Source organism: Gymnogyps californianus, chromosome 4 (assembly GCF_018139145.2).
Source record: "Gymnogyps californianus isolate 813 chromosome 4, ASM1813914v2, whole genome shotgun sequence".
In the NCBI taxonomy this organism is placed as follows: Eukaryota; Metazoa; Chordata; class Aves; order Accipitriformes; family Cathartidae; genus Gymnogyps; species Gymnogyps californianus.
The window spans coordinates 57486502-57547449 of record NC_059474.1 but is presented as its reverse complement, the minus strand read 5'-3'; the positions used below and the strand labels follow the sequence as shown (position 1 = coordinate 57547449).

At 41.9% G+C, this 60948-nt stretch overlaps 1 protein-coding gene across 1 annotated transcript; it reads right to left on the bottom strand.

The window, feature by feature from the left end:
- Nucleotides 1–7646: 7646 nt before the first annotated feature.
- On the bottom strand, nt 7647–29504 carry TET2 (tet methylcytosine dioxygenase 2). Its single transcript, XM_050895446.1, has 9 exons — nt 26123–29504; nt 23766–23856; nt 20026–20119; nt 18654–18862; nt 17683–17833; nt 15394–15483; nt 12664–12801; nt 10856–11216; nt 7647–9552 (listed from the first exon to the last, which is right to left on the bottom strand). Exons 1-9 carry the CDS (start codon nt 29463–29465, stop codon nt 8144–8146), a joined length of 5886 nt encoding a protein of 1961 aa, XP_050751403.1. The 5' UTR covers nt 29466–29504; the 3' UTR covers nt 7647–8143.
- Between the last annotated feature and the right edge of the window lie 31444 nt (nt 29505–60948).

The following is a 60948-nucleotide window of genomic DNA, read 5'->3' as shown; positions in this document are numbered from 1 at the left end:
CAGAGGGGAGATTTGCCAGGGTTACTGATTATAAGACTGTATAAATTCTTCAAGAGCAGGCAAGTCTGAGGTTTTAAAATTCTGCCTTATACGGTCCCTTCCAGTATCCTGTCCTTCTGCCTTAGGAAGGCTGTGTGGATGCTGCAAAGGTTCAAATACAGATCCAATATGCGGAGTCTGGATGTTTTAAACCAGGGCCTGAACTGAAGGGCTGTGATGCAAAACAAATGTGCTGGGGGTGGTGGTGGAGGAGGGAACAGCTAATAGATGTTTTCCCCTTGCTTGACATCTGTCGCCTCCCCCCACGCCAACCCTTCCTCTGTTTATAGCAAACCATTTGCTCCCATTAATTAGAACTGGATTCCTGCCATCTGACCAGCTTTATGCTTGTACAAATGTCAACAGAGCCAGGACTACACAGGTGGGGAGAAGGGCTAGTCAGAGGAGATCTGTTGCGTCTGTTTGGGGAGGGATAGATGGGGGAAAATGCCACCCCCCTTCCAAATCAGGCACGTTAGCTACAACAGTAATTGAGATGCGGACTGGGAGCCCCAGGATGCCACTTTCCCCATCCCTTTTCAGAGCAGACTGCACTTTAAGCCGTCCCCTCCAGTTAAATCTCTTTACCGAAGTGGTCTGTATGAAGGCTTACATACAAGAAGATAATGGTGCTGTCATCTTTACAAATAATCACAACAGGAGCAGAAAAATAAGAGGAAGATGATTACGACTGAAAATCCAATGAGGTTCCAGTTGCTAATGCAGTGGAAGCTGAACCACAATCCCAAGCTGTTCCTGCCAGGCACCGGGCTGGCTTTTCTGCTGTGATTTAGGAGTGTACAGCTGTGTTGCCATGACATTAGAAGGAAATGTGCTTACCCTGGGATGGTTTTCCTTGTGTAAAATACTACGAAGACAAAGTATTTAATGTGCTAGTTGAAGCAAATCCTGAGTGGGAGAAACAGGTTAACCTTGATTAGCTTGGCTGAATTGTAAAAGAAAAAAGCCTGCAAACGCTCTCATGGCCTCCTCCAGCAGCGAGTGCTGTGTTTCTGCTGGGATTATGAATCAAGAGAGTGGCACTGTTTTTACACTGAGGATTAAACTCAGTCTTAAAAGGAAGTGGAGCAGCAGGCTCTCCCTCCCCCGACTTCTTCATATAATGATTTGAAGTATTTTTTACTGTGACGTGGGAAGGAGGGGGTGATGTGATGTGCCTGTGTGTACCCCGGAGTATTTTAAGCCTTTTACATCCTGTAAGATGGTGCTCTGAATCTGTTCAGGCAAGGAGGACCTGAATGTCAAGGTTGTGAGTATTCAAACCACTGAACTAATGGCCAAATGGTCGGAGGGAGAAAGTGTGGTGCCCTGTTCCTGCATCTGAAAGAAAGAGGTGCAGGGTCCAAACCTGGAAGGAAGGTGACCCTTTGAAGTCAAGAATAAGGAGATGGCTAAACTGAAAGGCCTTGGGTATGTTTTTATACCATGTTGTAGTATGTATGTAATTCCCTTCCCCAGGGCCTGGCATCTGGGGATCGCTCCCTTGTGTTCCCCTGCGTGGACAGGGGCCACCAGCACCCTGCTGTGCTGCTGCAGAGTGTCTGCAGCGAGCATGGCGTTTGTCTGGGGCTCGAGTGCCTCATGTTGCAATGTGCAAGTCAAGTGCACAGCTTCAAGCCTCAGTTCATTGGAAAGAGTAGAAAGGATAGCAGTGGATCATTAACAGACCTTTTCCTTCTTCTTTTTCGCTCTTACCCCAGTGCAAGGTTTTTCTTCCCTCTAAACAGAAGGATTTTTTTTCTTTAAATCAGCAACACTTTCTGTGCTAACTTCATGCATGTCAGTTACTCCCTTTGGTTAAAGGTGAAGCAAGTAAAACATGGAGCTGACTTATTTGTAAGTTCTGCAAGAATCTCTTCTAGTACAATATTTGCCCTAATCAAACTAACTTAGGGAATCATTTACAGGTCAAAGTAAAGGGACCCACTTAATACATAAACTTAGTTGAAAAACTAAATGTCTCACACAGAGTGATGGAGGGAAAGCTGTCATTGTAGCTCATGGGGTGGTGGGGGTAAAACTGTCAGTCCTCTGAGACAAAATGGTCATTTACTGAGTGCCTCAAAATTATTAGTTGTGTCTGCATTAGGTAAACGTAGTTGAGTGTAACAGAAACTTGACAGATGCATGTTTTTCAGAAAGAAAAAATGTTACTGTGTCAGTTGAATAGCAGACTATTAATTTACTGCTGAGATGATGATATCTACCAATTCTAATCTCGGTGCTGCTGGACTGTCAGCAAGCTTCAGTGAGTTCGGCATGACGCTTGTCACGCAAGTGTAGAAGTAACAGAGCGCCCTGCCTTGCAGCTCTGGCAGCAGGCGCGGTGCGGTGCTCTTCTCAACAGTCTACGGGCAAGAGAATGTGCATTTCTACAAGCTCTGTTTTGCAGCTAGGTGTAAACCACAGGGTTCACATTTAAATCCAAGTCTTGTTCCCCTACTTTGAGTTTTACTTGAGTGAAGAGATTTGAGGTTTTTTAAATATTTCCTAATTTGTATTTGAAAGCAGCGGTGAAAATGTGCATACAGAGAAACCACCATTACCCACCACTTCTTAATCCCTGCCTTCTTCTGCAAGGTGCTTTACTTCTCCAAAATAAATCCTTTTGTTTAAGTGTTTTTTCCTTTTCCCCACTCCTCCATGCTGGATACTTTTCTGCATCTTTGAGCACAATCACCTGTTGCTCTTAAATTTTGCCTGGGATTTGTTCACCCTGGCTTGGCTTGTCATCACAGGCTTTTCAGTCATTCCCATAAAAGAGCTGTATTGTCCTCTCTGTGAGATGCCAAAAGGCAGAAAATGACAGAACAGATGGGTAAGAGAAGAGGAAAGGCAAGGCAGAAGCCACCTCTGGGAGCCGGCTGCTCAGCTGGGCACCCCCAGTTGCAACTAATTTATCAGGGCTAGCAGCCTGTGGTTTGGGTAGCGAGGGTTAGCGGTGCCTCGGTCACAGCCACCTGAGGCACGCGAGCACACTGCCCTTGTCGCGGGGAGAGCCCCTGTTTGTGGGAGAAGGGCGGTCGGCAGGTATGGTTTGACTTCCCAGCGGCCTTGGCTGGGAGCGCGTTGTGCCAATGTTAGCAGCGCCTCTGAAGCGAGATCTGTCGAAGTGCACTGAAGAGAGAGCCCCTTATGTTACAAGGCAGCCGGTGGGAATGTTCATTAATGGCAGGGTTTTTTTCCGCTGAAGGCTAAAGGGGTGACAGACCTTTGTTAAAGCGAGTGCATCTGTCGGTTCCAGCTGTCTAATGCATTAAAGTGCACCTGCGCACAGAAAAGAGCAACACTTGGCTGCTGCAGTGTGCTAGCCTGCCTCAAGACATTCCCATCTGGGAATATGCTGAGAGCCAGGGGTGAACATTACAGATTTTTTTTGAGTTTTAAATCACTGCTTCCCCAAGACACTTAGCTATGTGAACGTACAGAGTAGGGGGGCTTTCCCAAGGTGCGTGGCGTTGATGGATGGGGTAACCAGGGCTGACAACGAACTCGGGGTCTTAAAAGAAAGCTTGAAAAGCTTTCAAGTACCAATTGTCGCAGAAACATTTTGCAACTGTGGAGAGAGCAATTTCTATCTCTTCCCACAGAAGAGAATATTTCAGGGTTCAGTCCTAATACCCTTGAAGTGAAAAGAAGGGACCATGAAAACAAGCTTTTATCTGGTGCCTGCAAGAATTGATTCAGACGCACTTTCTTATTGCGTCTGCTTTTCTCTACATTACGTGTTATTTAGATTATACATGAGGCTTTAGGATTTTATAATTTTTTTCTTAATCATAGAATCATTTAGGTCAGAAAAGACTCTTAAGGTCATTGAGTCCAACCGTAAACCTAACACTGCCAAGTCCACCACTAAACCATGTCCCTAAGAGCCACATCTACATGTCTTTTAAATACCTCCAGGGATGGTGACTCAGCCACGTCCCTGGGCAGCCTCTTCCAGTGCTTGACAACCCCTTCAGTGAAGAAACTTTTCCTAATATCCAATCTAAACCTCCCCTGGCACAATAATACTATCTGTTGGAGCATCCCACCATTTGGGAGTAATTTGAAATCAACAGAAAAGTGCATAAACAGGTAGAGAGAAATACCCCAAACAAACCAATGAACGCCTAGTCTCCCCCTTGTCCTGCCTCTGCCAGCTGTACATTTGTGGCCGTTACCTGAGCAGGGAGGCAATTCCAACAGTGACTATGCCATATTCATCTGTGTCCACAAACACCAGTAGGAAACCAGCAGTGATGCTCTATGCCCTCTTCCTGCCCATAAAAATGCCTCCCTCCTTCACTGTAAACACAGATTTTATTGAGCAGTAGCCTGCGCTAGGTAGCTAGCGTCCCAACCCATTAGAGGCAAGAGTCAAAGCAGAACTGGGAATATATGTGATGTCTGCATCTCCTCTTTTGAAGTCCCTAGTGATGCATTTCATTTGAGTCAGGGAAGATGGAGGTGAGCTAAAACCGTGTGGGTGTGTGGGCGTGCTTCATTGAAAAGTTTGGGTTGTCCTGGTATGTCAGTCAATGCATTCAATGTCTGAGCTGCTGAAAGTATGCAACTTCCTCCGTTTCTCGTAACACAGTTTTAGATTTAAGTTCCCCAGGCTAGCAGTTTCACCGGCCCTGTAACCACTGTCCGGTTCCCCTGGGGCTCTTGACCCGTGGCTGGTACTAGGGGCCACGTTTCACTGTGCTGGCTTTGTTGTTAGCTGATAAAAATGACAGGGAAGACAAGTTTCTGCAAGACAGACTTAGAGTCCATTAAATAAATATAAATTTTATTAAAAACACCCACATCTCAGCGTTATCAGGAATGATATAATAATAAACAGCTTTCAAATAACCTGCATTACATTACAATACTTACAGTATTTATAACCATCCTCAGATTCTTTTTATAGACATACCAAACATTTCATGAAAATGAATGAAACTAAAGTAAAAAAAAAAGTAGAACATAAGCATAGAAAATGCACACAGAAGTTCATTACCTTAGTGTCAAACTGCTAAAGTTTCCTACACAAGTTAACCACTAGCTTTAGAAGTGAACTTTATACCACTGTGCGTCAATCAGGATGAAAAATTCATTCAAGTAAAGTTGACACCACTCAGAAACATCTTCAAGTATGGCTATAGTCAACCTGATAATCCTATACAAGCAATTTTATGTCTGCTTTGTCATTCGTTCCAACTGAGGCAGGGTTCTGTACACCAGAAATTACAGTTCAGGTATTTACAATACAAAACTGATTCACCAACTAAGCTTCCTGCTCCTGCTGCCAGCAGTTTGGCAAATGACGGTGCATGGCATATTAACCAAACATCTGCTATGGATTACATGAATAACATAGGACTTAAAAAAAAAAATCACCAAAAGATGAAGATTTATAATGATTTAATTAATGTGACATATAACCATCATTAATTTTTTTTTTAAAAGGCGAAACTTTTGTTTCAATGCAGTGGGTAAAGTCACAGACTGAGAATTAAAAAACAAAATTGCCATAATAAATATTTGACCATTAAACCCAAAGGCTTCCTTTGTTTTACTTGAGTTAGGTTGTGATTCTGTTAGATAAAATTTCTTTCAACCAAACTTAATCTTACAGTATATTGCACAAGATATATCTGGGACATGGAGGTTTGCACATTTAGGGAAGCCCTTGTACAGACTGTACCTTTCTATATTTTATTTTATTCATTACAGTATCCAAGAAGCCTTGTTTAGAGAGTGACTTGAACAACTCTAGCAAACAGTCACTTGCCAAACCCCTGCCTTACATTTTTCCCTTTAATCAGCTCAGTGCATTCTACTTTCTTTTTGTTTATTCGTTTGAAACAGGCAAAACATTCTAAATCTCTTAAACACTTTCATTACAATAAAAAGAGCTAACGAATTTACAAAATTAGTTTTAGTTACATCAATACATGTACAAGAAAAGTTAGAGAAGGGATTCAAAAGAAAAGCATTAAATCCCTGAAAAAAAAACCAAAACAAAACAAAAAACCCAAGAATAATATATTTAACCTGCAACAGCTTTACATACACACAGGTGACACGTTGGCATAGGAGAACATGAGCTGAAATATCCCTGAATTTTTAAAACCAAAAAAAAAAAAAAAAAAAAAAAGTTGAAGTTCAAGTTATACTTGCTAAAATGTCAAGTATTGAGAGTTTTTTTTTGTTTTGTTTTTTTTTTGTTTGTTTTTTTCAAAGGCTATTGGGGGAAAAAGATGGTATACAATATATAAACTTTCACACTCAGTTCAATATCCTATTGCCAAACTAGTGTTGAGGTATATGACAAGTAGGAACATCACTCAAACCTTTTAATGTATTTTTAGCTCACATTATGATATATTTGTAGCAGGCTGAGTAGCACCATGATGTGAATTCAGCTCAAAACCCAAATATATATAGATTTAATATTTTTACAGTACTAAAATACTAAAGCATTGCGTTAAAAAAAGTTTTGTTTACAATTTAATTTACTATACAACTCTCCTGCTTTTTTTTTAATAGAAATTAATGATTTAAAACCACCACAGCAAGCCAGCTGCCTATTTTTTTTTTCTATTTAATCAACGGAATCACACAGAACTAACCCTGTTTCATTCATCTTGTGTAGGCATCGGTCTGCTCAATATTCCTGGAAAAGAGGACACTTGCACCGAGAAATGACTTGCACCACAATGTACATAATTATCAACACAAAAGCAATCTGCCATTCAATATTTGAAGAGCATACAGATCTTTAAAAACAGCAGAAGCCCAAGCTAACTAGTTGTAGTCTGTCGCATGCTGCTAATTATTACCTGTGGTTAATATAAAATTCTTTCCTTAAAACTGTACATATTTGAGCAATGAACTTGTCATAATAATTGTAGAAAACAGTTTACAGTATAGCTGTGAGATGAGCACCAGAAAAACATGTGTTTTGTGTACTAAAGTATTCCCTTATATCCAGTAAGCCCCATTTTTACCATAACTGACTGTATTAAAAATGGATATGTAGCCCACTAGCAGATGCATGGCTAAAACAAAAGTATTTAAAAGCTTTTTTTAGTTTAAAAAAATTATCTTTGCATTTTAAAATCAAAGTAAACTCTTTTTTTTTTTTTTTTTTTTAATGTCTTAGTACCTTAGCATTGTTCAAGTTGCCAAGCTTAGGTAGACAAAGTGCTTTTGAAACACTATTTAAAAAAAAATATCTCTCTATATATTTTATTGTCCTTTTCCAGGACTTGACTGGATGAGCAAAATCCAGAGGTCTTTGTAATTCCCATATGTTAAAAAGTAAGCTTATTTTAACACCAGGTAAATTCAATACATACATGAATGAAAAGGTCCTCCCTGTTGTTGAAGAACATTTGACTACATCATTGACATTTTGTTATAAAGGCATTAACTGTTTGACTGTTAAAATAAAGACACCATTCTCTTAGATAGCACCATGGTTTTAGAATATCCAAACAAATTCAGTGTTTTGCTGTCTATTCGTTATGTTTTATACTTATCTACTTTGTTAAATAAAATCAAGAGACTAATAAGATTACAGTAAAAACTGCATGTTAAAAAGCCATAATTCCAGTATTTCAGTACATCGTAGATTCAGCACCAGATGTTATTTTAAGATTCCTGCAGTTGTAATACTACAGTATTATTTTTTTAGGGTTTTTTTGCTCCTGTTCCATGACTATGCAAACTTGATGACATTAAAAGTGGCCACAGATGTGCAAAACTGTAAGGAAAAAAAAAATCCATTTGCAGATTATCTCTTTCAGTAATGGAGCCAGTGTTTTCAAATGTAAATTGTGAAACACTTCTTTGTTTTGTTTTTGTTTTTGCATAGGATGCTTTGGTCTTGTTTCCTACGTGCCATCTGTGACCACTTAAAAATCAGTGGAAAATAAGTGCGCTAGTGAGATTACCTCTTTTTGCTGGTGTGCTGAGGCTTTTTCCACTGACGAGTTTCGTAAAAACACTGTTTTCTTCTCCACCCTTGCCTTCCCCAAAACCTACAGAAGAACTACCCTACTGACAAGGTGTTTTTTCAAATGAGGTAACCAACAAAGGTGTGAAGTTAGATATATCGGTTGTAAGGCCCTGTAACCCGTGTAAAGGCATATGGAGATGTAGTTACTGTGGAGTCTGTGGTGACCGACAGTGTCCTTTGTGCAAGAGACTTGATGAAGCGCACGTACGTTGGCTCAGAGGGTTCGTGTGGCTCAGCAGGCTCCCGCTTTGCTTTTTTGCCATAAGATTTCTGAGGCACGTAGTCTGGACCGTACTTTTCACATTCCTCTTCTTTCTCTCTTGCCTTCTCAGCCATCTTTGCCTCCCACAGAGCCAGACCGTGTTTTGGCTCATTCATACTCTTGTGCTGGTAAAAGACAAGGGATATTCTGGTGGGATGGTTCCTGTTGGGATTTTTTAAGGGAGTCGTTGCGTGGAGCTCACGTTTTGCGCACTCTATGAGAATTGACCCATGAGATGGAGCAACTGCCACTCCTCCAATTTCTGGATCCAGAAAGCTCTGCTCACTATCTGACCAGACTTCATCGGGATCCTCTGCTTTTTCTGGATTCAGCACATCAGTTTTATCTAAACCACCCTGGGGAGTAGTCCTATCATGGTTTTGACCTGGAAGCATGTTAGACAAACCATTAACTGCATGTGAAATCATTTCACTATCCTTATTTTGGAGATGCAGTGAATTAGGAGGACCACTAAACATACTTGGAGCAGAATGGTAGTCGTGTGCTAAATGTGGAGGGGGTTGCACATGATGATGTTCACTGGTTTTACTCATGGAGGCATAATCCATGCTCGGATTACTGAGATTAGATTTTAACCTTGAGGCAACCTCCATAAAGTGGCCGTCAGCCTCATGGCTGGAGTAAGAGGAAAAAGACCCTACGTGGTGTACATTTGGTCTAATGGTGCAATTACTGAAGGAGTCTACCTGCATATTTTGGTTTCCATAATTCAAGTACTTGGGACCAAAACTCTGGTTATTCCCAAACCTATGCTGGTATAATGTTTGAATGGGCGGTAGACTTAGTTTAGACATATGGTCTTGGCTCTGGCAACTATACAAGTCCACGTGCTGATGCTGGGAAGGGTAGGAGCCCAAGTAAGAGGGGCAGTTGTCCATAGGTATGTTTCCATTGCATTGGTAGGGTGGATATTGGTTATTTTGACTTAAAGATCCTGAATAAGGGTTCATGGGACTGGAAGAATTCAAATAAGACCCCGCAGGCTGTGATGAGGTTGTATAGAGGTTCATGGGACTGGACCCTCCATAGGGATCTGAAGTGTATGAAGAGCTTGGATAAGCATTGGCTGGATTAGGCAACCTTACATAAAGATTTGCAGAACCTGAACCCGAGTAAGAGTTAATAGGATGTGACTGAGGGTTGTTAGGGAGAGTGCGCTGTGGATGTTGCTGCTGCTGTTGTTGTGTGGCTGGTCCTGAAAGACGTAAAAGATCTGTAGATGTGAAAAGAAAAAAACCACACAACAAACAAGTTTTTTTTTCTTTAAAAAAACCCCAACAAAGTACATATTTCAGAGACTTTTCATGATATATATTTATGAAATTTCTAAGAAAAGTGTATCATATGATATGTTAACAGAGGTTCCCTTTCTCATATCTCAAATACCATCCTTTAAGAAGCTGAATAAATACTAAGGCTACTCATCCTTTTTGGCATGTATCCAGTGAGATCAGATGCTAGTGGCAATGGGGAAAAAGAGGACAGTGCAATCTGTTCAGTCACATGCACAAAATGCAAAGAGTTGAATCATCATTTAAGTAGTCCATGAAATGGAGCATCAAAGTGCTCCCAAACAGCCGTGCACAAGGTGACCTTCTTTTCCCCAAGAATAAATAATTCTTCTCATCTATATTAATAGAACTGTCTCAAAAAAATGTCCCTAGCTTTATGTAAAAAACCTAACGGTGACATTCACTGAGAGAACAGTTCAGTAACAAGTGAGATTAACAGAAGACATAAGAGCAAAACCATCATTCATTACAGTGAAATGGCACCGTTTAATGGTTACAACCCTAGCCTGGGTCATGGGACAGCTGACTTCTATTCATAGGTATTTCAGTGACCTTCTGGGTGGCCTTGGATGTATCGCTTTTTTCCTCTCTGAGAAAGCTGCTGTAACAATAAAATAGTCATGATGAACTCTTTTGCTCAGGACTCTCAAATCTACTGATGAAAACTGCCAGGGATTGTTAAGTGGATTTTTAAACTCTTACTCCACTATAGAAAAACCTGCTCTGCTTTTGGTCTTGAAGCAGAGTGTAAATAGTGGTAAAGAGGTTAGGCTTGAATCCCCTCAAATTAGGAGGTTCTCTGTAACAGTGGCCGACAGTGAGTGATGTGTAGGTCATTCTTTCTTTGGCAGCAGCATCACACACTTCTCTTCATGGCTTCTAGCACTACTAGTCTTTTAAAGGTACTTTACAATACACTGGATGGGAAGCAGAGTTTGCAAAAGCACCAGACTTCCACAGGTGTTAACTATCCAACAATAAAGGATTTCTCATACAACTTTTTGGGGTTTTTTTTTTGCTTCTCCAGAGTTGACCACAATTTGGCACTCTAGTATTTATAAATATACAATATTGATATTTACTTTCAAGAATTCTGTCTCCTTTTTATTTCAAAATATTCTTGGGCTGAGAATAATGGTTTTCTTGAGACTCATTATAAATGGCCCCGATTTCTAGGAAGCTTACCACTATTGATAAAGATCCCGATCAGATTCATGTGTTTACCTGCTAGCTGCTTTGCATGTCCTGCTGCCTCAGAGCTGCCTTGCTTGTTGCGTGCTGCAGCAGACTTCTCTCTTTCAGCTTTGCTAGACCCATTCTCCAAGGAGGAAAGCTTTTCTGCAGCTGCTTTCTTTGCTTCTAGCTTCCTTTGCCGACACGTCTTAACGGGCTCTGCTAACATCCTTACTTTTCGGCGAAAGGAGGTAAGGACCTGGATGCTGCCATTCCTTTTCTTCTCCTCCTGGCCTTCAGTGCTTCCAAACTCATCCACATCAGAGACTTTGTATAACGGGAGCACGTGGAGCTGCTCGTCTTCTGGTGTTTGGCCAATTTCACGATTGTCTTCTCTAGTTAGTGTGCAAACCTGTCGGAAAGCGTGTTAAAGTAACTCTCTCAAACCAGTCTGAGAAGAAGAGATCTGAAATACATCTGGCAAGCTATTTGTAAACTGTAAGTTTCTGTGCAATTTATGCATATCACAACAAGCCTGCAATTTCATTCCTTCCATTGCTCTGTTGGACAGTGTTAATAGAAACAGAAGATCTCTCTCTCTCTCTCTCTCTCTCTTTCTTGTACTTGGGCTGAAATGAACAATATAGTTAGGGATTACCCTAATGTGAAATAAACTGTGTGATCCATTGTACCGTGGCCAGAGAGCTAAAACAGTGGAGGCTGGGACTTTGTACTCACCTGAAGATATTTTCACTATAATACATTAGCTAGCTACCTATTAGAAACAGTGTGCAATATAACATACTGCCATTGTATTTCACACCCCCTTACAATGGCAACTTCCAGGATTTTGCAAAGGAGCAAGTCACTGTAATGTTAATAATAAGATTTAAGGAAGTTACTGTTGTGTCATGCAGCACGCTCATTGTGTTAGCTCCAGCTACACAGCTACAGGTATTGGGAGGATCTCAGTGGAAAAAGATGCTGATACAGACATATTCTGTAGCAAAATCATTGCATCAGCCAGTTTTAGGAAGAAAGCTCAGCCAGAAATATATATTGTATTGGTGGTGGTTGACTTGTCAATGAAGTCAGACCCCGAAAACAGGAAAAATTTAGTTGGTATTAAAAAAATAGATATTCTCTTTGGTCATAATAAGAACTGCACTGTAAATCTAGGTAGTTGCTTCAAATTACAACCATGATGATTACTCAAAACTGAAGATTATTCTTTCTCACATTTACCCCAACTGTATTGTCACAGAGAGAGTAGGCAGGGAACAGAAATAATCCAATACACGTTGAAAACCAGCTCGCTTTTTCTGCTATCTTCTACAGAATCTTTGCTGTACATGCTAGAGATCAGAACCGAAGAGAGTAAAGGGTGCATGTACAATACAAAGGATGGCAAGGCTTGCAGACTTTCTGCTCATCCCAAGCAGGAATGAAATCCACAACTTCCAAAGCTCTCCTGGAAAGAAGTTATTTTTTTCCATTTTTATTTTATTAGAAGATATAATCCAAAGTTGTTAGAAAAAAAGTGTTTCAAGAGGACAAATATAAACCATTTTGTGCCAGAACACTGAAACAGGCATTTCAGCCCTGCTGGGACCTTCTTTCCATTGTCTCCATGGTTTCTCTTTTACCAGTTCTATATTAAACCTGTCTTTAATACACCATAAGTCTCATTCATTTGAATGAAAAATTGTGTAGGGGGTAATAAGTTAGCTCAATTACTGTTTAATGTTTCTTTTTTTAGCAATCTGCGTTGTGCAAGTATAAATTGAAACAGATGGGAGATAATGAATTAAATATATGAAATTAGTGCTGGAGTAAGGCTGTATGCATCATGGACTTACCAGCGTACTCCCGTTCTGCATATTGTGCAAGTCTCTGTGAGCATGAGCACAAAAATCCAGGCAGGCAGTGACCCCTGAGAATGGGCGACCTTCTTTTAAACCCAGGCGACACTCAGGTGCTCTGTGTTCATACTCAATCTGGAAAGAGATGACAGGTATCACCGCAACCGAGCTGGATGCTCCAGTACACGGAATTAGCACTGAATGCTCCGCCGTGACAACATGCAAGTCTCCTAACATCTTGGAGGTGGCAACATACAGATCTTGAAGGCAAATAAAATCAAGCAATTTGATGGCAATTTCGTATCCGTACTTCATTCCTTGCTGCTTTGTTCCCTGTTACCTTCTGTCTCTGGCGTGATTGTGAAATTGGCCAATAACACTTTTCCTTGCATATTACTTTTGATTCTCTGCCAGTGGTTGGTGTTTTTACATGACAAATGCATCGCATGGTTTCAGCATCTGGCACTGTAAGTTTGTGTAGACTGGAAATATACCAAGCTATTAAGGGAAAATGGCTTTAGAAAACTGACTTCAGAATGACTTCATGAAAAATAATAATTTGCTTTTTGATTTGTAATATTTTGGCATGCTAAATGTATATTTCATTAGTTTAAGTACAACTCTAACCCCTGACCAAAAAGAGAGATAATTCAGTCAAGACAGTACTTTCTACGCATGCACTCATTAAGGAGCTTTACAAAGAGCTGATAATGCAACAACAAACCTTACACAAAAAGAAAGGGTTTTGTAATGGAAGATCAATCCTTAGACAAATGACGGTTTCATATTTTATTTAGAAAATTAAAAACGAAACCATGTTTGTAAAATGCTTTGCTGAAATTCCTTAACCTTTCAAGTGAATGCAAAAAAATCTACACTTAATGCAACTTAATGGATCCCGTTTTAAGTTAAGGTGAAATTAGAAGTTTTGCCAAGTCTTGATCCAAGATCACTAAAAAGATGTCTAGTTTGCTCACAGACCTTTATTTTTAAAATTTGGAATATTTGCTTCCCTGGAATCTGAAAAGAAAAGCAGAACAAAACTTGAAACATGTAAACTTCTTTGGAATTAAATGAGAGTGGTCTGAAACGTTAGCCAGACTATAATTGTCTGATTAAAGTATAGTGGTGCAACTGTTCTCTGAGATGTTCTGTTGGGTCCAGTTGGAAAAACAGACCCTTTCCAATTCTAGATTTTAATCCAGTAGCAATCCAGATTTGGATTAGAATAAATCTGGGAATTTGGAATTTCTTTTTAGGATTCAAAGGGGGATTGGTTTTAGGGGTTTTTGGTTTTAGAACCTTTTACAATACCCTACAAATTAGGCCTCCATCATCTCTCTTTAAAGCCACTGACAGTAGCTTGATCAGGGTTTCCTCACAAATACAAACTCTGCATGAAACTCCTGAAATAGGCCAAGCTATACACACATCTTATTACACAAGGTAAAAACTGAAACTTGTAAAAGCATGTATTTTCAACAAGTGTCGGGCAGGACCATGGCTTACATGGAGAAACGTTTTTGCAAATTTTTGTGGGAAAAGAAAAGCAGCCCAAGCAAAGAACCACTTTATTGTTCACCACCCCCTCATTTTTTCTTCTTCCTCTTCCTTTCTTCTCTTGCAGAACGTCTCTCAGATATTTGGACAGATAACCACAGCTAGTGGGAACATGGCCACAGTTTCCTCCATAATGAGTCTCCAAACATTATCTGATCAGGTAAGTGAAATTGGGTAAGTCTGTACTGAATCTGCTTACCCTGTCTAGTTGCTACTAAATATGCTGTAAAGGAGCAAGTTTTATGGCAAATAAAAATGGACAGGTTTGTGTTAGTTTACTGTTTCAGTTACAGTTGAAAATCTGTCTTGTGCTGGTTGCTACAGCATAATGCTGTCAACAAGAAAGAAAGAAGATGTCATAGTTCACTGTGATGCTGATAGTTTGGAGACTGTAAGTTCTGTGAATGTTTGTAATGGTAGTGAACCTGAGCAATGAAAATGAAGGCCAATAGTTATGCGTTTGTAAGGGGTATGTTGTCAAATTTTGCTGCAAATATCTTAAAGATGTTTGGTAAAGGAATGCAGATGAGAGACAGCCACACTGGGAACCTCATAAAAGCTTTGAACGTGCTAGTATCTGTGAACACTGCTTCACAGAAAATAGGCGTGCACGATCCCCTCGTGCAAGAAGGCTGGTGCAGGCACTCGTGTGTATATGCAGGGCTGAGTGTGTTCAAATATGAAACTTCGCTTTAAAAGCATGTTTATAATGGCTATTTTGGTGAAAACTAAATTGATCTGCCGCTTGAGAGAGCAGAACTGAAACTGTGGCTTCAGGACTCAAGTGCAATATGATATACTGCCTTCTGGCACTGTTGCCAATCTCACACCATCTTTATGGCTGTTTTGCTAGTTTGGCTGGTGACTCATGCTAAATCCAGAAATTTGTGTTGTAGAGCTGAAGAGTTCTGCTCAAGTGTGAAGTAATTTTACTGTGTTGATGTAGGTGAAAAGATTAGTTCTATTTAGTGGACCAAATTCTGCCAGTTTTACTTTTGAAAGCATTTTAAGTAGAATTGTTCTTTTCCAATTGTCTTTACCCTGATGTTGAAGGAATGCTGGCATAAAATGTACACAATGGTTTGGTGCAAGGTTGAAGCATTGGCAAGTGTGGTAAAAATCAGGTTATTTGCATGACTGCTCCAATTCCTTTTTTCCCCAGCATACCTGGTTGTTATATGCATCAGGTGCAAGCTTCTTGTAGGTAGGTGCCATCAGGGTTGACAGATTCTGCAAATTGGATTCTAGTTTTTCTTCCTGTTAGGAGATGAAATAGAGTTTAATGACATTTCCATACTGTATGTATGGGATCTAAGAAGTTAGGGTCTTCACACAATTATGTTTACATTGACAGTTGTGTAAAGGCCCAGACCATTATCATTCTTGTTTAGACAATAACTGTTGTGACTCTCCTTTTAATTTTATTGTTTCACAGCCTTTAAAGTAATGAAGTAGTAGTGTAGTGTGAACCTTGCAAGAGGACATCACATGCTTATAATCTTAATTTGGTTTATATTAAGAAGAATCACATTCTTCAACATGGAGATGTTTTAGATCCAAACGTGATGATCCTCATTATTTTCCCTACTGGAGTTTTGGGAAAATAATACTCTTCAGAAAGCTTGAGAGAAATAACATCAGAATGGTCCATCAAGTAAATCTGGCTAATTTAAGGGGTTTGCACATTGCAATGACAGCACTTCAACACACTGAAATATTTTTTCATGCAGCAATTTAAAATTATTTAAATACTTCAGAATTCAAAAAGTTCCCAGTTCTTAAGCAATAACGAATTGTGGATGTGTCTAGTCATTGATGATACGGAGGTAGGAATGACCATGCTTCTTTTTTTCTAGAAGAGGTACACACTCTCAAAATGAAGGGGTCTTTAAAAATGAAGTACTCTAATAACATACTCCAAAGTTGTTCCCCATCCTTTCAGGATGAGAATCCCAAATTCAAAACCTTGCTTATATGAGGCCCTTATTTTTAATTTCAAGTGCATAAAGAACAGTGGCATGCTGGAGTGGTATACTTGTTTTTAGGAGTTTGTATATTTTAGGAATGTGTGAAGAGCTGTGAAAAACCTATGGGTTTGAGACACGTGTTTTGTGCATTAAAAGTTTGTATCTCCTACTACGGGACTACATCCTAGTTTGGGACTCCAAAATGACATTATGAAATTGTCAAAAATATCTTGCTGTGACCTTGTGGCCGCTGCCAGAACTTGGAGATTTTGTATGGCCCATAGGTTACCATTTGTAAGTGTTACTTCTTGTTTTTATTGGTGATGATTCTATTTGTGTTGTCTATAAACTGTGTCTATGCTATGGGACCCAGGCCCTGGTCTGGATGCGTGCTTTGGCTGCCCCCGACTTTGTGTGGGAACAAGACTGGAGGGTAAAACTATCTTCCCTGCCCAGCTCTGGCTTCTATGGGAAGTAAATCCAAGAATGCAAGTTGGAAGAGTGCCCTGGTGGGCTCTGGCCAGGTATTCAGCTTAGAAAATTTAGGGGGTTTAGGATTGCAGGCTATGATAAAGAAGGCTTTGTGGCACATGATTGAAGGAGAGCTATTCTGTAATTCTTGGGGCTGTAGAGAGCAGTGGGGAGGAAAAACTGTATGTTAATTATGATGATATTCTAAATAGTGTGCTATTCTCAGCACAGGCCATAGGATGCAGAAGTACCTGGCTTGCTGATCATGTGAAAGAAATGCTTGGATTTGTGTAAGGCACCAGAATACAGTGAAAGCTGTGGATCTATGCATCAGTACACAAGCAAGGGACTAAATTTGCATGTGCTTGCCAAAAAATAGACTGGGCCATTGAAGCCTCCCAGACACATGACTAGCTGGAGGTGTCCAGGAGTTGCTGCAGTCATACTTCAAAGGTATCTTGTGCCCAGGCTAAGGTCAATGTTTTTTTTTATTACTCTGACTTGTTTTAAACACTTGCCAGTTTGCTGTAACACAGAGCCCAGTTGGGAAACATTCAGTGGGGCAGGACTGTATGTAGAATGAGTCTTCCTATCCCCTTCTTCCTGTTGTGATCTCAGAGTTTCATCGTGTTTGTCTCCATGCAGTCTGCTCTGGTTCCCAGTTGCAATGTTATGTGCCTTCAGTTGGTAAACCTTCCGCTCTGCCACTGGGGAATGCCCAACTGCAGGCCTAATACAGCCACAATTATTCAGGCCGTGCCCTCTCCTCTAATTGTGAAAGCCTGCAAACATGGTTTCAAGTCTCAGGGCTTTTACCAGCTGTCAGAATTTGGACAGTCAATTCAGCTGGCTGAGTGACTGGAATCAATCAGTTTTGACTGGCAGTTAGTTAATTACCCTACATGTATGTCATTCAGGCAGGGCTCTGGCCCCTGCTCTCTTGTACTGTATCTCTATTTGCAGAGTGACAGAAAACATTTCCTTGCAAATGAGGCTCATTTTAGAAATGGACACCAACCTCTTTTGGGTCATCCCCCATCAGCTTAAACTTTCTTGGAATCTTGCTTCTGGCAAACTTACAACCATTGTAGTACATGCTCCAGGAGCAACCAAAGGAAAATGAAGCACCACAAGTTTCAGGGTCCAGCCCTTGACATGCGCAAGTCCGTCTAAAAAGTAAGAGAATATGGCTGTTAGCAGCAGGTGGGTCACCCCAGGGCACCCCCCCAGAGGGCATCGGCATTCTGCCAGCGCTCTGGGGAATCACTGGTTTTGGATCGTCTTCCATCAGTAAATAATGAAGAAATGAAAGAGGGAGGCATACGCATTATAACAGAAGAATTTATCGAAGTGAATAACTTCATGGTTGCAAAGCAAGGACTATGGGGTTTCTGTGCTTCTGTGAGAAACCTGGCTTTGCTTGAAAGAGGGTATGTTTGCGTGGTGCCTTATTAGGTAGTGATATTCATGATACCTGAAAGGAGCATACGCTGACAGCACTGCAAGAATGTGGGAGCCCTCTGGCAGGGGCTAAGCAATAATTCCTGAAATATGACTCTACCCATGAAGCCAAAGTAACACACAGTGACAGCTATGTTAATTTTTGGTCTAAATGTTCTTTGCTATCAGAAAGACATGGGAAAATGGTATAGTGCAATTTCTTTAGATTCAGGCTAGCTTCTGTAGGCTTACAGTATGATTTAGTGCATCTAGTTTTTATTTCAAGGTTGAGGTATCTGCTGTCCTGGGCCCTGTGGAGAGCTCTTCCTTTAAATATACTGAGGTGCTTCACAATTCTGGGAGGATGTTTTTCCCTGATTTATAAGAACATTTACTTTGCTTTTCTCACAAGGTCTGTGGGTTTCTAAACTGCCTGAAATAGTTGGAAAGGTTATGCGTATTTCAAGGTAATAGCACGAGCGGAGGTGCCAGGTCCGAGGCTGAAGGTGGGCTTGCAAGTTTGGTGAGCATACCCTTTGTTCCACTTACTCTTCGTTCAGGGCGCACCGCCGGTTCGTGAGCGTGCCGTACTTCCTCAGGGTGTCGGTGAGTTCGGAGTAGAGCTTGTCGGCCAGGCTTGTTGGGATTCCCTCCCAGACCAGGATGAGAATCACGATCACGGCCGTCTCACAGGTGTGGCCCGCTCGCTCGCGCACCAAGCAGAGTAGCTTTTCCTCCTGACTGCTTCTGCGGACTACCTGCATGCACAGCAACACACATCCCCAGAGCCCCAACACAAACAATGCGTTTCGTAGTGTGAAGAGCAACAGAATAGGAAACCTCAGCATTAGTGTGCGTGTGGGGAGGTTACTTCTACTTCTGTCTTCCTCTTTGTTTCTAGGTACTCGGTCCATTTTTCTCATTTAGTGATATGGGCCAGGGCTACCCTTTCGGTTTAATTGAAGCTGACTCTAAGAGGCTAAGCTTGACTGATGGCATGGAAAGCCATGGTGGTGGAAACCAGCTTTGTAAAGGTATCCCCCATGCTCTGATTCAGCAGAAATCTTCTCCTGAATCTGTGCTATGGTACACGTGGCCCAGTTTGATTAGTGGGCAAAAGGAAGTGAGCAGTGAGATGCCTCCCTGCACAGAGCTGGATGGTGGACACCTGCGCTTAGGGCAGGAGCCATGCGGGGAAAGGCAGGCAGCTAAGGAACGGACTGAATGACTGGACATGGGAGCTCTCTCCCTTTCCCTCCCAAACTTAAGCAGCTAAACTTGTAAGCAGCCACTCAGTTTTGTGACCTGCCCTTACTACATACAAACATTAGTGATGAGAGGAAAGCAGTAGAAGTTGTTCAAATAAGAGTGTCCTTGCTTCTCAGTGCTTGTGCTACTGTGGGTATTTCTGAAAAAAAGGTGCAGTCTGGCATGCATAAAGACTATAACCACGTATCAGTGTTTCCTCATCCTGTCTTTCCCCAGCCTACCCAAACCACTCGGTAATCTGTGCCAGACTACGACAGTGTTTGCTGAGAGGGTGTCCTAATGCCTCTCTTGAACTGGGAGCACATTTTAAAAACATCATAGTGGTGCACTTGCTGGACTTATTTGTAAGCTAAAATTAAACAGCAATGAGAATGTCTTGTGTTGTGAATCTTAAATCTAAGCAAAACTGCCTTCCTTCTCAGGTTTTCTTACCTTTAAGCCAAATTTTATTTTTGCTGTTCTCCATGCAACAAGTAAATGGAGTGTGAAAGACAGGGGTGGGAGCAGGCTACAGGTGTCCTGTGGTACTGCTGCCGTTGAGCTATTTTGAGTTCCATAGTGTCAACTAACAGAAGGACATGTCACTTCTGTCTGCTTACATGAACCACCATACTAAACTAGATTAGTGTTAACATTTATATACATCACTTACCCATTTAGCAATTGGACATCCTTGAGAACTTTTGCCTTCTTTCCCAGTGTAGACAACCCTCTCAATCCTTATAGCTTTACCCTTCTGTCCAAATCTTAAACAAACAAAAATATGTACAATAAGCAGATTCATTTGGTTCTGCATGAACACTGAAAAGATGGAGCACATTTGCCAGTTTTATCTTAAAAAGTAAACACTATGAATTACAGGGAGGGATGTGCAATGTGGTTTATCTTGCTGGTTTTATTATAGTGGTGGATTGATACGTTAAGAGAGGCAAATGTCTTTAATACATCATGGATGAGTAAAAATTATCCATATCACATTAATATTCCCAAACCTTTTAACTGTTTCTGTAGAGAATTTGTTATAGATGACATTTTGAAAAGTGGACTTGAAGTCTCTCTATTTTGGGAAGGAATTTTACATTTTTCTTTAATTTCTGGGTTAAACTTAAAGTTATTACTCTGAAATGTATATAATTAAGTTGTCATGGAACAGCTGGCATGCAGTAGTCACTCTATTAATTTTCTGTGCTTGTTTCTGGCTTAGATACAGTGTGAATCAGTTAAGTCATGATTAATTTGCATCATATCTATTTCCTTTACTTTATCATCCTCTCATAAATTGTTAATTATTTACTTCTGTCTGACTTCTATACTGAATTAGGATCACAAGGTGCCCTCAAATGATGCCGTTTGTGCATGTCTTTTTGTGACTGAGGTGGGCAAGCTCGGCTCTTGCTGAAGCATTTAATCAAGGTGACCATGCCGTCAAGGCAGAATCTAGCCCCACATGCAAGTAGTGCTGTTACTCAGAGCAAATGGGATCCACTTTCCATGTCCTCTGATGGACCAGGTGGAAATATGTGGCAAATGCTAAGTGAAGCAAATCTTGAATCAATAAAAAGCATCAGACCTTTTAGGCCATTTCCAGGCACGTTCTCTGGCCAGACCTCTCCCCAGGCTGCTGCAGCTGAGGGGTGCCCACCTGCTGAGCTCTAGAGCACTCCAGGTCTCAGGTGAGGCCGTGCATTAGAAACCTCAGTGTCTGCAACACTACAGATCTAGCTACCATGTTGACTTGGCTGCATTTCGGGGACTGGGCAAACTGTACTTCCATCACTGTTTCTTGAATTCTGCTGCTCTCATTGGCATTACTTTTTTTTTTGTTTGCTTGTTTTAATAACCAAGTGTGGGGACTAAATAACAATCTCATTGTTCTTTGCCTGTTACCTATAGAGCAATCAAGATAGTTCCTTCCTGTTATGCAGCCATTTAATGATGACCTTTTGACTTTTCATCCTTCTTGTTTTTGCACTAAAATCTTGGTGACATAGTTAAGAGCAAATATTTTTATTTAAACTTCTGTCCTGTAAAGGAAATGAAAAATGCTTATTTTCAGATGTGATCTCATTGTGAAATTTCAGTGTCACAGGAAATTATACAAATAAAATCAAGTTGTACTACACATGTTCTGCAGGCAACTGTTGGGTCACTTTTTCCTACTTAGGCTTGGATGTTAGTATACATTTGTTTCTTTAACCACATTAGAAAAATGTTTTTAAATCTTAACATTTTCTATCAATTTGCTAATCTCAATTGCAGGACAACGGTGCGGATGCCTCCATAGAAATATGTTGTACATTACACACTGGAAATGAAACGGACTTTGTCTCAAATCTTTTCAACTGTCACAAAGGAATTTGTGCCTGATGTTTGTCATGCTTGCTTTCAGGCCAAAGCTGATTGGCTTTAAAACTGGAGCAAAAATCACTGAGCATGAAGTAGGGATTGGGAGAAGGAACAGGTAAAATGTATGTATCCACCATGGATTCTGCAAGAAATTTGTTCTGGTATAGCTAAAATATTAACTGCAAGTCTAAATCCAAGTTCTGATTTGTTTCACAGTGCTGATACCTTAAAAGTCAATCCATATTCATGGATTGTTTAAAAGTGCTTCAGCTGTGATTAGTGTCACCTAATCACAACTGCACACATGTGCTTGAGAATATAGTTAAGTGCTTTTTTTACTTAGGGATACAAAGCTAACTAATGAGGAGGAGTTCTGGAGTTCTTCAGTCAGGGATTCGCACAGTTCATACCATATGAACAGTTGAAAACTAGCCATTGTTCAAGTGGCTGCTGCTATACTCTGCTGAACCTGGCTGAGTAGATGCATGTTATCTATAATCTCTCAGGATTTCCTTCTGCCAACATGAAATGAAATTAAATGCAAAAAAAAAAAAAAAGAAAAAAAGAAAAAAGAAAAAAGGTGAGAAGGTGAGGTCAATATTAAGGATGAAAAATTACATTCCAAAGTAAAGAAATGAAAAAAGTTTCATCTCTAATAATTGACATCATGACATGAATGACTTTCCTCTTTTATTTATTATTTGTAAATACTAAAGAATTAACCAGTCAATGAGAGCTCTGGAGATAACAAATTGTAAGAAGCTTCTCAGGAGGGTCAGTGTTCACTCCCCCTTCCCAGGAAGAAGCTGATTTATGTAGCTTACATGCATTTGAACTGCTCATAAAGCTGAAAACAAGTATTGGGGCAAGCCCTGCACAGGAGTCACAGGGAAGGAAGGAGGTGCTAAGAAAGAGAAAGGATCTTAGGACTTAGAGGTAATCCGAAGGGTTTAACATGCCCTAAGTGGCCCATGGTCGTGCAGCAATGAGCACAAACTAACAGACCTTGCTAAGAAACGGCACTCCTTAGCTCAGACACAGCACTGCAATAATGCCCATTTGCTTGTGGTTCTGCAACTAGCTGGAGCTTCTTTGCAGTTCTGGAGTCCAGATTTTTAAGGTATTAACAAATTCCCATCTGTCTCTGACTTACTGGGGAGCTGTTTGTTTGTTTGTTTGTTTATTCAGAGGGGAACTGAATTCCCAGACACCTCTAAAAATCTGGCCATTAACGTCTATGCACGCCAAAAGCTACAAGTAATGCAGAATTCACAATGCAGAAGTCACTTTTGTGACAGTTTTTAATTTAAATACCTTAGAAAGGCTGGTGGGGTTTGTGCTTACAAATATTTTTAAATAGCACGGTATCCATTCTGTGCCGTTCAAAATTCCTGGTTTGGTTGGCTTTGATGTAATAAATATATCATGGGATGCAACATGATACAGGGATTGTCTGCAATCAAGATAAGGCTGGTTTTGTGCAATACTCTGAGGAAGGGGGATGGTGGTTTTTTTTTTCCCCACAAAACTACTTATTGATTCTTGGGCTGAAATCCTATCCAACAACTCTGTGGCACTCCTCTGGACGTGACCAAGTTAGATTTAGCCCTTTAGGGTTGTATTATACACTTAGTAATTTGGGCGGAGGGTGGGGGAGCTAATTTTGGAGTCTGGTACTCTGCTCTTCATCTTCCTTCTACCTTGGCATTCTTCTACCCAGAGGGAACACCAGGTCCGTGCCTGCTTTTGCAGCCATTGCCAACTGTCTTGCTTGGCAGGCTGGTGAATACTTGTTCCTGCTTGGGTTTGCTGGCATCTGTCTCGAAGTGCGCAGCCTGTGCCAGCCGGCAGACTATTAGCCCTGTCAAATATTGTGACTCTCTGGTGAATAGCACAGTGCGTAATGTTGGCAACACTGGAGTAGCTAAGCCTACAAGTAATTACTTGATTTGCAATTGTTTATTTCTTTATGTGCAAAAGCTGGAAAAATTCTGACATCCACAAAAGGATAAACATTAATCTGCCCTGTGCCTTTGCACTAATTACCTTTCTTCCATGATTTCTCTAATAGCTGCCACATTAGGACCGGCTCCTAGATGGGTATAGAAAGGACCTTCATCTTTTTCAATAATCTGTTCTGTTTAAAACAAAATAAAGGTTATTACTTAGAAGCTTAATTCTTTAATGTAAAAAGTCACATTGCAAAGCTTACTTCTAGCTCGTTAGAATACTGCTGTATGGGTCTGGGGTCAGAGTTTTCAAACACTTATGTCTAAAGTATGCTCACGCAATTTGTACAAAACATGCAAAGCACGTGGCTAATCCTGCAAATAGCTGTGATACGGACCGTGTGCCTTTTGCTAGCACAAACAGTTGTTTCGCATCTCAGGCTCTACACTGAAATGCAAAAGGCATTTTCCTGTTATCACCAAACAATTGTTTCTCCTTCTCCCACTTCCTCCTCTCCCAGTATCTAGAAAGGAGGATAAATGGGATAACAGCGGTAAATATTGACGTTAGTGAGCTGTACAGTACTTGTTTTTCAGCAGACGTGTTACAGTGTAGGAACCTACAGCTTGAGAAAGTGGCCAGTAAGGTTACATAGAGAGTTTCTGCCACCCCCAGAAAGACTCTGTGAAATGAAAAAAAGCAAGTTTGCTGAAAGAAATCCTGCACAAGGCTTAGTCAAAATGCTTGTACGCTAAGAATGTAGCCTCAGTTTTCTGTGTGTAGGTAGGACCATGTCAGCATTCACAATATATGCTATATGCTTGGTTTGATGCTAGGAGGCAGGCTCCAGCAGTGAGAAAGAAATGGCCAGGCTCTGCTTGGGTTCAGGAGAAGATGGTGGAGCTGTGCTGACTTGTCTGAGGGCTGACTTTATGCTTTCTGCCATGCTAACTCCAAAGGCTGAATGAGGTGATGCTGCTCTTGACGTACAGCCTCCGGATGATGAAGGCATGCTATAAACCTGAACGTGTCAATGGGGGAAGGGGAATGGCTTAATTTAATCTTCCTAAGGACAAGTATTGGTAGGAAAGAGCAATAAACCCTATCAATTATGCTGTGGCACTGGGTTCTTCAAAGAGGACTAAGTTTCAAGCTCCTTTATTTGCTAGAGGGTCTGCTAAGACTGAAGAACTAAAATGCAAGAGGAGAATAAGCTCTTTTTCTTAGTTAGCGGCTGCAGTACTGGCTAAAAACCATAGTGAGAATAATGAAATAATTGCCAGAAAAACTTGTGCCAGCTACATTGGAGAAACCGTCTCAAGAAAAAAACCCCAAACAACTTCAATGTTTTCAAAAAAACTACATTTTGTAGGTTGTTTCTTATAAAACAACAAGGAACAGCAAGGAACTGGCTTCTAGTTTTCTTCCTGGGAGCTTTGGAAATCCACTGCCTCCTCTTTTTGTTCCCATGGATCATCTCTGACATATAGCCCCAAATATTCGAAAAGGCAAAAAGGTCCATTTTGCAGTTTTGGAGGAGCATTGGTTCAACTTTCCTCTCTTATAGTTGGTACGAAATCCCAGTAAGTGAATCTGTAACAAGGATTTCTGCGCCTCTCCCCCCGCCCCCCCTTCATTTTTGGTGCTGAACCTTTTGTCTCAGCCTGAATAGTTTATCCAGTAGAGTCTGAAAGTGCCTGTTAGACCTGGCTATGTGCAGTGTCAGTGCTGTACGGAAGCTCGGGCTACGGGGCCATGCCTGTCACTCTACTTTGCTTCCCTCTGCTCTATTCTTCCAGCTTCTGGAGATCTGGTATGCCATGAAGAAACACTGAGGGTCCCCCTCGCTGCTTTTTTGGCACTGCTTGCGTAGCTTTTTTAAGAAACTGCTGATCTCTTTAGCCTTGCAGGAGACGAGTGCGTGAAAGGGAGGATAAACTCTTGCAACAAGTGAGGAATAATCTGTCATCCCTTCTTTGTTTAGGCTTTACTGAGGGAAACTTCAGCAATTTCACTGTTAGAGCAAAAAATGGCGTAAGGATCTCAAGTTTTGGACCCAGGACATACTTTATAAATGCTGTATCTCCTTGACAAATAAATTAGTTTATAAAGTTATGACCTACTTTTTATCAGCGTGTTGTCATTACATGTCTGCTGCTGAAGGAGAATGGATGTGAGGGGATACATTTCTGGCCATAAGCATTCTGACTGAAAAAGCAAATAGGTAATTGCTTTATGAAATATTGAGAAAGGGCCTGTGTGTAGGGTTGGATAAGTGGAGTAGGCATAAGTGTATAAAATTGCAATTTTATAAGTCTTTACTAATTACTGTTCTAAAAAAACCAACCCAAAAAATCCTCCAACAAAAACATGCAACTAACCCTGCGATCCCAGCTTGAAGGCTCATTTCCTTCCTGTGAACTAGTACATTTTTAGTACATCTCAGCACTTACCAACACAGCTGCAAGATGGGAAATCATACTGGGTTTTGGCAGGTGTGTCCAATAAATTTTTTACAGGAGTGTCCAATAACTTGGAAGGTGAGTCTAAAAAATTATTGAGAACAGTTCCAGCTGTTCTTTTGGTCGGGGTTTTCTCAGAAGACGAGTTTGCTTGCTGATCTAAGATTGGGGTCTGAGTGTCAAAATCTGCAGCACTGGTATTTCTTGATAGGATGGTAATAGGGCCTGCTGTTTCAACCTTCACATGTTTAGGTGATTTGATAGTAAAAGTCTTGTGATCAAACAGTGATTTGACCTGTATCTGTTTTAGCTGCTGTTCCATTGTCTCGATGATGCTCTTTTGTTGCATGTTCTCACAGCCAAAGTGCTGATTCTCTTGTTTAATTGGTTTTTTCCACGTTTTGTTTTCCAGCTGTCCAGCTGATGGACGCATGCAGACATTAGACTTTGTGCCAGCCTCAATTTTTATAGGCTTGCGTGCTGCACTGAGACCAATCTCAGTTTTGGGTTGCTGGTATGCTTGTTGCTCCTGTTTTTGCAAGAGATGCCACCTTAGAGCAGCATGCTTTTGAAAATCCTTAGGGGTTTGGGACTGCAAATGACAGCCTCTCTGATCTTGGGAGTGTGGGGCAGTTTGCTGGCTGTGTGGTAAGTACCGCTGAGGAATCTGTGTAGCTTGTTGGCTTGGGAGATCTTGGTTCAGACTACCACCGTAGCATTGTGTTTGCTGGAGTGGTGGTAGCTGTATAACTGAAGCTTGTTGTGTCTGTTGCTCTTGTTCTTGAAAACAGTGATTCACATCTTGCTTTGCGGTCAAGTTATTTGAAAAATACTGCACATGTTGCAAGTCCCGCATTTTGTTGGCTCCAAAGCATTCGATATTTGCAGCGTTTTCTTTCTTCTCAGAAATCAAGTGCACATTGTTTGGGGAGGGATGCTGCAGACTAGCGTTTGCTTTCTGAGTGTAAAGGGGAGCTTTGTTGTTCATGCTCTGTACCTGCTCTAGGCCTAGCTGAGGATTATGCAGTGGGAATGCAGTTGATTTCATGTACTTATTCCCAGTTAGAAAACATTCACCTACTTTAAGCTGATTGAAGGATGTCCTGTCTAGCGGCTGCTCAGCGTTGCTTTGGGAGTGGGAAATGGTTTGGGGCAGGTCTTTATTTTTCATTTGCAGAGCCTGTTGCTGGTTTGGGGTTAGCTGCGGACTGCACGGCAGTTGCACCTGCTGTGCCTGTTTTTGAAGCATCTGTTGCAAAATGTGTGAATGCAAGAATGGCTCGTTTTCCCCTGGCTGGGGATTCAAGTGCTGCTGTTTCAACGGGGCCCCTAAAGGCTGTTCGGCTTGTTGTTCTGGTCTTTGCTGGAAATGGAGCTGCTGTGGAGGGTGTTGCTGCACTTGGGACTTGAGTAGGGAATCCATCTTCGTGAGCTGTGGCTGTGGTGAGTGTTTCTGGAACGGCAGGTGCTGGTCAGCTGTGGGATGCGGCTGCAGCTGTGAGGTCTCGCTTTTGTACAGCAGAGGAATTTGTTCCTGTTGCATTATCTTCTGGCTCTGGGGCTGTCCTGAAGGCCCCTTTAATGCATCAGGACTTCCAGCATACTGTTTTGTATAGGCTGTTTCGGCTGTGTTTGCCTGGAACTGACGAATTGATCGCAATAATGCTTCGCTGGGCTTTTGGGGAGGCTCTCCCTGGCGGAACTGGGTAGAAACCAGTTCTATCCAGGCTGGTTTTGAATAATGTTGAGCCTGTTGCACAGGCTCTTTGACTTGGTCCTTTTCTTTGTCGGGAGGAATCTCGGGTTCTCTCCGTCCTGGGAAATGCTGATAGTGTTGCTGCAATTCACCTTCACTTCCGCGCGCTTGCAGGTTTTGGAGGGGAGGCTCCGACGCCGGCGTCATTTCTTCTGGGCGCTGCTGAATTGAGGCGGCCACAGCAGCTTGTGGGTTGCTTTCACTGACATCTTGTTGTGACATTTGTGCCTGCTGCGGAAGTCTCTGCTGAGGGTGAAGTTGTTGGCTGAGGCTGGGACTTTCTGACATTGGTCCCTGCTGTTGCCCTTCATTCTTTATCTCCCCAGGAAGAGTTTCATCACATCTGTTGTCATAGGAATGGTGTCCTTCTCGCACCACAACGGACAGTGCACTGTTCACTTCTGGAGCAGGAGGAGTGGAGGAATCTTTGTGAAACGTTGAGTTCTGTTTAAAGAAAGCACCATTTTTTTCTGCTTGCTCAGAAAACCTTTCCAGAGCGGTGCTCTGAGCTTGCAGGTTACTGCTGGAACTTAGAGAGAGGTCTTGGTTGGGAACCTGCCCTATGCTTCCACGAACAGTACTGTTTCCTACGGGTAACTGGTGTGGATCATAGCCTGGAATCTGTTGCTGTAGCTGTAGTTCTGGTTTCTGAAGCGAACAGCTACCTGGCAATACAGGTGGTTTACTGGAGTCTTCTGCGTTGTAGACCTCAGTAACCACTACAGCTGGCACTTGAGGCAGCTCAGAGTTTGAGGTCTGTGGGGAAGTGATCTGCCCTGAGGTATGGGATGAATGCGTTGTCTCATAGGACAACTCATTAGTAGCCTGACTGGTAATGGCATTGATATGAGATGTGTTCTTCTGCATTGCTATGGAAACATGTTCTGGATAATATTGAGACAGTGTTTTCTCCAGGAGTTCACCATGCATGCTTTCCATGGAAGAGGCAGAAACTGTAGCACCATTAGGCATTGGCACTGCCTTGTTCTTAAGTAGTAAGACAATGTCCCTGTTGTGGCAATGAACGTTTTCCCGCTCCTGCTCATCCTGAATCAGGAGGTCATGAGGGTTTTCTGAACCACCACTGTTGTATCTTGTAGACTGTATCAAATCTGAAGCTTCATTTTCTTGTCCTGTAAAACTCTCGGGTTTCTTCTCACTGTAACAATTGGAGACGCTTGGTTTTTCATTATTATCGTCTGGCTCAGCTTTTTCTCCGTTTACCTCTTTGTCTTGTTTCACTTTCTTGCTCTCATGAAGTCCATACAGAGAGGGCTCACTAAAAGTGCGTTTTATCCCACCATTTTGCATATATTTGGAAAATACTTTCTTTTCTTGTAAAAGGTCAGGGCTAACGCGGTTGTTTGGACTTCCCTTCAGGTGGGGCACTCCATAGCTGCTTTTAATGAATAGCCGCTTGTGGTCTCCATTTACTTCAACTTCAGGCCTCTCTGTTGCTGGACTTCCATTCTGTAGCTTCACCGCAGAAGGCTCTGCCTGGCAAATGTGAGAAGATTGCGGTATTAGAAATGGACTCAATCTATTGCCGTCAACATGGTTGGTTCTGTCCTGTTCCATCTGGCCTGCTCCGGGGCCATCCACAAGGCTACCCTCTGAACGTATCTGAAAGAGAAAAGAAATGGGGGAGATTCTAAGTTAATTTTAGTTTCCATTGATGGACAGCCAATTACCGACAATTCCTGCAGCGTTCAAGTACACATTGTCCTGACCAGCTCCCACACACAACGTGAGCTCGCAGGCACACCTGAGGGGTGTTTCACTATCCTGTCACACTTTGCAGCCCCATGTCTCCCTTTTTCTTGAAGGTTTGTTCTTCAAGATGAAAAGAGTGAAAATACAGAGTGGCTCCTTACCCCCATTTAACACACAAGCAGGTATTTTGCCAAAAAAATCTCTCCTAATGGTGCAAAAAATATTCTCTGCTTTTGAATGATTTGTGTAGACTCCTCTTTCGTCACTTTTTCTCCTTGGTAAGGCAGAAAGTCATGCCGAAACCGTGGTTCCCAGACTTGGTGCTAATCCCGTTATTTGATTAAGTGTGCCAAACCTCTTTTGTGTGACTTGAAGGATTACTGCCACCAAGCTTGCCAATTAGAGGGGAAAACATCCTTTTTTCTGCCTTCAGCTGTCTGACAAGGTCTTTTAAAACTGGCATTCCTAAAGACCACGCAAATGGCACAATACACACGTGAGACAAAGCCACGCTTGACTGCTGTCCATAGGAACTCTTACAGTTCATCAACATCTTGGTAATGTTGACAGAAACAGATTGAGAGATTTCTGAAAGGTTTGATGAAGTGGTATTTTTTCAGGTATTAATACCCTTTCAAATTTACGTATAGACATCAAGCAAGGCTTAAACTATGCATTTGGGTTTTGAACTGAGCCCCACAGCTGTGGAGCTAGGATTTTTTTCTTCTTTGTTTGGATGGAAAATCCCACTTTCTCATGTACTTTTTATATTTTACTTATAAAATGTTTTTTGTTGGATAAAAGTACTGACAATGTGCAGTGAACAAATTCCATATAATAACAAGCTAATCCTGTTCACGTGGATCTTCCCAGGATTCACAATCCCAGTTAACATAGATAAAGCCCTTGTTTGACTCTGCTTGCAATTTATTCTTTGTTGGCTTTATGGTTCTCAACCAGCCACAAATGACAGAAGACAGACTGACAGAGGGTCTTACAGATGTGAGATTGCACAGAGAAGATTTGGACTCCTGCATGTCTTTGTCCTGAAGCTTTTATTTTTAGTTTGCATAAAGGGGAATCTGAAGGGTTCTCCATTACCAGGTCATCCCTGGCTGGACTGCAAAGTCAGGAGAAGACACGTGGCTGGTATTGCCACTACATAGGAAGAACTACTATACTGAAAAATTTCTCCCATCACGGTTGCTCTGCTTATGTATTTATCCTACACTAAGCTTTTTTTTTTTTTTTTTTAAATGCTAAGGGACATCTAATTTATACAGTTTTCAGTGCAGTATTGCCTTACTTAGTTGAGTAATATGATTCTAAAATGCTTTTAAAAGTAATATTAATTCATGTGATTCGTTACATCCAGCAGAATCCCCTCTGCTTGCAGCTCTGATTTCAGTATCAGGACAAGTCAAACATACATTTTGACTGGCAAGCACCTATATGATGACTTGTATCCACTTCCTCCTTATCCCAAACTTGGTTTTAGATTTACTTTTGACCTCCTGAAGTTTTTTTTCTTTTCTTTCTATACTCAATTTATGTTTTGTATGACAGAAGTAGAGAAGTTCTCTCTGCAAGTAACAGTATGTAAAAAAAGAGTATTTGAAGGGAAAGCTAAGAATAGGGAGATGGAAAAGAATGTTTGTCCGTCTTACCTATTTTCTTGACAAGGTAAGGTAGGCTTCTTCCCTTCTAGATATATTTCAGTATATTTCCCAACCTAGCTTTAAAGTACCACAAGACACGAGCCTTTGCAGCTTTCCCAGGGAGACGATATTCCATGCTTAACAGAAAGCAGTGTGAAAAGGATTCCTCTGATGTGTCATTCTAGGCCAGGCAGCAGAATGATGCTCCCAGAGCGTCTCAAAAATAAAATGTCAGCCTAATTTGGAAGCCATTCTTTGCCTTCACACCTTTCATACCTAGAAATTGCAGCTGAACCACAACTCAGACATGAATGTGTAGGCTGCTGTATTTCACAAGTATGAAATGAAATAAAAGGCACCATAGTAATTAACACTGTGCTGTCAAGCTGCTTCTAAAATATTTATTTCTTTAAAAAAAGTTTTAGTCTGTGTGATTGAGCCGTGAGAAACTTCCTCTGGCCCTCAAAGTCTGCCTTGCTGCTTGTGTTCTGGTGTACTGTGTGGGTTGCAACTAAATTCCTTCCGAGAGTTCCCAGACGATCTTTCTTCTCAAATCCTTACTGATAGGTAAAAACACCTTTTTGTTTAGAAGTGGGGGCTGCCTGACTTCTCTAAACTTAGCTTGCAAACCCCTTGAAGGAGCACATCTGTGCTTCAGAAAAGAGTCTTGAGTTCACGCCGTCCTCAAAAACCACGAGGTTATCTTAACTGTGTGACATGGATTATTATTCATGGTATTCTCAAAGACCTCATGGTATGAGTCAACCAGTTCCCCCAAATTCTGATCACCTCCAGTTTAAAAGGCACTGATGTTAGACATTCCAAAGGACACGGGAGTCATTTGGTTCTTTAAAATACAAAGTTAATTAATCGATTAAAAGTGCCAGATTTGCATTCTTTGAAATGCATCTAGGATTGTGGTGACTTTGCATTACACTTCTTTCTCTCTCTGTCTACACTCAGTTATTCACAATCCTGGAGTCACACCTGAGTACAAATCTTGCTCAAGCAGCTACAAATCACAGCAATTATTTGTAATTTAAAACTGGCAAAAGACAAATGGCAGTGATTCCTTTATTACTGGTTTTAACTGGGACACCATGAAGATATTCTTGATGCTACTACTAGGCAGACCTGGTTGCGCCTTACAAAGTCTCTGTGCTCTTTATAATTGTTGTGGGGTGAACTGTCTGCCTCTCAAAGTAAATCTACCTTTCCCTAAGCGTAGCAGTTAGCCTTTTTTCCTCTTTCCCATAACTGTATTTTATCCAGACCATTTAGAAGCTCCACATATTTTTCTTCAGCTATAATTCATTAGAAATTCAAGTCACATCAGCAGCATCTGGGAAACAATTACTGCATCTAGGACTGACTCTGCAGTCTAATCCATCATAATTATGACTGGCCTCTTTGAAGATGCCACGATGCGTGACTTAAATATAGCACATTACTGTGCAAATGGATCAGCATCTCATCCCACCAATGTGCATTCAAGTTATAATTCAGTCTACCACTGTTTGACTTTTTCAGATGCAATCAATGCATGTACATTTATTTCTTGCCACATATGGGGCACAAATTGGAAACCAGGTACTGAAAGAGTTTTTGAGATTTGTTTGTTTGTTTTTTATGGGCAAGTTTGGCATATTCCTGCCACCTCTATCAATACGGGAATACCGAAAGACTGTGGAAGGTGTTGTTATGAGCGCGACAAACATTTCTGCGGCAACAAAAGTACTCTTGGTTATGTCATTTTCTTTCATGAAAAATTTTTCTTTACTTTTAGCCAGTTCTAGAGGTTCCTATCTTATTTTATATAGCACCCGTATCTGGGGAGTTTGTGAATGCAAAGCAGCTCAGATGAATGACAAATACACCCACTGCAGGGGAGTACAATCTTCTACAAAGCTGGGCAAGATTCCCAGTAGAAAAAGTAGGTGGGAGGATGCCATGTTAGAGTACTCGTGGCCCTAAAAGGACCAAAAGGTGGGATGTCAGATGGGTTGCTTCCCCTTCTAGGGTCAGCTGGGATAGAAATGTATCTCCTTAGAGGTTTTTCTCCCCGGCAGAAATACACCTCCTCAGATCACGACCTCAGCTGACTTGTGCTCAAGTGATTATCAGGATGAGACTCAAGAAAGCAGAAGTCTGATACCCAGGATCTTGTCGATGGCTCACCAGGTTGTTCCTGGAGCACTGCCACAGCCTCCACCCTGCTGGCACCCTTCTGCCACTGCCAGACGACACAGAGGTCTAAATTGCTCCCAGACAAGAAACCCCTGTAGCACTTTCTAGACAGGAGGTGAATTTCCCTATATGTCTTGCCAAACTCCAGTTCGGTAAGTTGTACTTTCTGCTTACACCTGTACTCCTGCTCCTATCGCCTGGGTACAGTAGTTGGCTTCACTTCTGGCTTAATTTGCTATGTATTATTATGTGCTGTTGTGCAGTTGCTTCTCTCCTCTGAAGCTCATGCTGCTGGCAAAGAGGTCTAAATCCTGAACTTCCAACAAGTGAAAAAGCTCCTAAAGTAATTTTTTTTTTCTTATTTCAAGAATGAATGAAAAATCGAGAAAAGGCATGAGTAGAGTTATTCCTAAGTAAGGACACTCATACATGGCATTATCAGAAAGCTCAATTTCTGCACTGAAACCTTAAATCTTCTGGACTTGCATACATGTGAAATTGTTTCTGATTAACTCTGTGTCAAAGTTTTCTCTTTTTTAACTTTGGAACAAGACGTGTAAGAAGTTATAATGATGCTCAACACCATGATTTATAGCCATGTGGTTATTGTGGAATGTCATTTTTCTCTGGCCTATCTAAGTAGCAGTTGCTTCAGTTGTGCCTTGGGTTAACACCTGTAAGCAAGCTGCAAATGTCACTAGAGGAGAAAAGATGTGCAGTTAATTCAGATGGCTAATGGGCGATGTAACACATCAAAGCTCCTTATTAGTGAGACATTTCCATTATTGCTGGGATAAAATGTTGCACACACAAAAAGTGTGGTATAGTTTAAGAATTTCCTGTATGTTTCGCACTTAAGGTGCACTGTCTTTATACACTGAGAAACAAAGCAAGCTTCCACATGGAAACTAATGGGAGAGGCAAGACCAGGACTACGCCTGTCCAGACTGGGTGGTTTGCCATTTGCAGAACAGCTTCTTCCCAAGCCAGGGTTGCTGGTAGTTTGTAATAAATACAATACCGTCAGAAAGCAAACCCTGTGTGGGCCTGTTGTTTAAATATGGGTTTAACGTGCTTTTCTGAAGCCAAGGCACCCATGAGAGAGAATTTTAACCCTGTTGGCCAAAGCAGATTCAAAAGAGAGATTGCCCAAGGTGAACTGAGGCTCTGAACCCCACAATACGCCCTAAGGATTTGCTCTGCTCCTTACCAGCATCACTGCTGCCCCGCTGCAAGTGTGGTGGCTGAGGAAAACACAGTGAAACTTCAAGGCAGATGTAAAGGAGGCCCCAGAAGGACAAGGACACTCTGTTGTTAGCTGGGCTCTATGACTTACAATGAGGTCCTTTTGCAATGCATTCAGCTGTCTCTTCATTGGGATAGTATATTTATTCAGTGCATTAGCAATGCTTTGGAAGAAACTTGCATAAGGATGCTGTGCCTTCTCTGTCCCTTGAAGTTTTTAAGTTAAGGCTATATTTCTTTCTAAAATACACGTATTGCTTTCTCAGTGTAGCTTTAAATAGCAGTTAAGGGGTTAATCTAGAAACCAGTAGATGAGACTGTGACTGTATTCTGCAGGAAGTCATATTACATGAATATAATTGTCTTCTCTGGCATTCAGATCTACGAATAATCTGTGTCAAGCAGAAAAGAAAATGTGCGATGGCTGAAATTTGTTACCTAATTTACAGCTAATTTATCCTTAATTTACAGGGCAAATGTTGACTAGCGAATATAGATATAAGCAGACATAAGGGAATGAAGAGCATGGGATTTGTGAAATACGAGGACTAATAATTCATTAAATCTTATCCAAGCCAGAAGCCTCATAATTCATGCATTTTTAAATCAACTAGTGCTAACCCCCCCCTCAATTTATTGACACCAGTTCTTGCACTTCAGTGATGCAATGACCTAATCGCAAAAGCACTTGAATCAGTTTGATTTTTTACCTTAATACAGAGGGCAAGAGAGTAAAGCTAAACTGGTCTGCACAGTGATTTCCCCTTGCTACATTATATAACCATCAACAAGACTGGATACTGCATAGTATCTACCCAGACATGAAAAATTACACTATTTTAACAATTGCATAAAATCAAGAGGAGCAAAAATTAAATGCCTCTACAATACGGGTGGAAAAAAACCAATTATGTGAAGGAAATGAACTCAGGAATATAAAATGCGAGTAAACAGGAATTATAATGTCGCATCACACAGCTCTCCAGTTCCTATTTTTTTGTGATTTATGTCCTATACAAACTTTGCACCTAATTGTACCATGTAGCACTTCTAACAGAAGAACACAACTCTTCAAGTCGCTTGTAATGCCACCATAGTATGACTAGACTAGAAATGTTTCCCGAAAGGTTGAACTTTAGAACCAGGTTGGATTTAAGAGACAAAAGGACCTTCCCACTGGAATAACCAGAACATTCAAGACGAGGTTGGCACCTGCGCTTGTTCTTGCCAGTTGTAAGCTCATTTCTGTGGTTTAGATTTGGAGTATGGTGGATCCAGGTGGTTTATACTGACAGGCCATCGCACAGAGCTATATTACTTCCCAAGTTAGCCTGTTTGACATTACCTTGGGTGTTGGTATGCTGACATACTCTAAGACTAGTATTGCTCAATTTCTTGAGCACCACCTTGACTATTATACATATTTCACAAATACAGGGAAGCTGAACTAAAACACCCTTTCGCCTTTGCTGTTTTTGAGAGTCATTGCAGTTGATAATTGTAATAGGAAGGCTGCAGGGATGGGAGTTACAGTCTTAAACACTGGGGAAGCTCAAATAAGTGTGCGCCGAGTGAGATGCTTCTATGCCTGGGTATAATGAGAAACTTCTCTTGTGTGCCTGTGAAGTCTGGACCAGCAAAATTGTTTCAAATTGTGACCCACACAGGGCATCGTTTGGGTAAATCACCAATGCCTGTGGATTCAACATTGGGAAACATGTTGGGGTAGGAAAACAGAACCAAGTCTCTTTTTCTTTATCTCAGCCAGTTATCGTGCTAGGTTAGGTGTGTTGAGCAAAGGCTGGCAAGGTAGGGTAGGCGGTGTTATCGGGCGGACAACTGGTGCTCAGACCTGGTTTTGATTTCTGGAGAAATGGTATAATTTGAGGGATGATTTTCCTCTCAATACTTCAGCTATCCTATCTGTCAAATGGTAATGATGATACTGGCCACTGATTAAAATCAGCTATCCGAGAGCAACAGCTAACTGCTCATGCTATTCTGACCGAGCTCTGTAGTGCAGCGTGCCTCTGTGTGAGCACGCCAGAATAAGCAAGCGTTGGTGGCTGAACCGTTCTTCAAGACACACTTGATGTTATCAACCTGCTGTTTAGGGAAGGTTACCAAGAGGTCAGTGCCATCATTATCTTCCAGTTTCTGTGATCTTTGTCCATCTGGCTTCAGACCTGGATATAGCATGGATTTCTTGGGTTGATGACTTCCTGACACCAGTCGAAGGTCGGTTATCTGTGATGATTTCATCACAGCTGTCGGCAGAGTTAAGTAATTTGCTATTAAGTAGTACATCCTCCTTGAGAACTAGAAACAGTGGAAGAGATTCTCTTAGCTCTCTCCACCCCGTACTACAAAGAAGAAAGGGAGGACCCAAAGGAAAAACCACTGGCAAGCTAGAGATTTCAGGGTTTCATCATGTTGGACAGTAACATTAGAAAACAGGAACAAAAATGGTCCTGTTTGGCACGTGGGTGGAAGAACCGACAGAAGAGGGTAAATCGTTGTGGGCTGCAGCGTCCTCAGAAAGCCTGTTTACACAGCTCTGTTTTCCATTATCCTTTGAACTTCAAATAGGAAATCCTGTTGGTCTCCCAGTTCTGATGAAAATGGAGTTTTTGGATGAAATGCGGTTTTCTTAAATTTCTTCTCCAAAGGTTGAAGGTGAAAGTCATACGGAGAGGAGAGTGAAAAGAATGCAGAGACAAGGGTTGATGACTCCGAGGATTACTCTGACTGTTGCTCCCACATGTCCAGATGATAAAGGATAGCTTTCAGCCCCTTCACTGGCCTCACTATGGTAGCCTTTACACCCCTATACACATTTCTCCACCGTTTTCCTCATGCCTCCGCCACACCTAGGCTGGGATGTTGTAGTGAACTCAATTTTCGGCTACTATTCTTGGCCATTGAGAAATGAGAGGCAGCACAGAGACACAGCTCCCATGCTACACAGCGTGCACTGTGCACGCTGGCATACCCGAGGGGCAGGTGCTGGGGATTTCTGCCGGGGGCGGCGAGCCACGAGATACCCATGTGTCCATATGTGAGATGCTGCATGCCACTGCATCTTCTGCATCGTTTCCTACGTCATTCTGGGGATTTACTTCCAGATGGTGAATTTGGAGAAGTTGAGCTAAAAGAAGGGTTACTTGCTTTGGAAAGATCTTGTGCTGTTTTAATTGTTGCATGATTTGATTTAAAAATGTGTTTTCATGCACACTTGTGACTTTTTTTTTTCCTTCCTTCCAATTTGTGCCTTGCATGACTTACAAACCAAACCAATCGCTCATAAACACATGAGAAAAATAGGTTTGTTAGGGGCCTGAGGAGATGAGTGCCCTGTTCCTCGGCTCCAGGGCAGCACCAACCAGACCTGTACCAGCCCACTCCAACCTGTTTTCGAAGGTCTCTAATGATGAGGGTTGCATAATAACCCACAGTTACATGCAGTCCTTCATTAACCTTACTTATTAGAAAGCTTCTACCATTTAAAACATAACCCTAGATCATCTCTTCCCATCTACCACAGACTCACAAAGCAGTTGTTTTTCTTCTGTGCTATGGCTTCTTTCTCCCTGTGTAACTGAAGGCTGTTATTAATACTCCCCTCTTAGACAGAACAAACAACCTGGTTCGTGACATCCAATCTCCTCCCCGGGTGGATCTATATCCATACCATTTGTTCTCTGACCAGATGCACGGAGGTCACAAAGCAAATGCAACAGTCTGTTCTTCGGAGACCTTATGCACATGCCACACTGCTAGATTTTCCCCAAGTTCAGATGTTTGATATACAAGCAGCTATAATATGTGCCTATATAATATTTCAAATACCTGTGTGAGTTAAGTTGGCTTTCCCCCCAGTAACTAAAATCAGTTTTATTCCCGCAGCGTGAGAGGGACCGTATAGATCGCATTGAAATCAACAGAACAGGCTCGTTACTTCTAGCAGAGCTTTATAGAGGAGGTTGTTTCCTTAAAACCTGACTTCAGTATGTTTAAGTCTGTGAGCTACTGGCACAAACATCTCTTCTGACTTCCACTGTTGCTGAGGCACCACAGAAGATAAGAATCTAATGCATTTTTAGAGGTCTATTAGAAGATGCTCCCTGGAGCTACGGTTGCCATTCAGCTTCTTTCTGCATTCGTGTGTGGTCTTCAGGAGCAGTCTTCATGTGGGTTATTGCAATCTACACACAACAATGGCACGGATTATCATGCTGAAATCTACATCTGAGAAAATACTTACAATTGCCTCTCCAGATGTACAAGAGATGAAAGACAAGGTGTTTTTGATGACCAGAGCCAGCTGACCACCTAAGAGCAGTCCAGATCTAACCTTGATAAAAGCACAACTCTGGGAGAGAAACGAAACGTGGGAGCCGGTGCTGCTTCAGAGCACACAAGAGAGCTTGGCATGGGTACTGTTGCCATCCCCTTCAGTTTTAGGTTGGAGATGAAGATGTGGGACTACATTTTCATTTTGTATTCAACATATGAGCTTGGAAATAACTTGGTCATTGACTAATCTTAGATAAAATGGCCCAGGGCCCAAACAAATCGTAAGTCAAGAGACACCCACTTCACATCATTCCAGCATTTATCAAGGAGTTACAGCCTAGCTTCTTAAGATTGGCTTGAAAAGCAGATTTTCTGTAGTTACCATCTTGGCTACAGTCATTTTCCCCCTTCCTAATTTTAGCTTTTTATTACTTGACAAGAGAGTTTTTAGCTTTTTCTTTAGAGGGCCACTGTAAATCCTGTTGTGAGGATCAAGCGATGGGCTCCAGTTCATGCTTCCATACAACTGAGGCCACTTCCAAGTCCCTTCTTATCTTGTTACATCCTTGCTTACACAGAATGCGGTTTTTATCTATAGCCATTTAAAACTTACTAACATTGAAGCATAAATGGGCAGTATATGGGGAATTTTATGTATTTTGTGGCAAGATACATTTAGTTAGAGAGCTACTAGAGAAAAAAGCTTATTACAGGGAGATAGGTGTTTGCCTTTCTGTGGAATCTCCCTTCGGTGTTTCAGGGAAACTGGAAACCAGTAAAAAGTCTAGATTTTGTGAAGGGGATGTTTGTTTAAAAACACAGCTCGAACATGAAGGTTTCTCCCTTTAACCAAATTACAAGACTGGATAAAAACTTGGGATTGCTGTACTGAGAAAGGGTTGGGATCCCAGAATGAGCTGGCATTCCTGCTTCCTTTCATTTCCAATAATTCAAAGCACATTCTTTCTCCTGTTTAAATTTTCCTCTTTATGGCGAGATGCAACATGAAGAGACAGAAAATTTGCTGCCGCCAAGCTAAAAGGGGGGGGGGGGCGGAAAACTGGCAGATTGTGTTTTAACTCTCGCTAAGACTTTCAGACTCCCGCAGCTGACACTTGGAAGAGCGGTATTTGAGCAGTCCTGAAGGGAACTGCAACACTCCTCTCTCTGTCCTTCCTTTTCAAATATTTTCAAAGCTTTGAAAACAGTTGGTTGTTCTTCGTTCTGGCAACTTGCCATTTGCTGCCGGCTCACATCAGTTCGTAGTCTTCCGAGGTATCCAGTGGCCCGCGTGGATTTGAGAGAGTTTGAAGCTCTAATGAAAGACCTTTGATATTTTGGGATATTTAAGAGACATACAGAAACGGGTGAGTTAAAAGAGCTGTTGTCAGTTCCTGCAAAGCCCACTTCATATTCTCAGTCACGAGATACCATTTCACTAATTGATTATTGTCTGTCCATAACACAGTCACGCTCTCAGTGCACAAAGAAGCAGTGTGGATGAAAAGCTCACCATTGTAAAGTACACACTCAACCGGATTTAGAAAGCTGGGAACTACAGACAAATCTAAGATACGAGACTACTTTGAATGAAACTAATAAATCATAGCTGAGACTTTTTTCAGCTTAAGTAAACATCTTTACTACAGATGGTGAAAATTAATGGAAGCATTTTAAATGCCTCTCTTCACTCTTCCTTGGAAGGGTGGCAGGTGAGCTCTCCTTGAAAGGGTCAGGTGACTTTTCGTTATTTAAATCCACACCTCCAGCAATGAGGACCTGATCCCGCAAGTCCTGCAGAACTGCTCCTAGCTGGCAAGGTTATGCGAAGTGTTTGCCAGGCTGGTCCTTCAGCCAGAAGTCTAATAGCTGTGGTGGTCTTGAGCTCAGGAATGCAGGTGAAGGGATGAACGCCTTCCATTGTGCTGGTCGAGTTCCCATAAGCTTATGTGCATCCTTGTACATGAAGTGTGACTCCGCAGCACAGTCGCTGCTTTTCTTGCCAACACAAACCTTTGCTCCCTCTTCCACCTCCCCTCCCCCAAAACACATCAGGGAGAGAACAGGGTTGGGGGCAAATCAAGGATGATAGGCATTAAGCTCTGACATATGCAGCCAGTTTTTCTCACAAGAAAATGCGACGCAGTCTGTGCTTGGTAGTATTACTTCTATAAAGCCTTTGGGGGCAATGACCAGCTGCTTTTTCTTTAAAAAAAAAAGGGGGGGGGGCATTGGGAGAAGAGAGGAGACGGCTATCAGGATACTAAATGTCTAATGCAATCATTTAAGCTAACATGTATGCCACTGTCGAATGCATATAAGGATGCTTTATTTTTGGTTTGTTAACAATTTGAGGGTCAGCCAGGTTGATTATGAGAAAATGAGGTAATAATTTTACTGTGAGAAGGGTGGGGGACAATGAGGAATGGCAAAGTTTATCTACTCATTGTACTCCCTAGCAAACAACCTGTCCTAACGGCCTCATCTAGCTCACAAAATCTTGCGTGTAACTGATGTGTAATAAATCAAAAGCATGCCTCAGCTCCCCAAACCAAAATGATCTTAAAAGTTTATGATAGGTATTGATGATTAAGCAAATGTTCTGAAAAGTTAGCTGCACCTAAAATTAGAAAAATGAGATGGGCAGAAAAAAACATATTCTGGAGTACCTGCAGTTAACCTTTAAAAAAGCATGTGGAGGACTAAAGCAGATCAGGTAAGCCCTAGAGACTGGATGTGTGTTCCCATACTGCTGTGCATCAACTCTGCAGTGTGCCATGTCCTTCAGAGAAATTATGGCATTAAGCTGTTTAGAGGCTATGTTCAGGGTGCTGATGCCTCCCAGCCCATCCTGCTTCCTGCCTTCTCCCTTTGGCACCGTTAGGGTCCTTTCACTGGCCGATCCCAATAAAACTGTGCTCCTCTCTTTAAGCGGAGGGGCCAGCCTGGCATGTGGGCTGGGGGCACGCGAGTGATAACAGGGCGTGTGTCAGCACCACCCTGCAGGGCCCCAGTCTTGTCCTGGAAACCGATGGGGATCCCAGCAGCTCCCGACCTCCCCCGGCCTGAGCTCCCTGCCCCAGCCCTTGTTCCTGGAGGTGTGGAGGCAGGGATGTCTTCAGAGCTGTCAGAAGCTTATGAGAGATGACTTGTATGATCAGGATGCTGGCTACTCTGATGTTAAATATTTGTTTGCTCTTTCTCCTCCTGTCCCACTTCCTCATACACCGCAATATAACGAGACAGCACAAAGTCTTAGTCTATGCTTCAGTTTTTCTGGCTTCATTGAAAAAATTCAATGTCTTAAAAACAGCTGCTACTACTTAATGATCTTTTGGTAACTAAGGCTGATTTCTTTTGTTATGCTCTCTGAAGATTAAATTTTGCTCTGGACTCTATTGCCTGAAGGAGGCTATTGTAAAACAAGATACTCGGAAATCAGCAAAAAGATGTTAAAGCTAAAACAGAAAACCAAAACACTTTAACTCTAGCGGTGCTGCTGCCAGTGAGTTCAAGAAAAGATCCTGAGATTATGCTAAAAGCAGTCTGGTATCGTGGGCTGATGGCTGAGGAACCGCTTTCTCACAATGTACACAGCCTTGCAAAAGAATAAAACCTCCGTGATATGAGACGCTTCTTTGATGTTAGGTATTAAATCCTGATTTGATCAAACAGGCTATCACACAAATAGCGATGCTGACTAGCATCTAGTTATTGCTTTGGATTGTGAGGAGGGAAATAGAAAGCTCAAGGATTTGCAGTCCCTTTTACAAGAGACCCGTTGCGGAGAGCCTGCATCTACTGAATACTGAAAAGCTCGATCAGGATTACAAAGGAAATTGCTATAAAAGATTAAAATATGTGGTCAGCAGTAATAACTCTCCCTCTATTTGTTGTCTCAGATTGTATTTGTGTTGGAGGAAAGATTGGTGTACTTCAGATAGCAGCAAGGAAGAGAGCGAGCGGTTTCAAGAGAGATTTTCCATGACAAGGTTAACAAGAGGAAGTGGATGGGGACAGGGGAATGTGCTCCACAGAGCTGCAGGAAGTTGAAGTTGGAGGAAGGCAGTGCAGCAACTAGAGACTAGAGCTAAAGACTTCGATAAGATGAGTACAAACACTGACAGTAGTTTTTGGAGATGAAATTACCGAGAATTGCCAACTGACTCAAGTCTCCCCTTGTTGGGATGGTCCTGCAGCACCTGCCAGGGTTAGCCTGTCCCCCCAGGGATTGGCAGGCAGTGACCTTCATTGGGTGTTTATTACATAAGGTGAATTATACTAGTGATTCAAGGCCCAAAAAGGCAGGAGAATCAAGCGAATTCCTCCAGATATGGCTGATGAGAAAAGCCTTCCTTCTTAATTGAAAGTTTAAGCTCATGCTTTGCAACTATGGCACTTGTTTCCAAGTAACTGAAATAACTCTGATTCAAATCAGTCTTTATAGGAACTTGCCCCCATGACCCTCTGTATCTCCCAGTGCAGAGCAACTCTGTATGTTTCCCTGATCCTGCCGACTTGCACTGAAATCCTCTTCTCCGATCTAGCCTGGTACCAGGAGACATGCTTATTTGACCTGAGATACCAACTGTGGGATTTATGAAGCCACTTCTTTGAGGCTGTCTCTGGAGAGCCCTCCTACTCCCCACAGCGAGCAGTGGGTTACTGAATGATACTGGGGCTTGCACCTGACACCACTTAGCTTTTACTTTATGTTCCAGCTGAAACAGGGCATCAGCCTTCACCAGTTATTTTGCTCACACAGGTCACACCCGCAGATCCAGATTCAGCGGGAATTACAGAAATCAATACATAACAATGTACAAAATTTAGGAAGCACATTTTGTAAGCACTTTAAGTACTCGCTCTTACCTCTTTCTGTTAAAGGTACAGATACATATTTATAATATACAGAACCAGATTAATTAAGGCAAGTACTGCCAACATTATCTTTTAAGAGCAGATTTGCATTTCAGACGTGAAGACATGAGGATGGTAACTATTGCACGTTACACTGAACAGTAACTCTCCTTGAAGGATTCAGGGTGGCCACACTGCCACCACATTCCACACTGACATGGCTGGGAAACCCCAGCACCTTTTCCATCCCTGGAGAGTGCAGCTTGCAAAATGCTGTTCCCACCTTTGGCTCCCCTTTGGGCACCTGGCAAGCACTGTGTCTGTATCTATGCACAGTTCTTCATTTGTATACTTAGGAGACTTAGGGCCTAACATGAGAAGTGGGAGGCTGTGCCTCTGCAAATCACAGCTTGCGTGTCTGTAAAACAGTGGCCACAGGCCATGCACTATGTACAGCTTGGCATGGCAAAGTGTAGAGCACATAGTACAGGATATAGGGTGTTTTTTTCTGACCAGAAGTTCAGGGATGAAGTATTCATAGACATTGTAAAAGAAATAGCTATACTTTTAAGTTTTAAATCAACTTTGACTGGAGATTTAGCGGGTTCTCAATAAGCACACTGAAAAGAGGAGCAGCCGTAACACCTGTTGTTAACTTTTGTACTCATTTGTGGCCTTATCATCATTTAGATTTAGTTTTAGGTACAACTACTTAAATAAGTGCAAAGTGATTTGTTACTTTATTTACACTTTCATTTACATGTACTATACATGAAAAGAGGACCATAAACTTTTGCATCCATTGCAACGGACAGAAAAACTGGCATTGACTAGACCAAAGACCAGATTTTACACAGAAACATTAGAGACTCTAGTAACTTACAGGTGCTACTTTCAATAACAGGAAAAGTAGTCAGTGGTATTTTTTATATTGGTCATGCCCCAGTAACTCCCACAGTGCTCTTCTTTTGTAATACTGAGTCTTTCATTGCTTGACAATGTTTATTTGCATTCTTTGTATTTTTTGCTTGAAGGGAAACTCTTCTGTGAGCCTTTTTTTTTAAAAAACACAAACCCAAAACAACCACTTTAATTTTGAAGTCTAGTTTCTGTATTTCTCATCTTCTCAAAGGGAAAAAAATAGATTTATAATATCTGAATGAAGAAAAGAAGATGGATAATATTAAGTACCTGACACCTCCAAAGAGCACACATCATCAGCTTTCTCTTTCAGTGTTATAGTTAGAAAGTGCATTTGACAAAGTTACACTGTCAAATAGATCATCTGCTGGGAAGATTTACACAGTTCTCTCACTTGTTATCTTTTAGTCATGACACAAAGCTTAGTTAAAGTCAAGTCACCACAGATGACAAATGAGAAACTGTTTCTTCGCTTAAAATCTTTGGTGATTTTAAAATGCACAAAGTAGTTGCATTAGAGTTTCCTGTCCTGTACGATGTTGCTCCTGAATGCGTATTCCAAAATCCCACTCATCTGTGTTGCTGCATTTCTGCTCAGGACAATTTAGCATCTCAGCATTTGAGTCAAAGCCCAGGGAAGTCAAAATGACACTGCAAGGCCTTAGATAAGAGGGATGTTCCTAAAACACACCCCGTACCCAGAAAGGTATGCATTTTCATATCGCTTATGACTTTGGTCCATGGTCACTCTCTGTCTTACAAGCAGAATTGCAAAATGCTTTACAGCGGGAAACTGAATCAGCAATGGACGGGCAGAAATCTCTTTCCTTCCTCAGTTCCACAGTCCTCACAGTTGGTTGTTTTTATTGTTTTCATTTCAACATTAGTTGTATTTGAGAGCTGCTGAGGAAGGAAGAAAATCTAGGCAAATCTCATGCTTATACTTTTTGTCCTACAGAAAAAGTTCTATATTCCTTTTTCTTTTATTCTTCTCAATTTTAAAACAGAGCTAAGATTTTTCTTGTCTATCTTTAGGGGTGAGGGAAAGAGATTATTTCTTAGCTTTAAATGGCATTTTAGTAATCCAGAAAAACAAACCTCTGTCATAATGAAAAGCAGTTCACCTGTAGAAGGCGATACAAGTGGTGTAGCAAGATTATTGTTTTTGCAAGGGTAAACTCTAGTTCTGTGGTTCAGACATAAAATAGGAATCTTTCTAGATTAGGAGAAAAAGGGGTTACAGAAATGCATAATCCTTGTCACAGTTGACCTTTTCCCTCCTTGAGTTTATGGGTGTTTTCTCAAGAAGTAGAAATTCTTGTTCTTGCTGTGCATGGAGGAGATAAGGACAGTATCACAGGGGGAGGCAGTTGTGTTTTCCGAAAAGGTAAGTTACTGTCTAGGGAGGGAGGGAAAGAACAGACAGAAACTGCTTGGGGGGGATGTTTTGCCCAGGGGAAGGAGAAAATACATAGTATCACAGCTGAGATCAATTACACTGAAGACTGTAAGAAAAAGAGGTGGAGAAAGTGTGGGGAGGATCCAATGTTTGTAGAAGGAAAATGCACCCACCAAGGGTGGAATGGCAGAGATCAGCATTCAGATTTGAAACTCCTCTTTTTTTTAGAGAAAGAAAGGATGGGATGAGGGTTTTTTTTAATCATCATCTGATGAAACATTTAATAGAGAAGAAAAGAAATGCAAATACAGGAAATCTTCCTGTGCCTGGGTTAAGAAAACCCTCAGAGTCACTAACGCATTGAATAAATCCTGTTTTAGGCAGGTAATGACTTGAAACTCCCTGCTGAAAACAAAGCTGGTTCACAATGATGCATGACAGATGCAGAAGCAATGTGACTGTGAGATGGCACAGTTATTCCTGTTTCAGGGACGATGGGAGTTTATCTAAGGATAAAGGAGGGAGGGATTCCCTGTGCAAGGTCAGTGTGGGGGAGAGATCCAGGGGGAGACCAGCTGTCTGTACTTACTAACCTCTAATCCAGGAGGATGACTTTGTTGTGCTGCTCCAATACAGAACAGGTTAGATTGAATGCTGATGAGGTACCGGCCATCTAGGAAGTCATTTTCTGTTTCACTGATTTTGGTTCTTGTTGTTTTGTTTTCCCCTCTCTTTGTATGTAAAACAAGTGTTCAAGGAGTTCCTGAACAGAGGTCGCCCTGCTCCTAACAGCGGCATTGCGAGCAATGCAGCTGTTGCTGGCCAAAGAGCTCACCAGCACTTCACAAAAAGCCCCGATAGTACATAAATTCAGATCTTCACCAGATAGATAATTTTATGTGGTCTGCAGAAGAATAGGCCTTTGTCAGAATAAGAAGATAGCTGACTTTGTTTGGGAGGGGGAGGGGAAGGAGGAGGGAGTTTTCTCAATTTCTGTGTATTTCTATTCAGCTGCTGCAGAAACATCCCCATCTGCTTTGAATCTACATTTTAATTCCAAACCCTAGCAAGAAATGAAGCAAGCTGACTTGCTCTGCCTGGCAAAGTACACACATAGCAAGTTGCTGAACTGAAAGCTGTTCCTTAATCCAGGAATGTAACAAACTTAAAAGCCAAGTTACCTGGCTTTGTGCTCTGTTTAACTGTATGATGATGATAATCAGAAAATGAATTTAATCACTCTGTCCTTTAAATGTTGTCACTTACTCAAGAGTATGTACTTTCTTTGCTATCTGCTCTGTCAGGACAATTTGGTTTAAGGAAGTGACACCGTAAATAAGAAAACCCAAACCCATTTAATTTCTCTGGTGAAAGCAGGCAATGGAGCTTTGCCTGCTCTCCTACATGATTAATGGGGTAGTGAAACAGAGGGTGCAAATTAAATTGTTGATTACCCTCATTTATAACACCTATATCTGAATTCATGTAGTATGACATGATTTTTGCCACTAACAGTAGAATCTTGCATATTTTTATATATATATGTGAATGCTCAAGGGCTTATTTTAGCTTTATGATCTGCACAGTTTGAGTTTTTGCTTGCCTTTCCTAGTGCAGGAAATTTTATCCCTAACTGTCAACAGGTGTCAGAAACAGAAGCAGCTGGAGCCAGAGCTGAACAACATTTCTGTTCTGATCTGATAAACTTGCAAATAAACCACATGTAACTTCTGTTATGGACGCCCAGCAAAAGCTAATCGTGATGCAGACCCTAAGTTAATTTCTGTGCCTGTTTCACAAGCTGTAACAGGGGATAGTGAGTGATATACAGACTAACTTGCAGGCTGATAAGAAGCAGAACTGCCTCTTAAATTGCTCCTGGCTGAAAGGAATCATAGAAATGCAAGTTATTTGCATCACGTTCTAGAGAGAGTATAATTTAAGGGAATTTTTTTTGTGATGGAGAGAAAATGGACAAGCAAAACTGTTAAGCAAACTTAAGCTGTTGTGAGAAAAGACAGAAAAGGAGAAGAGGGTTTACTGTGAGCTGAAAGGAGAAAGAATTGAAAGATGCCCATTCAAACACTTCATCTGCCTGCTAATTTTAATTAAGACTCCTCCTTTGTAACTATGCCACAGAGCTTGAGTCTTTAAAAAAAAAAAAAGTTGTCACTAGGCAGATTTCTGAGAGTCTCCTGATTGAATCATCATTTTAATCTCTTCACTGCCACCCCCCTCTCCTGAGCAGAAGCTACTGGCTGCATTATCTGACAATTAACATGCTGAGAAATGCTACTGCACTCCTCAGGGAGTTTCAGCAATGCAAAACACTGTTTTGCTGTGTGACAAAAATGCCAGAACCTTAAAAATATCCTGTGTGGTAAAATATCCTGTGTTTTCTGAAGCCTGGATGCACACTTTGTTTTCACCAGGAAAAAATATTCATGAACTTTTTCTGAAGGAAAAAATATTCTTTTCCTTCAATTCTTCTCCCCCCCCTCCCCAATATCCCCTCCAAGTTTGACGAACTTGATAAATACAGTGGTCTTTGCAAAGAAATACCACTCAGTGACAAAAACTGCTGACTGCGTTTGCATGTCTTTGCTCAGTGTCCTTGTACTTTCTCAGATCCTTCCTTGTTCCTTGTCTTACTGCTTCACGTTTCACCTCTCTTCCCTAACAAAGCACTAGAAACAGCTTCTTGCTCCGTGCCTGGTGGGGTCGCAGCCTGCTCTTCTGCACTGCCCCGCTCCAATCCCACAGAATCCAAGCCAGGTTTATTGAACTGGGTCACTGCTCCCAGCTAGACACCACCCACTGTACCAGTCTCCTCTCCTAGCAACACAAAGGGGGGGGGGGGGGGGCGGGGAGGGACGAGGGGAATAAAAAAGGCAAACAAATCCTTTCTGCGTCTTCTCCCTCTGCCACCTTTGTAAGCCACAGATCAGCCCAAGCAAGGTCTGCCCACAGGGACATGCTAATTGAGATGCTGTTTGGCAGCAGACTCTGTCCTTGCACAAACGTTCACAAAATGACTAATTAAAAACAAGCCTCTTGCCCTGCTTCCTTCCCTCGACAAGTTAACATAGGCACGTTTTTCCTTTCATTATTTTATGGACAACAATAACGAACACGCTAAGGAAAGAGCACTTCAGGAACAGTTTTGTCTGAAGAAAATACCGAGGGTGGTTGTCCCTTTCTTCCCCCACACCCTGATGGCTGCCTGTGTTGCTGGGAAGGTACAAACCAGGAGGAACTCATGCAAGAGGGGGTGTATGGGGAAAGGTGGGTCGTTCCAGGCAACAATTATAGTGAAAAAGGAGGAAATATATTTAAGCGTAAGAGTTCTGTTTCTGTTGTCCCCAAAGTACTTTGGGTATTCAATATGAGAACAAACAGATTTTCTGTGATGCCAGGAAGGTTAGGTCCCGGTGAGGAAACCCTTCGGGTTCTGCTGCTCAGCTGAGCATCTGTCCTCCCACGACCTTGCTTGGAAACTAGAAGGCACCAAGTAGGAGTGCAGAATGCTGCATTACTCCAGAAAGCACACATGATGCCAAATGGGCAGAGCTCTTAATTACATCATAGATAATCATGGTGTAATCATGGAAACATGCAAGGAATGGGAGTAGCTTTAATTCAGGAAAAATAGCTAACCAGGTTGTGTAATGGGGATAACCAGCAAATGCAGGAGAAGAACGCAATGGTGAGGTGACTGTTGTAAAGCAGGCAACAGAACGATTTCCACATTGATCGGAGATCGTGAAGCAACAGGCTGGATTTTTATCTAGCTGTTGTACGTGACTAACACAAGCTCTGTGCGTACATGAAATGCTGAGGAACTGCTTTCACTGTTACGCCGCTGCATGTGTGTTCATTGTTGTCTAAACTTGGGAATAATTGCCGTGAAACTTTCAAGCGCGTAAGAGTTTTCGTGTAGGCAGAGTGGACAGATCCCCAAGGGAGAAAGCAGTTGGCTCCTTGTGAGGACCTTGATCTCTAGACTTGGAGAGGAACAGCTTTGCTGTGCTGGAAAAAGCTGCATGCGCATCCACGTGCTTTGGAGGCAGCCTCCTCGCTGGGTCTGAGCCAGCTGCCCGATAGGAACATGCTGAGGAAGCAGCTCTCTGCTCCACGCGCAGCCAGGCTGCTGGTCGAGCGCCCGCAATGCACAGGGACACGGAGGGGAAGCCGTGTTTATTCCTGCCAAGGCTAGGAAGGGACGACACTGTGGCACAGGGCCTGCCCTCCAGGTGGCTGGTGGGTGTTGTTTTTCCCAGCAACTGCTTGGGAAACCTTAACAAAACTTGAGTACGAGACTGAAGAAATGAGTAAAAGATGGGCCAAAACGTGCAGTGGTGTTTAAGCACATAGACATGCAGATGGGCACCTCGCGGGGATTTACAAAATCATTTTGGTAGTTAACGTAATTAGAAACTTCATGAGAATTACAGAAGTACCTATCTGACTCTCTAGACATCTAAATGCCTCTGGAGAGACGGTCCTTAGGGCCTGTTTTACCAGAAGTCAGGTACGCAGGTTTGGTGACCACAGTACGTGTGGATCAGATGCTTCCGAACGCAACTCTCCTGCAGGGTACCTGAACTGTGCTGTGTACTGCTGGTGTTTTGGTAGCCAGGTCTCTGAAACGCCTGCCTCTGGCATTCGATCAGCAGTCCCATACGTAGTTTGTGGAACTGCTGCTGACCTCCGCGAGATCCTGTCAATATGTGGACAGTCGCCAGAACCAGCCTTATGAAGCTGAGGTCAAAGTGTTAGGGGAAAAAAAGAAAAGTGCAGTAGCAATTCCACCTTGAGCCATGATACTGAACCTCCCTTGCTAAGCAGGTAAATTAACTCAGTTACAAGGAAAAGCCAAATGCTGCAGGAAGTAGGGCTCATATTTCCATAAGTAAAACCACCTTCCCCTTACGTTAGCACCAAACCCTCAACACAGAAGGACAGAGCAGCTTGATTTACAGGCACAAAAATCTGTCTTCCTCTGAAATAGTTAACTACATTTTTGTTCAGAGTAAGGAGAGGGAAGGGAGTGAAAGGAGTGATCTTTACATGTTGGGGTTTTGTTTACATAAACTATACAGAACACCTTGACAATCTTTGGGATACACAGAGCTATATATAGAAATGTGAGTAACTGTATTAGTGAGCGTGACGCTGTGTGCAAGCCAGAATATTCCCGCGTGTTTTCAGCCATGTGCTTTCCTTCCCCCCTCTAGCCTTCCACAAGTTATTCTAAATCACTTTAGCATTATCTAAAATAATTTTTTCTTGCCTTGTACGGTAGTTATTTCTGTATGAATACTATGTAGTCTGAGGCTTCCTCAAAACCTCCCAGTTTGTCTTGCAGTTTCTACTGAATAAGTACCTTTATTAGGATCTTGTAAAGCTCTACCTCTATCCCATTGGAGTAGGTTATTCTGCAGTGAGCAGGTTATACAAAAAACTCATCGCTGGAGAAGTGCTATGACATGGGAGTCAGTAGATCAGTAACCCCAACCGGCTGATGATTCCTCCAGAATTGGTACATACCTATTGTTATCCTGAATTACTTACAGAGCTTCTTAGACCTGAACACTAACTTAAGAAATAACATCTTTCCAGGCCATGCAGTCACACAAGGGGTTTCAGTACTGTTACTTGTATTTTGAGGTTTAAGAACACAGTGCTGTGAACTAGTATTTGTTACTCCTGAGCTGAAATGCAAATGCTAAATGATTCTTACTGGAGTGGGAACTATTCCTGATTTGGGACCCGTGTCATGCTTTCCAATCAGGTAGTTCTGGGAGCAGCAAGCCGCAGGAAGCCTGAGAGTCCCATGGGTTTGCTTTTCTTGGGTGACTGTGAACATGTATAAGGGCTCTCTCCCATGAGGGTTCTCTGGCGTTTAATAACATATGAAGTCATTCCCTCACTTGGGATGTTTACAGGGTTTTTCTCCTTTACCCAGCTTCTGATCTTCACAACAGTTGGAGCACTAAATCTATCACACATGGCTGAAACCAGCCAGTTGACTAAGACTCTCTTTGTGAGGGATGGACAGGCGCATATGCACGGTATCATCCCGTATTATTAATTTTGCTGGGAAACTAGTTTAATATATATTTTTCTAGTCACAAGAGGGATGTATGACAGCAGTAGCTTGTGGTAGTGAGCAGAATGGTCACTGGTATTAATAAGTAAGGGAAATACGTTCAAACCAAAGAGCAGAAAGCTGTCAGACATACCACCTTAACCACAAGTCAGAAGACACCAGGGGACACTATCTGTAAGAACTGGAAGTGGAGAGGAGACAACAGAGAAGAGTAATTTTTAAACAAGCCTGGATAGTAGTTAACTCCTGGACCCTGCAAGGCCAGTGGGGATTATGTGAGGAGCTCCTCTGGAGGCAACTGGAATGGGTTCATGGAAGACACTCACTGTTTGGGTTCACAGAGAGAGGTGAGAAGGTAAGAAGTAAAACCAAGCAAGCCTTTTTCAAGCAATAGACTTACTGTAATTTGGGACTGGCTAGAGGACAGTACTTTGGATTGATAGCTTTCTTCTCTTCTGTGGAGAGAAACTTGGTAACTGATGTTTTGGGGAAAGCAAATCAGAAGGGTTTGACAGTGCACCCAGAGCAGTGCTTCAGAAAGGGGCAGGGCAGAGAGGTGGTGCAGTTTAGAAAAATTCTGGGTTGTTTTAATGCGTGTTAAGTCATGCAACTGCAGGGTAGGAATTTTGTTTCAGTCAACAAGTTTTCCCAGAGAACAATTTCACACACATTAAAGCGATACACACATGAAGGGCTGGAGAGCCTCAGAACCAGAAGGGACAGGACGCTGGGAGCATGTTAGAAGAAGTCGCTTCCTAATTTTTAATTTAGGAAGGGAACTGTTTCAGAAACAGTTGAAGGTAGTTGCAAAGTTTCGTGGCGGGAACTGAAGAGAGAGGTTTGAAGGATGTGAAGGGAAGCAGGGTAGTCACAGAAGCAGAAAATGTGTAGGTGCTTTGGGAGCAAGCAGACTGCAAAGAATTAAGTAAGGAGAGTGCTGTATGCATCCAGATACAGATGCAGACCTTGGTTAGATTAGAGAAATCAGATGTCTGGACTTCTTTGGGGGGAAAAAAGCAGTGAGATAAAAGGAAGGATCTTAAAGGAGGGCAAGAATAGATGAGTGAGAATGTGAAATGGGGAAGGCTAGACATGAAAAAAGAGGTTCTGGATACAGTGGAAGAAAAAGCTTACGAAAGCACGTTTTGAAATAAAGCAGTGATGTTTTTCAGCTTGTAGAAAGTGAACAGAGCAAGCGAGAGGTGAAACAAAGTTTATATAGCCAAGAAAGGAGACGATAAAGAAATAAGACTTTCTGTTTTCTTCCTTTTAAAGCCATGCTTTAAAACAAAAACAACAAAACACAAAACCAACAAAATTGTGAGGTTCGGCTTTCTGTGAATGACGATTGTTGCTCTTACCTACTTCTAGGGCTAGCATGGTGTGACCAAATGGTAATAGTGATGGACATGATGAGAGAAAGGTCTCTAGTGACTACACAGGCAAAAATACACTTGAGGATGAATTTACCAATCTAGCTAGTTCACAATAGCTGCTATGAACGTCCCATTCAAAATGATCAAATGGCTTACACGATATCTTTCCTGTGACCCGTGGAACTGAATCTGTGTCACGGAGTAAGGTCACTACACTGTCAGCTGGGTGACAAACCTAGTTTGAGCATTGACTCGGGATTGCAGGCCATGGGCCTCAGGCCAAGGGATGTCGAGCGTGCCACAGAGGTGACGCGCGTACTCCCGGCGGAAGGCTTCCAGCCGATCGGCACGCCGCCACGCCATCCCCGCGCCAATTCATGGAAAGGCAACCGGGCTGCCTCCGAAGGGAGCGACTTGTCTGGCTGTCCAGATGGATGTGGCGCTGTGCTGGCAGTAGTGAAAACCTGGCGGAGAGGAGGAAGGGAGTCTGTTGGGTAGTCGTTGGCCGTTCGTGACCAGCTTTCTAAGGAGACTGAACGCTGGCCGAAGATGCGCTGTTTGCTTTGGCCAAAAAATTCTGGAAATTTTGCAAGAAATGGAGGAGACAAGGGCAGATGTCACACTGCTGTAGACTGGGGTAGCTCCACTGATTTCAGCAGAGCCATACTGGTTGAGTTTTGGCTCAAGGTCTGAACAATGGCATTAGCACAATGAGACTGTGTTAGCTACGCTGCTGTAAAATGGTACTGTTCCAGACATTTATGGTATAAGATAGATGTAAGCCTGTCCCCTCGTGCATTACTGCTAAGATATGTTGGTGCTGAGAGTTTGTTTGGGGTTTCTGCGTTGGTTTGAACAGGTAGCAACCTCGTTGCTGCAGTTTAATCCTTCAAACAATGCCATGACAACTGTACCACATGGTGCCTGCCAGGTTCAAGCAAGGACATAGTGGAGCGCACGTCAACAGTGGAGCTGCAAATGAGGTAATGTGTTATCAGCAGACAGGTCAGGGCTCTATGTATCAACTCCTGGAGCACAGAGTGACTAAAAATAACTTTCTATCGCAAGTACCCATTTCCCGAAGAAGGAAATGCCCTTGTTTAACACCTTCCACTCCAAACAAACCAGCAATGACTTATCGCAGTTCCTGCATCCCTTGATATCCCAGTGGTCTAGCTGGATGACTGGCTCAAGTGCTCTGCTTTCACCTCCAGAAGGTGACCAGAAGTCAAGAGTAATCTAAAGACCTGAGGAATCCCAGCCACATCCCCATCACCTGACTGTCACCATGGGTAATATTACAGTTATGCACCAGCCTCTCTCTCTCAGGAATGTGAGTGTCTGGACCAAGTGTGGGACTGAACTACTCCTCGTGCCTTTTGAGGCACACATCATCAGATCAGGATCTAGACTACTAAATAACCTCACACGTCAACTTCCCACTTGGGTCTGAACCGTGCACAGAGAAGCCTTTGGCTTCTGTTATTAAGCCAGACTTTATAGCTGTACACAGACACTAGAGAGATCCCAAGCAAATAATATTTCTATTCTTAAAAATAAATAAATAAAAAAAATAAAAATCACTATTCATTTGTAGCTTATAGTGTGCCCTAAGAGGTTTATTTTATCCACTAAACTGTAGTGGATGTTTTGGGCCTTGCCATGTATGAAGAAGTCTACAGCGCAACACTTCAGTGTGAAGGGTGTGAGTCTGTTCTCCCTGGCACTGTGGAGCGGCATGGGTTCAAGTCAAGGGGAGAACTGAGTGAGGTCCAGTTTCTCATGAACATGGGGCAAAAAAAGTTTCAAACTTAGGTACTCTAATTGTATTTATGCATCTTCACAAAAAATGTTTATCTGATTTCTGTTGACAGCATGTTTCACTACCTTATCCAGCAGCTCTGATGCTTTTACTACTGGCCAGGCAATTTCTATTCCCCCTGCCCTCCCAATTATTATTTTTCCAGATGTTTACATTAGTAAGTCATGGAGTATGCTAATCCTATCTAATGAGAGTGGCAGATTTACAGTTGTGCCACTACAGGCCAATGCAATCTTCTCCTGAAGATATTACTGCTTTAAGAACCCGCAATAGAGGGCAAAAATGCACAATAAATAAATAAATAAAGCAAGCCTCAACCGCTACTTGCATTAATACAAGGGGAGGGATCCTCTTCAATGAAAAAGCAAAAGCGTTTTGAAAAGGCACATACTAATAGATACACCAGAAACAAGCTTTCTCTGAAGTAAATAATCCATGGCATATCTCCTAGTGACTGAAACCACAGGTGTCTTATTAACACACGTAAGCAATGAGCTTAAGTGGGGCCATTGAATCAGGCAGGCCAAAACTCCTCTGCATTTGCATTAGTTGACTCAGGACTGGGCTTTTTTTTTTGCCTGACTACAGACAGTGCAGCGAGTATAAAAAGGACAATTAAGCACCACTGCTGAGCATGTCTCTTCTTCCCATGTTGCACACCCTGGCAACAAATCAATTTTGTCTTTTGCTGTGAGACTTTCTCTCCACCGGCTCAAAATTACTCTCCCAGAATCCTCTAGAGCATCTTTTTCTTCCCCTCTACAGTTCATCCTGCCAGTTGCCACTCTAGTAAACAGCATATAGCAAGCAATAACTTTATTTTTTCCATTCTCTCTAAAGGTTAACTATAGGTGAATGTTTTATTCTTTGTAACAAGTAATTGACATGCATGAGCCAACTTTCTGTTCAGAACATAATTTGTATTCTTGAGAGATCTGTGTGTATTCTTGTTCATATTGCTTCTTCCCTGAAGGGATCTGGGAGGGGGAGGAGAAGGAGAAGCTTTTAAAGTTTGGCTCACAAAGTCACAGAGAAAGATCTAGGCTTTCAGCTCCATCAGATAAATGGTAATGCAACTGCACAATGTACAGTACAGTGGCATGTACTGATAGGAAAAGAACAGAGTAAATAAGGGGGAAGGAGAAGGGGGAGGAGGGAAGTCAGCAGGCAGAGAAAAGAGAATACTTGGTGTCCAGGCAAGCTTGTTGCTAAAATATAAATCAGAAACTTTGATCCCGAAGGTTGGTGAGCTCATTAGAAACACAATTCAGGTGGGATTTTAACGGGAGCTTTCTAATGAAAAGTCCATGCAGTTCTTCATATCCTTACACTTGGGCGGCATTTGCTTAATCAAACTTAATGATTTGATCCTGAGATCACTGAAATCAGATTTGTTTCAGTCACTTCAGTGGGTTTAGGATTAAGTTTGAAAAAGCACCATTTTTATGGGGGTGCGGCAGGGGCGTTTAAGGAGCATACTTTTTTTTTTTTTCTTAATAAATCAAGTCTTCTCATGTGGTTACATCTTCTTGTGAGAAGGTCTTTTCAGAATTTATGTACAAAAAGAGTGTCAGCACATATGCAACGCCTGTAATTTAGAACATAGCTCGCGGGTTGTGGTCTCCTTGGTCAGGCTGGTAGGTGTGGTGGGTACAGCTGCATAATCCTTGTGATACCATAATCTGTCAGCTGCCACTTCAGGCCTTTAATTTTACCACACAACGGTGAGTTTTTATTTTGTAGTAACGATCTTCAGCCCCCTTGCACATAGTTTTTTCGAAATTAAACGAACTTAAGACCCCCTTTAGTAAACACAGAACGTATTGCAAAGTTAATGTGAAATTGCATTTAAAGACTTGATATTCACGCTTTCACCTATAAGGGTAGGTCCTGCCTATCAGAAGTAACCCCCTTAGCTTGTAACATTCAAATTTGTGGTTTTAGAAGAGTGAATAGTGTATTTTTACTCGAGAAAATATAATTTACAGACAGAACTGGGACAGGACTGGGACAGGATTATATATTAGTTGTATATTATCACGCCAACTTATGAGACTTAGCTAGTGGAGAGTATTCACGCTACTTAGGTTACAGTATCCTCTTGTAGCCCCTGACTTGCAGTTGCCTGCTGCACCCACTAACAAGCATTCTCCACACACAGATCCCAGTTGTCTAGTAAAAACCTACTCTAAATACTAAGTAACTAAGACAACTTACCCAGACACAGCCACCTATCTTGTACAATGAAAGCCTGAAAGAGCACCACGAGGTTATTCTTTCCACTCACACTTTATTTCAAACAGGTGTGCAAAGGGAACATATCAGAGAGATTTAAATAGAAGGTTAAGCAGACTGTAAATTTCCATCTACGCTTGGTCTAATTAAAGCTATGAACATACTTGAGACTGAGAATTTTGTTTAGAGTAATCCCCTTATCAAAACTGTCATATGCCAGGAAATGTTAGAAGCAGAGTTTCTTATTCCCCATGTTCTTGAGCTACCGTGTCTGCCATTTAAATATCAACATTTCTCAACAGCTTTCAGTTTAACCCACAGAGGTTTCCCACAGTAACTACTAGCTGACTTATGAGCCCCTTACTCATACCGGTGATTAGTTAATTCCACAAATAGCTCCACTGACTGCAATGGGATCACATTTAATTATGACTGCATCAACGTAAAAGATTTCCAGCCCTTTAGGACTAACGCAGATAGCGCTATGAGATAATCACAACAGCAGTACTCCCAGAGGTTGTGATCACCAGACTTTTTTGCTGCTTCTGCTCGTGTGAACGATAAGCCACTGCACCACAGACAAGTGGTAAAATGTTACTATTGCAAGCCGTGCTAAGCCTGGGTTTGTTTTTTTCCATTGTTATCTTCCTACAAAGAGCTCTCTGCCTCTTCTGACTCTTGTATTCTACCATAAAAGCAATATTTTAAGCTCTAGGGTGCAAGGATTTTCTCAACTTTACACTGTCTCACTTGGTGGGGTCCTGAGTTTTGCACCCCTACCCAGTATTTGCACTTACAAATAATTAACAGATTATATGGAAAAAATATTTATGTGCTATTTATGCACCACAGCGATGTCTTCAGGTCTCAGCTGAGCTAGGAGCCTCCTTCTGTTAGACACTGTAAGGATATATAATGTGCTTTTGATTCTCCTCACTGTTATCTGTTTCTTCCCAAAGGGGTATATTGTGAGTTTCTTACACGGATGTAGTTAAAACCACATGTGATCTCGCTGCAGTCAATGACATTATTTGTGAGATTAACTAATCATCACTGTGGAAAAGCGCTCATGTTCAGGTCTATAGTTAATGAAGGCAAAAGGGGAAAAAAGCTTTTCAGTGCAGGGACTACAATCCTACACAGAGCAGCAGTCAAAGGCTAGGACTGGCAACAGGTGCTCATGCATCAAGCAAGCCTTCCTGAGGCCACCGAGTGGGTCCAGGGCGAAATCTACATATAGACCACAGGGTTACCCATTCCCCCAGGGCTCCTTTTGCTGGTGTCCCAGGGACAGATTTCCCTGCTAAGCTTTTGCCTGCATGCTACAAAGCTTTCTTTTTTGGGAACTGCTATGTAATAACCTAAAATAGCCTGCCCCATCCATCCTGAGTGCAGCTGGGCAGAGTTCCTTCATAATATCTGTCATGCCTAAAAATATTCCTGTTATGAAAATAGAGACAGATACTATGTCTAGTTTTGTGTGCTGTGCCTGTGTGTTAAGTGTACGTGTAAGTCCATGTGGAGTTAAGTCTGAGGGTGAGCTTCCTCATCCACGGAGCATGAATGCTGTACTGAAGAATTATCTAAAACAGTGAGCTTCATGAATAAGGGCTTGATATTTGTTTCAGAGTATTTGTCTATAGCTCTACTGCTGTGCTATAAATACATCTAAGCCAAAGCAGACACTATGTAAAGCAGGGCAGGGAATACCTCTGACTTCTAGACTTGCTAAACTTGCAAAGCTGTGGGCAGTGCTGCTCACAGTAATACTTCGCAGGGGTGAGAGAGAGAAAAATACAACCAAGAATGAGGCAGGCTAAGCCTCACGAGTGAGATGAGGTATAGTATTTGAATGTTTCCAAGGAAAGAAACTAAAGGCCAGCGCAAAGTAGGCAAGATGTACTTTGACTGGTGTGCAGATGATAATGGTGATGAGGACCATAGTGACAAAGCAGAAAGGTGGGAGGTGTTTTAGATCATATGTGGTTTTCCTCCTCTGAAAGTTTTAAGGCATAGAAAAAGCCCGTAGAGGAATCAGATATGACCATACAGAAACAGGAACCGATGAAACAAATTAAGTCTCGGGGTAGAGGAAAACCCTATTAGTTGAGTGTTTCTCACAGCTTTTTTCCTTTCTTTTTATTTAAATGATGATGTGTTCAGCTTCATAAAAGAGGCAAACCCTGCAACTGGGCCTGCCCAGCTTAGGTGTTCTAAAGCACGAAGGGAAGCAAAACATGCAAGCACAAACACCTGCTGAGTTTAGGAGAACAGAAAGAAATACGAGAAAGGATGAAGCAAAGAAAATGCCCAGGTTGCCTCCAGTACCCTCTGAACCTAGTCCAGGTCTGCACTGTTGCTAGCTATACCGCAAGATACGAGTTCCAGCAGGATGCCCAGATTTTATGAAAGGATGGGTATTTCTCACAAGTGCTATCTTTACATCAGGTTACTGTTGCTTTGAAATCTTCCTTGCTACATAGTTTCTATGGTTCTACAACCAATATCTCCATGTGCTCATCCTCTGCGACTGCTGAAAACTACTTCTTAATTCCCTGGAGGGAGAGACACAGGCAGATGAGGCAGCACTTTCCTGCCCAGTTTTGCACAGGAGAACCAGTAACCCTTCCAAAAAGACTGCCGTTTACCCCCTGAATTTCCTGATTTAGTGCAAACTCATATTCATATATATAATTAACATTTTAAAAGGATTTCTAAAGTCTGTGTCATAGCCTATAAAATTCTTTGGCACATGCAGAGGAATTTAGGTACTTTCAGGTTAAAACAGTTTTGGCAGAATAAAGAAAACTAGAAGCAGTAATAAAAAGCCCAAATCCCTGAAAGTACATGATGTGTCCTTCCCCATGTGTTAGGCTGCAACAAGTGTGTCGATAGGCAACATTAGATATGCAAGGATGAAGTAAACAAAAAGCTTGAGGATTGCAAAGTAAATATTTGGGTGTATTAGCTAACTGTTTGTGGGTGTTTTGTGCTTTTAAATTTGTTTGTATTAATGTTTGAGTCCAACTCACCTTCCAAAAAAAGATAACTGAAATGATCTGTCTCCTGCCCACAGTCGTCTCCTCCATCAATATTTTTGCTTATCTCTCTTCTCATGTTTCATGTTGTTTCAAGCAGCTCTTTAGCAAGCCACAAAAATGTTAGCTATCCAGCTAGGTTTAAGTGGACCCCAGCTGAAGTAAATACTCCACGCAGGCATACTATCTTTCTTTTCCA

What these genes read in the sequence shown, in the direction of transcription:
- TET2 (XM_050895446.1), bottom strand. Translation starts at nt 29,465, where the DNA reads ATGGAACAGGACAGAACCAACCATGTTGACGGCAATAGATTGAGTCCA. An exon ending in CCCATCTTGCAGCTGTGTTG is followed by an intron (nt 23,857 to 26,122) that starts GTAAGTGCTGAG and finishes TGTTTTAAACAG; the next exon opens with AACAGATTATTGAAAAAGAT. An exon ending in CGGTGCGCCCTGAACGAAGA is followed by an intron (nt 17,834 to 18,653) that starts GTAAGTGGAACA and finishes CTTACTTTTTAG; the next exon opens with ACGGACTTGCGCATGTCAAG.